Here is a 72089-nt window from a genome sequence, read left to right as displayed (position 1 = left end):
TGAGCCGGCTCCAGTGTGTGCTCGCAGCCTAGAAAGCCAACCGTATCCTGGGCTGCATCAAAAGGAGCGTGACCAGCAGGTCGAAGGAGGTGATCCTGCCCCTCTACTCTGCTCTTGTGAGACCTCACCTGGAGTATTGTGTGCAGTTCTGGTGTCCTCAACATAAAAAGGACATGGAACTGTTGGAACAAGTCCAGAGGAGGGCCACAGGGACGATCAGGGGACTGGAGCACCTCCTGTATGAAGATAGGCTGAGAAAGTTGGGGCTGTTCAGCCTGGAGAAGAGAAGGCTGAGTGGAGACCTCATAGCAGCCTTCCACTATCTGAAGGGGGCCTACAAGGATGCTGGGGAGAGACTCTTCATTAGGGACTGTAATGACAGGACAAGGGGTAATGGGTTAAAACTTATCCAGGGGAAGTTTAGATTGGATATAAGGAGGAAATTCTTTACTGTGAGGGTGGTGAGGCACTGGAATGAATTGCCCAAGGAAGTGAATGCTCCATCCCTGGCAGTGTTCAAGGCCATGCTGGACAGAGCCTTGGGTGACATGGTTTAGTGTGAGATGTCCCTGCCTGTGCAGGGGGGTTGGAACTAGATAATCTTAAGGTCCTTTCCAACCCTAACTCTTCTATGATTCTATGATAGAGCTAAGCAAAACTGAGTGAAATGATGCTCACTAGTAATCTGAAGAGCTCCGATACAGAATGCAAGATAATGTATAGATTTTCGGTGCCTGGTAGACCTTTTCTTGAGCTTCAGGATCACAAAAGCTTATGATGATTTTCAGTGTGATGGATGGTTTTTGCCTCAAAACAGAGGCTTCCTTTGGCAGCATTTGGTGATGTAATAGTGTAACGAATGTCATAGCTGAAAGAGAAAGAAATGGGGGAGGCAGGCTTTTCCAGCTTTAGCCCAAGAGGCTGCTTTCCAGCCAGTGAAGTAGGGAAGGCTTTCTATACTCTAGGTGAAGAGTGGGAGTTGCAAATCATCTTTAACAAGTTATAGTAACTCTTTTTGACTTGTGTGTGTGGGAAGCTTCATTCACATAGGAACCACAGTTCTTATGGTGTACTGCATATCCATTGTGTGTTTCCTGTAGGGAAGCCCAAAGAGAACAAAAAATGAGGAGGCAAAGAATTCTGCTTTATGTAAGCCCGGCAATCCCATCCATCAGGGTGCCTAACACTGTTAGGCACAACATCAGGGTGCCTAACACCTCAAATACAGTAAGACCCAAAGCTTGCCCACATGGATATCAATGTCTTTCAGTGTAACTGTGAAAAATTGGAAAACAAATGTTTAGAGCAGCTACTGTAATAGTCTGTAAATCACTGAGTCCTGTGCTTTGTACAGTCGTTTGTGGCCTTTCAGAATTGGAGCAGCTCTGTGCCGAAGATGTGTATTTTGAAAAGGAGTAAACTGGGTGAGCTGCAGATCTCGGTAATGTGATTGTGTGACAGGTTCAGTGTGTTTAATTTGTAACTAACTGTACATTTGCTGTTGAAGCACATTCCAGTAATTGCCAGCAACAGTATAAAGAAAATCTCTGGATTGCTTGTAGTGTTGGATCTAAATCACATTTCATATGTAGTTCAATGAAATATATAAGTATCTGCTAAAGGTTAAATGTGAGCTTAACTACATGGCTACGTTTGTTTTTCTGGTTAGAGATGTCAAAAAGGTAGGAGGTTTTGAAGCACACAGAGCTGTTGTTTATTGATGGACTTCATCCTCTGGGCTTTTTGTAAGTCGAATCAGTTTCTTGATTAATATTTCTGCCCTTTCATTAAAAATTGGGAGGGCATGTTGACAGTCAAGTAACAATGTAGACAACATGAAAGCCTAGGTAAAAATCTCATTAGCTGTTACTGTGCTGGTTTTCATCTTAGTGCAACACTGTCTTTATATTCAGGGTACATTAAGGACAGCTGGAATTTGCTGTGTTGCCATTTCAAAATGATTTCTTAAGGTGGCTTTTTTGCAAGTTTTTTATATGGACTAGCAGCTCAATTTGTTCTTTTTCTGTCACACATTCCTGGCTTGGAGGAGGTGGGATTGTGTGGAAGGTTATCCAGTTCCAACCCCCTGCCATGGGCAGGGGCACCTTCCACTAGACCACGTTGCTCCAAGCTCTGTTCAACCTGGCCTTGAACAGTGCCAGGGATGCAAGGGCATACCAACTGCTAACTCGGCACTAGGACCTTGCAAGCATGCACAGACACTGAGGTGATTCAGTAAACACAGTGAGGATGACTGTCAAAGACCACCAAAGACCCCCACTCAGCAAGAACGTGCATGTGTAATTAGAATGCAAATATTATAATTAGCTCATTGGAAAGCTATGAATATGTGTGAGTATGCTAAGTCTATAGATACTGTCGGCAAGTGATGGGTGCGCTCGCCTTTGCAAAACTGTTGGTGTGTGCACCCAGTGCTGCAATAAGGAATGCTGTTTTCCAAAATTTCAAGTTGAGTCTTGGATAGTTTCTCTGAGTGACTTTTACGGTAACAAGACAATCTTTGTTCTTCTAGTGGGATGTGGTTTTTATGCCACCAAAATCCCCCCTCAAAACAAACCCAAAACACCAAATCTGTGTGAATCTCTCCTCACTCATTAAGCACTTCATTTTGGCCACGTGAAAAGAGGGATTTTTCATGTATTATCTGTAGCACTAATATTTACCTAGTCAAAGCACAGACGATTGCCATTTTCTCCAAGGCATAAGCCAAGGAAAAGGCGTTTTGTGTTTGGGGTATTTCAAAGACCGAGTTCATGCATACAGTGTATTTTTTTCTTTAATTGAGTGTTGGAATGAATACAGAAGAGAGGATGTAAATTGCAGGTAGGCAGTGTATTTTTATTTTAATTTACAGTATTTTTAACACTTGGCAGAAGTTTGGTGTTGATTCTTTGTTGACCAGCTGGAAATTCAGTCATTTGTTCCCTCATATTAAAATTTGGAGAATTGGTGGACATAATGTAGTTAAGTGAGCTACTGCCTCTTTCTTGATCCCAGTTGTGTTATGATCCGACTAGTATCTTTAGCAATTTCTGGAAGAGAGGAAGCAGAAATAACACAGGAAGAAAACTCATATCAAGTTTATGATCATCTTTGGCCCGTGTTCCTGGTAAGAGCTGGACTTAAATCAGCAAAAAAAGGAAATACAAAATGAAACAGAGTATTTTGGACAGAACTGCCCTAGCAGATATTTTTACTGATTAGGGGCTTCCAAAATGCAAACTTCACTATCATTACTGATAACTGCTGAAAACCGCTTGCTCTCAAAATAGCTGTTTCCACTCAGCTTGCATCTCTTTGCAGATATCTCCAGCTATTTAAGATCAAAATAGCACTTAATGGGTTTAAGTAATCAATAGTCCCAAAGACTTCTGAAGATCTTGGCGCATAAAATATTAATAGTTTATATTTGTCTTTTAAAAACCTCCTCAGCATTGTTAACACATTAGAAAGTGCTAAGATTGCAAAGTGCTTCAATTAAATGATGTTAAAATGCTTACAACAAGCGCAAGATGCTTGTTTTATGTACTGATGTAAATAAATGTGATTTCTGTTGGAGTATAGAGTTACTTTGAAGTTCCATGTTGAGTTGGATTTTCTGACAGGTGTGTCTTACTACCGGGTGGAAAGGTACAGCTTCAGAAATGGCCTTTTCCTGCAGTATTTATATTTGAAACTGCGTAATATTTCTCAACTAAAATAATTTTTTTAGCGTGCTTCCTGGACTTTACAGAAAAATATGTGTTCAACTCTATTTTATTTAAGCTGGGGACATGGGTAAGGTTAGTACTCATAGCTGTTGAAGGTACTATGAGCTGAGTGGGAAGAGAGGTGTTAGCTGAAGCGCAGGTTGATGGATATCAGGTCTACTTCTGAAATCCCAAAACAACTCAGAATTAATAAGCTGTTGCAGCTATCAAATATCTTAATAGAAATCATAATTTCAAGTGGAATTTTGAAAGAGAGATGATGGTAGATATTAAGTAGTGTTGTGCCTGTCTCTTTGCTAGAAGCTATAGCTGCATCCTAGGACCATGGTAGCCATGCGGTAAATTACTGCTGGCAGATGGCTAACTCAGAGTTAGACCTAGATGCAGAGACATCTCAGAGTTACTGGGTATGGTGACAGTCTTCTGTTGCCACTTTTGTTGTCATTTAACCTAAGCTGAATGGTATGTGCCTGGCAAGTAAGCTAGCAGAAAAAAGAAACAAATTTTTCTGAATTTCCTTGTCTGTGTGTGTATGAAAAGAAAATGGCTGAGAGAGATTAGAAAATCACAGACTGATTCGGGTTGGAAGGGACCTTAAAGCTCATCCACTTTCTGCCTCCTGCGACTGGCATGGACACCTTCCACTGGACCAGGTTGCTCCAAGCTGCGTACAGCCTGGCCTTGTACGCTGCCAGGGATGGGGCAGTCACAGCTTCTCTGGGCAACCTGTGCCAGCGCCTCAGCACCCTCACAGGGCAAAACTGGCTAAGATCTCATCTCGGTTTCCCCTCTGTCAGGTTAAAGCCTGTCTCTGCAAGTTCTTGTAAAAGCCCCTGTGCAGGGGGAATATAGAATTAACTACAGGAGGGAGGTTTTAAGAATCAAATGTATGTTGGTGTATTTGTTTTCATTTGAAAAGGAAGATCCCACAATGTATTCAAGGGGAGAAACAGGAAACTAAGGGCTTGAGCCTACAAGGATGAATCTCAACCCATTTGTCTTATGGAGTCAAGGTGACTGGTTGTCTTGGATCTTACTACAATAAACTCACCTTCAGTTTCCTTTTTAGCATCCCACGTCTAGTAAATGAGACTATTTACACGCTACTGAAACGGAAATCTTTCTTCTCTTGGAGACTGAAGATCTCAAACGGTTTCCTTCACAAGCGTACCTGCATAAACATTCAAGGGGAAATTGTTATTGATCAGAAGAGCAAGATGTTTTTATCTTGCTGCATTACTGTAACAGCTATTTTAGTCATATTGGCCATTTTATTTAATGGTCTCTCCATCTTTGTGTTGTGTACAGAAAATATGGGTGATTATGACATTTTTGTTTCATTGATATTCAGCTGCTTTCAAGGTGGAAATGGGGGTGGAAAAAAAAAAGGCTAATTCCCAACTCCTGCCAGGCATGGCTTGACCGTGGGAGTATTTGAAGGCCTTCACTTGAAGCATATGGTATGAAATAGCTGCTGATCTGAATGTCTTGAGGTTAAGCATAGAAACAGTCAGATAGCATCAGTCAGTATCTGCCAGAAATTGCAGTGTAATGAAGCGAGCTTTGACTCACATATGCAGTGAGTACCTTTCTCTCAAATGTCACCTGCTTACAAGATTAAAGGTTTTAGTTTTCCTAGTGATGGATTTGGACTCAAATCCAGTAGTCCCTTTAAGCTTTACCTTTTCTTTTTCCTCTAAAACAATTGCATAATATTACTTATATTGAATAGCACTTGGATGGGAAGAATGGGAGGGAGGACCTGAGACTCTCCCATCTATCTTTGGAGGGCAGCCCATTTTGAAGGGCAGTCTAATGTTTTAAAACATCATCTTTTGGCTGTGTAGTTGTGATGCCAAGCTCCTTCTTGGCTGATCCTATGAAGTCCTAAGAGCACCAGTCAATTTTTATTTAATCTGTACTCTCTCCCTACCCCTTAATAAGGCAAAGAAGTAGTTATTCTGCCAGCTGAATTTCTGTGCTGGTAATGCTTCCCTTGCTGCTCCAGGTTGTGAACACCTTAGTTGGTGTTACCTCCCTCCTGCTGGCAGTACCATTAGAGAGGTTTTAAATAGCACCAGCCTGATGCTGGATGCTGTGGTGATTCAGAATGCTGTTATGACTGTAAACTGTGAACTGTGAAATGCTGGGGGACAGGATGAGGGAGTCTTCTGCTTATCTACCTTACATCTGGCCTTCCTTTTGCTTTGAAAGAAAAATGCTGGCTATCCTAGGTTAAATAGAAAAGGGCGGAAAGAAAACAGCTAAAGGAAAAACCCTGCTTGTGTGTGATACAGAAGTGGATTAAATAAAGCTTCTAATTATGTTCCTTTCTTGAGTATTAGCTCATTTCTGACTGGTGTGCAGAGAAAACAGCATTTTTGGAGCATAGCAGTAAGCACTGCAATCTTACGTTGGTGTCCAAGAGCAGTACTTGAATTTAACAGTTACAAAATACACCCCCCCTTTCTTCATCTTACTGTTATCAAAGGAGGTCCCTTTCCTACCTCTCATTGTAGTTTGTCTGTCTGTACCTAGAAGGAAATAACACTTGATAGAGGCCTTAGCTCTTAACTTCTGCTGTGAAAATTCTCTGTTCTGTTTTAGCAGGGCCTATGCAAAAGGCTTAGATTTGTCTTAATAAGTATTTTTAAAATCTCTGGTTTAGCTGCAGAACTGCACATCCCCAGTTGTGCAGGTTTGTTTTTTTTTTTTAACTGCTTGAGCTTTCCTCGATAGTGCTGTGTTCACTTCTGCTGCTTTTCTTGTGTTTTCTAATGTAGAGAGAGAAGCAGTTGCTTGAGCCTCTGCTGTCTGCCACTCTTTCTGCCAACTTGTCTGGCTGATGGGAATCTCTTTCAGACCACTTCAGTGTTTGCAAATGGGCTTGATGTAAGTCATGTCACAGTGAAAATAACGAAACAACCCTTTATTAAGTGCTGTGCTAGTCTAATGAGCCTGGTAAGATCTGTTCTTCCCTATGGCAACATCATTTAGGGAAATAGCTGTGTTGTGAGTGGAATTTAAACAAGAAGTCCCCACAGAAAAAGGGTGTTTAAATTAAAATAATGTTTAAATCAGAACAGCACAGACAATACATCAAATATAAATCAACTGCATTAATGGCAAACAAAGCTAATTTGGGAAGCGTGGTGTGAGGAGGTTCTGCCGTTGTTTTGTTTGTACCTATTCATTTCTAATATGTCAATAGTTTTTCTTTTCCCTGCGTGGACTTGATGTCAAGGTAAATAACAGCACATCTTTTTAAATGCCAGAAGTCAGCTTGACCACAAAACTGAAGAATTGTAGTGCAAGTAGGGGACAAAAAAATCGATATACCACAAATTAGTAGTCATTAATAAACTGCAGGATCTTTAATTCTGTAATCTTTTTATTTCTTGGGTTTTAGTTTGTGTGTGTTTTTGCATTTCAGATATTCCTAACTGAGCAGAGAGGGGATATGAATTGTCTGGTTCTGAAATAAACCTGTACTGTATCTTGAACATAACATGAACACTCCCTCCTTCAGATAAGGAATAAGGGACCCAGAACTGTGAAAGATAAGTGGAAAATACTGACAGCAAGAGGAATTTTCCCTCATGTTTGCGATAGACAGCTTGCAGCTGGTCATTGTATATGGGTGATCTGCACATTACTAATGAAGAAGGATGTGACTAAGGACTGCTTTGATACAGCATACCTCCCAGGCAGCTCCTGCTTGTCCCTCTGAAGTCCTGCTCAGAGCTTCTGATTTCATCTGAGGGGATAACTTTCCCTGCACATCAATTCCTGCCTCTACTCCGCTCATGGAAAACTTCCTCTCCACTTGCTGCTTGAAAGGACTTGAGCTAACCAACATACATTAACCAGCTCAACACTGTCTGTTTTTGGCCTTGTGTTTGGGCTAAGCGGTTGGATTTCCAGCTCATTCCTGATCAAGTTTTGTCTTGGAAAAGTCTAGAAATGGACTGCTGCTACTGTTGTGCTGGAGAAAGGAGACTGCTTGTGTGCAGCTTGAGGTGTCCCCAGGGTGCCACAGGGGGTTCTCGGGTCACCTTATGAGCCCACAATTATGGTAACTTGCAAGCAAATATCATTAGGACTAGTCTTAAGGCCTCATCTTGCAAGTACTATGAAATCAACACCTCTTTTTATGCTTAGGGTAGAAAACATAGCAGACTGTGTACTTAGGGAACAGGGTGTTTTGTTACTCTGTTCATTTCCCTGAATATTTCTTGCTCTGTTGCATGAGTTAATAGATTTACAGCATCTTATTGACTGGGGAGAGGAAAGGGGAAAGTATGGTCAGGATATAGGTATAGTGATAAATGGTAAAAGTAATCATCTATGTGAAATCAATACTGATCTCTGCCATGGCTGATTAGATATCCAAATGCTGAGTTAGAATTTTTGCACATACTTTATCTAGTGGCTGTAAACTAAAACACAAACTGTTTCTCTTCAACATGAGAAACTTAACAGGGCAGTGGTGGAGTCACCATCCCTGGACATGTTCACAAACTGTGTAGATGAGGCCCTTAGTGCCATGGTTTAGTGATGGCCTTGGCAGTGCTGGGGAACTGTTGGACTTGAGGATCTTAAAGGTCTTTTCCAACCTGATTGATTCTGTAATTGTATGAAGAGCTCTGAGCTTGGAGACTGTGTGTACCACCGTGAGTCATTTCCTATAAGGTGAGAGTTGGAGGTTTCTTTGTTTATCAGCTAGATTTTCCTTTATAAACCCTGGTATGCTCAAGACTTGAGGTTTAATAGTGCATCAAGCTAATAGTTTGTGCTGTGGCTGATCAGAAGTGTAACTTCTCAGGTGGTATCAGTCAGTGAATAGGAGTTAAGGACACACCAGGAATATTTTGGTGTCCTGTTGGTTTAAAAGGTTTTTATCTAGTAATCTTTAAAAGAAGCATTTTCTACCTAGTGATTTTTTGGTAGTAACTTTAAGGGAGAATTATCTGTGCTTTAAAAAATAAAAATACTAAACACAAATAGTTGGCCAGGGGGGACTCTCCTCATTGCCTCTCAAGCCTATTACTGATTTGTGTGTTTCCTTGCTTCAGTTCCACTCATTTCTATGCTCCCATCTTCTGGCTTCATCCCGTCATCAGTACCTTTCTGTAGGGAAAATTTGCTCTGTTGGTGCCAGTCTCCAGCTGGCCAGAGGCCACTGCTAAGTACTGTTAACAACACCTTCCCAAGGACACCAGTTCTACTTCTGCTTGAACCTCTGCGTACCAGTAGGAGGCTCTGGTGGATTTCACTATTATTTTTTGGTACAGCTTTTAAATTGAAAGCAATTCAAGAATCCAAATCTGCTGCTTCAGTCAGAGTCTAAAGAATCCTAAAAGCCTTAACTGCCAATTGGAAGAGTGAGGACTGAGGCTCAGAAGCTGATGGCAACTGGAAACTTTTAGAAGGATGTTGGCAACTTGCAACATCTGTCTCTTCATGTCTTCATGGGCACATTCTGTGTTTCTCTGGTGAAGGAGAGAGATGTGACTGCAGAGGACATTTAGAACCATCAGCCTGTCAGAGTTCTTCCTGCCACCCTGCACAGAGGTTAAAATCTGGGTGCTGGCAGCTCACTGCCTTCAGAGCAAGCTGGTCCTTCATTTCTGTTTGGGTGTTTTATTTAGTCATGAAAATTCTATTGCTTGCTTCAAACTACATCTAGTGAATGAATCCTAAATACTCAGCCTGGAGAAACTGTTAAGATGGTCCTGAGACATTAGTACTAGTCTTTGGGTGTTTAGTCCCCCTCAGTTTAAGTGGAATCTAGTGACGTGTTCCTTAGTGCATCTTGTGGTGCACTCCTGAGTCTAAATAGATGAGTTTCTGGGAAAAGTGAACTGTATTTGGCTGGGCATTCATTTGTGATGCATTTCCCATGGTCATGCCCTTTTAGGTAACCAAAAATATTGCCATAAATTGTCATCATGTCTCAGTCTGTCAGATGGTAATGGATATCAATACCTTTCAATATTCACTCAAACTGTAAAAGTCACTGCAGTATGTTAGGATACTTGGTATTGGTCCTGTATTTATTCCTTTCTGGAGCTCTGCACAATTTTTCTGATGTTGACCTTGAATTCCTAAAGCCTTCATGTTTCTGTACTCTTACTTTACTGTGCTTTTCAGTGGATCCAATCCATGGATCTTTTTAATGTAAGAGAAGGCTCCATTAATGAATTGGGGATTGGAACTGGGTGCTTTTAAGGTCCTTTCCAACTCAAACCATTTTATGATTCTATGATTAAAGCTGTTATGACAAGGAATAATTGCAGAAGTGCAAATCGTAAGGAACAAAGTATCTTATGCATTCCAAGATCCCAGGATGTTCTCCATTGAGGCTGTTTTAAAACCCACGTGTAACTTTCTTAAGGAGCAGTGCCTGAAGTTGTGCCTTGCTGTGATGTACACACTTTCTAGAAGCTAGTGTTGAATAAGCTTTTCCTGATCATTTTAATGCACAGTAGAATAGAGATTTGAATAAATATGTAACTTAATTCTCTAGAGCTGTCACATAAACTTGCTACCCTGAGTAAGCTGATGGAAGAAGTACTAGAGGTAGGAACTAAATACAAAGGATGTGTGAGTATTTATGCCCATGTCTTGCAGGCCCTTACTGCAGCTCTTCCTTTCTAATTCTGGGGAATTCAAAATTGATAATAATTAATGTGTTTTTTCATGTACTGGAGGGTAGGGACTGTATCTTGGCAGGAACTGTTGGGAGCTGTTGGAGATCAAAGGTAGGCTTTCAACTCTTATCTGGCTGCAAAGGTATCTGCTATTAGGGTGAACACTGAGCCTTGCATATTCCTGAAAAGCTTGAGCCAAGCTTTTGTGAAGTAATCCAGCAGGATTTACCCTTTGTCTCCACAATGTGTGCTGAAGGAGTACTTGGGAGTGGAATTTAGGGAGAAATAAAATGTATTAAGCGTACTAAGTGTGCTTCAGTTTGGATGTTTATTTAATTACAGTTGTTTGTGCCTTTTTCTCCTTTTTAATTGCTGAAAATCTAGAGGGGGAAAAGCTTCAAGTAGTCAGTAATATAACTCAAACATTAAATGTTCAAAGGGTTTTAAACTTAGGCTTACTGAATTTGGGATTTTTGAACCTTGATCAAACTTTTTTTTTTTTTTTTTCCCCTGATGATGAAAATCAGCATGAGAGCATTCTTTCTTTTTCTTTGTTCTACTTCAGGAGAGATTTTGTTTTGCTTTTTCTACTTTGAAAGACTTTAAATCTCTTATAGTCACCAGATGCTAATTTGAACCTTTTATTTTGGATTATTTATACTTTTTAGGCAAAATTCCTGGCTAAGGAGCAAGGTGGGCCTGATCTGGCAGTAGCAAGATCTAATGCTGGATGAGAGCAGTGTAGAAGAGGATGAAGGCAGCTAACATAAATTAAGCCAGTTGAGATTCCCAGGAGATAAATCCTCAGCTGGTATGAATTATCATATCTTCATTAGCACCACAGAGTGATGTCAGGCTGTACCCAGCTGACAGTCCAGCCTTGTGGCTGGACACTATGGCTCAGTGATTGCCTGTGTGTTCATGTGTGTGCATGTTTAGTGTATTAAACATGTATTAAATTATGGGACATTCTGATGATGTATGATTGTGCCATGGCAGAAGGGCAGTCCAAGGATGTCTGTGAGCAGGGTTTTAGGACAGAATCAAAGACTGGCTTGGGCCGTAAGGGACCTTAAGGCTCACCCAGTTCCAACCCCCTGCCATGGGCAAGGACACCTTCCACTAGACCACGTTGCTCCAAGCCCTGTCCAACCTGGCCTTGAACACTGCCAGGGATGGGGCAGCCACAGCTTCTCTGGGCACCCTGTGCCAGGCCTCAGCACCCTCACAGGGAAGAGCTTGTGCCTAAGAGCTCACCTCAGTCTGCCCTCTGTCAGGTTAAAGTTGTTCTCCTGTGTCCTGTCCCTACATGCCGTTGTCCAAAGACCTTCTCCAGGATTGTTGTTTTCCTGCGTTCTGACAGCATGTTAGCACTCACTGTTATAGTGAACTGCTAATGGCTTTGACTGACACCTTAAAAATTCAGACTTGATCTGCGGGGTGACTTCAGCTGTCCCAGATGGGACATCCCTTCTGTGGGTTTGCTACGTGCTAGTAGATATTGCTGAAGGAGGAGCAGGCTGAGATCTAATCTGTCTGAAGCAGAAATGCTTTGATGAACCAAAAGAGGTGACAAGCTAATGGTTTGTCCGCAAAGCTATGCAGCTTTTCCCATCTCTTTTGGCAATGAATAGAGCCAGAAGAGACTCATGTGCTGCACTGTGAAAGCCTAATGCTCTTACAGAGCTGGATGTTATTACCAAAGCTGCTTTAGTGGACAAATTAGACATGCAGAATTTCCTGATTTGACTTGATTCAGATTTTAATTAACTTGGTGTAATAAGCTGTAAGCACATTAATATCAGCGAAATACTTTGTACTGTATCTGCTAATATTCAGTTGAAAAAGTATTGTTTTCATACAAAGACCAGTGAAACTAGCAATAAAGGGGATCTCTTTTTTAGGCACTTGGAACAAATGTTTGAAATAATCCCACATTTTCAATGATGCATCTCAAATAAGAGCTGAGAAGCGGAAGGGGCTTGTAAGGGATTTTTAATATCACACGCCTATTTTTCTTTAAGCTTGTATTTTAAAAGTTGATAGATTCATTTGCATTCACTAGCTTGGACAGATGGTGTGATCCGTAACAAAATATTCAACAGCATACTAAAAAGGATCGTTTCAGCGCCTATCCACTGCAAGCAGCTTTCATCCAAATAACGAGGGAAGGCTTTCAAAATACAACATCCTCACCCAGGCCTTTCAAAGGTAGGTATCTTACCTGAGCACTCATGGGTGGACATTTCAGAGAGTCATGGAATCCCAAACTGGTTTGGGTTGGAAGGAACCTTAAAGCTCATCCAGTTCCAACCCCCTGCTATGGGCAGGGATACCTTCCACTACACCAGGTTGTTCCAAGCCCCATCCAACCTGGCCTCGAACGCTCTGAGATGGGGCAGCCACAGCTTCTCTGGGCACCCACTGCCAGCGCCTCAGCACCCTCACAGGGAAGAACTTCTGCCTAAGAGCCCATCTAAATCTCCCCTCATTCAGGTTAAAGCCATTCCCCCTTGTCCTGTCTGTACAGGCCCTTGTCCAAAGCCCCTCTCTGGGCTTCTTGTAGCCTGTTAAAATAATGGAAGCTGCTCTAAGGTCTTCCTGGAGCCATCTCTTTTCCAGACTTGAACAAGCCCAGCTCTCTCAGCCTGCCTTCAGAGCAGAGCTGCTCCAGCCCTTGCAGCATCTCCATGACCTCCTCTGGACACTTGCATTTGCAGCGGTTCTGCTAAGCTGAATATCAGGCTGCAGCCACCAACCCTCATCCCTGCCTTCTGCTGTCAGGAGATGCACGTTTGCAAGGGCTTATGCATCTGTATTGAAAAAGGCTGGATATTGCCAGCTGAAAAAAAGACCCTGCAGCTGAATTTATTTACAAATCCTGTTTTAGGGAGTTCTTCACCTGCCACTGGGATGGCTTCTGGATGCCTTAACTGTGTTACTAGATGCTCAGTGAATCGCTGTGTGCAGCAATAAGTAACTAAGGGGGAATCAGGGCTTCCCGAACTGCTTTAGGGCACTGACCACAAATACGGGTAGCTATGCTCTGTCTTGTATCCTGGCAGGAATGTGACTATCCTTTGATCAGTTATTTTGGTTGTGTAGAAAACTAATTTTAAGGAGATGTCATGAAAGTCTGTCTTATTTTTATTTCAAAATGCAACCACCCACCTTTATCTTCTGATGGAAAGATAAGCAAAAAAAAAAAAAAAATTAGCTGTTATATTTTCTAGCACCTATTTACTCTAGCATGGTTTAGTGGTTTTTTTGTAATAACCTGGTGACTCTGTCACTGGATGTTGTGGGATTAGTACTTAATAACATAGTATTATGAAGTCATGGTTAGACTTACAATTTTCTCTCCTGAAGGGAAGGAGGAACTGTCTCATAGCCTGGAAACATGTGAAAGCCTGAAACTCCCACCCAAGAACATGCAGATTAATTATGATGTCTGATTATGATTTGGAAATTGGAATACTGTATGCATTGACTAAGCAGCATGTCAAAGATGGGGTTGACTTCTTGCCTTTTCACATTGTAAATCACGGCTTTATTCCCTGGTTTCTGCGTTTAATTCCTCCTCTGCAAGCACTTGGGAAGGTACAGCTGTCATGCATGTTGACTTGATTGCTGGCTTCTCTACAGAATACGGTGTAAGAAATAGGAAATGCTCAGTGCCCTCTAAAGCATGCCGGGGTCAGAAAGCAATGTGAATAAATTATCAGTTGATTTAATGGATCTACCAGTCAGGCAAATTGGAATCTTTACCTTCTAATTAGTGACCTCGATCTGAAAGAGGATATTGAGGTTAAAATAAAACATTTGTGTTTCAACCAGATGGAGTCTGTGGTTTTTATTTCTTTAGGTAGGCTGAGCTTGTTTCTCCATTTGTTCAGTGATACAGAAAGTGTACGTGTCAGGCTAAACTGCCTTCAAAGGAGCCAAAGGGATAGATCAGTGTTATACTTGCTAGCAGTAGCAGAGCATAAAGACCAATTAGAGCCATTACTGAAGATGGAATCAGTTTATTAGGTAGTATATGAACAAACATCAACAAAAATAAGATGAATATCTACAGGATTATCCTGACATTGATCTATTAGACCTGTAAGTGTAGTAGACTGCTAATCTCCCATGGGGTGGTGGAATGATCCCCCTTTAGAACTTTTACAGGTGGGTTGGTGACAGTGTTGCCAACTATGCTGAAGAACTCACATCCCTTGTGTCTGCTTGCCACTGTTTCTTATGTCTATGTATCATTTTGATGCTAAATGGGGTAAGAGTAATACATATTTGAAACTATTTTTTTATAAATGTTGTCATCATCCTGAAATTATCCTGGCGAATGGCACAGGTGTTAGAACGACAGCACTTTGTTTCTTGAAGAGATCTAAAGGATGCTTAAAACATGATCTCTGAACCTTGCAGGAAAAATCAAGTGTAACTTGAACATCTAAACAATGCATTCACTTCAATTCTCACTGGCTTTCAATGTAAGGCTTTAAAAATTATAGTTAAAAAAGGTTGTTTGTATTGAAAACTTCAAAGAGAGTGAGAGCTGGTTTGCATTGCAGTGATGCTTCTGACTTGTAACCACAGCAGGGATTTTTGGTTTGGTTTAAATATTTGCTTATATTATTTTCAGGGTGGATGTGAGGAAGACATTCTTTACAGTGAGGGTGATAAAACACTGGCACAGGTTGCCCAGAGAGGTGGTGGATGTGCCATCCCTGGAGACAGTCAAGGCCAGGCTGGATGTGGTTCTGGGCAACCTGATCTAGTTAAGGATGTCCCTGCTCATTGCAGGGGAGTTGGACTAGATGACCTCTGAAGGTCCCTTCCAGCCCAAACTATTCTACGATTTTAATTTTTTTTTCTTTTATGAACCTAAGCTGTAAAAACCTTTTAAAGACCTAAAATATGAAAGGTGCTTTCACTGTGGTCTGCATCATCACTTACAGAGTCTGCTAAAACCAAATCCAAACACAAAAGACTTACGCTGTTTTCCCTCACAAAATTTTGTGGCTTAATTCAGAGGTGGATACTTGCAAAGGTATTATTTTTCAGAGGGACAAATGCAATGATTTGTCTGAGGGGGAAATGCAAAGTAAGTCATCTGTCTTGTGCAGGAGAGGATGGCTCAGCTACCATGGATTCTCTGTTCCCTCTAGCAGAGCTGACAGCCTCTTACCTTTAATTCCCCACACCTCCTGCAATGTGCTTTTCCTCTCTTCCTGCTGACAATGTTGTAGACTTTCTCTTTTTTAGCTAAATCTGTCTTGCAAAACATGATGGTTGGGTAAGACGCAATTTTGCTTTAATTATGATTAAATTACTTTACGAATTAACCAGAGGATCTCATGAGACTGGAATCTTTTGACACATGAGAAAATTGCCTTTCTTTAACAAGCTGCTTCAAGCATGCAAGGTAATATTAGCATTTTTCAGTTATAGCTTCAGGGGATTAAATAATAAGGGGAAGTATTGTACCTACAATTATCTAGTGTGCATGTGTGTGTAAAAGCCTTAAAACCAAGTAGACACTGAAAAAATCAGTAAAGCTGCTGAACCTGTGACTGTGCAGTGCCAGTGTGAGTAGGGATTTGGTTATTTTATGTATAAAATGGCTTTTTCAGATGGCTTTTTAAGGGATTCTGCAGGTATCTGAAGGATTTTATTTTGTGGACTTGCAAAGGCTGGTTGTCACTTGAATGTGCTCAGTAAAAATGCATCCTAAACACAATACATCTCTTTCACCTGAAGGATAATGACCTGAATGCAACTTTCAAGGATGTGAACGGTAATTTTAGTATGCGTCTCTTCGTTTTACTTAAGGGAGGTAGCACTTGTGGTAAAGTCAGTAATTTGATGTTAAAAGATGTTAAAAGATGGTGTTAAAAGATGTATTTGATACCAGATTTATTTGGATAGCCAGGTTGGATGGGGTTTGGAGAAACCTGGTCTAGTGGAAGGTGGCCCTGCTCATGGCAGGGGGCTGGAACTGAATGAGCCTTAAGGTCCCTTCCAACCTAGACCTGTCTGGGATTCTGTGATCGCATGATGTAGCTTCTTGTGAAGTGCATGTAGTAGTATGTGCTATCCACACTGGTCTATAAATAGCATACAGGATGCATATGATGTAGCATCCAAACTATGTTATTCTTTGTTTTAATTCCTGTAAATGCTTGCTAAAATGTACTTGTCATAGGATATACTATATCTGATGAGTTGAAGCTGTTCAAGATTCTGCAGAATTGTCAAATTTGGTATTTAAAAAAAAAAGAAGGCAAGAAATAGTACAACAGCTTGTGTCAAATCAAGAAGGAACAGGACAAGTTAAGTTGTATGACCTCTGCATATGTTGTATTCAACGTGGATCTGCACCTGCATGACCCTGTTTGGTTTCCAAGGGTTGCCACTGGCTTGAGGTATCAAATCCAGTGAAGTGGAAAATTGACAGTAAGGGATTTAAGCTGTTGTTTTCACTGCCTCAGCTGTGTGGTTGTGTTTTGATGACAGGATTCATTTATGTTCTACACAAATCCATAAGGTAACAGTAATTAGTGGGACCCATAGAAGTTGGGGGGGATTATCTGTTGGTATGAAATCATATAATGAGCAGACAGTGTTCCAAGAGTCCTGTTCTAAAAGGAAGTTATTTGCATAATACATACTTTATAGATTAATAAATGTGCACTAGGAAAGGCAATTAATTTGATTTTGAATCAGGCAAGGACAGAAACCCAATACGTTCATCTCTAGATGTACTTGAGACAAAGCTGTGCCCTGTGCAGTAACAACCAAAGGTAATGCTTGCGTACCGGTGAAATGGCACGAAATCGTTGCACATGTATTTGTCATATTTTATTTTAATCTAAGATTAAATGCATACTAGTCACTACAACTGTTGTATCATGATATAATGAGCCTCTCTGTGTTTACAGTCTAAAGACTAAATGAAGTTGGTGGTTTTAAACTTGAAGCTATTCTCTGCTGACAGAGTAGTCTAGCAGGTAATGCTCACCAGATAAAGTGTGAACTGTAGCCTTTTGCAGGGCAGAAGTTTCAGTGCTGATAGTCTCTTCGTTGCATCTCGTGAACTTGGATCAGAACATTTGAGTAATGGTTTAGAAGGCACATTGTCCGATTATTATACCGTTTCGTTACGGTAACTACAGAGATTACTGAGAGAGTTCATAGGGATGAAGAGGAAAGCCCTGTACTATGGCTGCAATGTAAAACAATTGCTCAACTCCCTTGTTCAGTTATTTTCTTTATACTTCTGAATTTCCTCCTTTTTGGTCACACCAAAGGGTTTGCTTGATGCTGAAGGGAACTTTATGCCACATACAGGTTAAACTCAGGACCCCAGAAGTTTGCAATCAACAAAGTAAATCATCAGTTACCTTGGATAAACATTAGCTCTGCCAAATTAAATGCGTTTTTCTGGTGCACATTATACCTCCATCTCACAAAGTGGTGTAAATGTTGTTACTGTTATTGCTCTTGCTTGTAGGGAGGCATCTGTTTCTTGTCTAATTGCTAGCATTCAAATCCCAGTCAGTCTAAAATAACTTTTCAGGACTTAAAGATACCATATCCCAAACAGCGCAGTCATTCCCAGTTCATACCTTCGGGCTTTTCTTTTTTGACGCAATTGCACAAAAAAACCCTAACCAGCGGTTTGCTTTGCCGCGTCCCTTGGCTGTTGTTTTGAAACTCCTGTAGGGTTTCAAGACTGTACGATCAGTTGGGAGCTCTCTTTTTGCAGTCCTCCTTGAAGAGCAAATTCTCACACTTACTGAGAGGATAATGATGATCCAAACGCAAGCACCAGTTTCTGATTCTCTGGAATCAGCATGGGTTTTTCTTAAACTTCCATTACTGCAATTGTCTTTCCCCTCATTTCCCATCAATAAAACAAGAAAATGCAAAACATAAATAATAAACACACCAGAAGAGATGAAAGCTTTTCTAATACCCAGATGAGAAACACTGGAGAGCTGCTGGGTGTGTCCAGGGTGAAGGGTTTGCTTGTGTCTTTACTTACTGTAATGAAGCTGCTTGTCAGTCTTCCCTCCAGGGGATGGAGGCTCATGTTTAGAGATAGCTCCTACATAGCTTTTGGAGGATATCCTGAGGTCTCTGCTGAACTGGCTTGAATCTCCAACTTGACTGCAGGGCAGGAGCCTTTCTTGCTGTGAATCCTCTGGGTTGCCTGTTAACCAGCCACAGTCTTAATGCTCTTGACTTCGTTCTCACACCTACCATGGGCTCCTGTTAGTGTGTCCCTGCTTGCTTTGAGTCCAAAGCCAGTTGTCATCCCTTATACTCATGTGTTTATTCATTAAGTGCTCCAAAGGAGTTATGGTCCAGCTTTGGTTATTTACTTGGAAGGGGCAGGCATAGCCGCATGGGCTTGCTTCAAAGAATCACAGAATCACAGAATCACAGAATCCCAAGGGTTGGAAGGGACCTCAAAAGATCATCTAGTCCAACTGCCCTGCAAGAGCAGGGTAACCTACAGTACATCACACAGGAACTTGTCCAGGCGGGCCTTGAATGTCTCCAGTGTAGGAGACTCCACAACCCCCCTGGGCAACCTGTTCCAGTGTTCTGTCACTCTTACAGTAAAGAAGTTCTTCCTGATGTTAACGTGGAACTTCCTATGCTCCAGTTTACACCCATTGCCCCTTGTCCTATCACTGGATATCACTGAAAAAAGCCTAGCTCCATCATCCTGACACCCACCCTTTACATATTTGTAAACATTGATGAGGTCACCCCTCAGTCTCCTCTTCTCCAAGCTAAAGAGACCCAGCTCCCTCAGCCTCTCCTCATAAGGGAGATGTTCCACTCCCTTAATCATCTTTGTGGCTCTGCGCTGGACTCCTTCAAGCAATTCCCTGTCCTTCTTGAACAGAGGGGCCCAGAACTGGACGCAATATTCCAGATGCGGCCTCACCAAGGCTGAGTAGAGGGGGAGGAGAACCTCTCTTGACCTACTAACCACTCCCTTTCTAATGCACCCTAAGATGCCATTTGCCTTCTTGGCCGCAAGAGCACATTGCTGGCTCATGGTCATCCTCCTATCCACCAGGACCCCCAGGTCCCTTTCCCCTTCGCTACTTTCCAGCAGGTCAACCCCCAACCTGTACTGGTACATGGGGTTGTTCTTCCCCAGATGCAAGACTCTACACTTGCCCTTGTTAAATTTCATCGTTTCTCCCCGCCCAACTCTCCAGCCTGTCCAGGTCTCGCTCTATGGCAGCACAGTCCTCTGGTGTGTCAGCCACTCCTCCCAGTTTTGTGTCATCAGCGAACTTGCTGAGGGTGCACTCAGTTCCCTCATCCAGGTCATTGATGAAAATATTAAACAGCACCGGTCCCAGCACCGACCCCTGAGGAACTCCACTAGTCACAGACCTCCAGCTAGATTCTGCGCCATTGACCACAACTCTCTGCCTTCTTCCTTTCAACCAGTTCTCGATCCACCTCACTACTTGATCGTCAAGCCCACACTTCTTTAGCTTATCTATGAGGATGCTGTGGGAGACAGTATCAAATGCCTTACTGAAATCAAGAAAAACTACATCTACCGCTCTACCATCATCCCTTCACCTAGTCACTTCCTCATAGAAGGCTATAAGGTTGGTCATACATGACTTCCCCCTCATAAAACCATGTTGGCTGTTCTTAATGACCCCCTCATCCTTGATATGCCTAGTGATGGAGTCAAGAATAAGTTGTTCCATCTCCTTTCCAGGGATGGAGGAAAGGCTGATCGGTCTGTAATTACCCGGGTCCTCCTTCTTGCCCTTCTTATAGACTGGTGTGACCTTTGCCATCCGCCAATCCTCAGGCACCTCGCCCGTTTCCCACGACTTACGAAAGATGATGGAAAGTGGCCTAGCAATGACCTCCGCCAGCTCCCTCAGCACCCGTGGGTGCATTCCATCCGGACCCATCGATTTACAGATGTCCAGATTGCATAGCTAATCCCTAACCCAATCCTCATCTACCAAAGCAAACTCCTCCTTTGTCCTGACTCCTTCTGGGGCTATAGAAATCCGGGGCCCTGGGGGAGAGTCTGCAGGAGTAAAGACAGAGGCAAAGAAGGCATTCAGCACCTCTGCCTTCTTTATATCCTCTGTCTCCAGGGCACCCACTTCGTTCAGCAGTGGGCCTATATTGCCTCTTGTGTTAGTTTTATTTGCTATGTATTTGAAGAAGCCCTTTGAAAAGTGCTTTCAGGAGACCACAATGAGCACAGGTTCTGTTAGTATGGGCTCCTCTGGGTAGGAGTTTTACAGTGTGTGTGGGAAACCATAAGGCAATTAAGGGATAAGAAAGACTTCACTTCTCATTCATGATGAGAATTTCTGAACCTCTTCTGTTTGGAGTTACATAGGAAATGTGAAACAGCTCTTTGCGTCTTCATATGCAATATCCAACAACGCATTGGGTATATTCAGTGAGGGTCTCTGCAACTGGCACAACCTCTGGTAATGGCCAGTGTAAACCTTCAGTAGGTTTTGTTCCTCCTCATTCTTCTCACTTCTGCTTTGTGCGGTAGTGATTATGCACCTCAGCAGAGTAGTACTAAGAATCTGGTAAGCACATTTCTGACATAATAGTTGATATAGATGTAAGCAGTGATTTATTTCATAGCAGGAGTAGTAACTGGTTTCGATCTGAATAAAATGGTGACAGTTCTCTGCTTAGCAGTATGCTATGATGAAAACTGATGAAGAGTTTAGACATTTGCATCTCCCCTAGTGGAAGCTAAGAAATAAAAATGGAATATGTTCTCTGAATATGAACCAGAAGATGGCTTTTCTATCAGCAGTGAAGACAGGAAGCCAGAGCTGTAAATACTCATCCAAAGTTCATTGCATGCTGCAGCTGAGCTCTGCTGTCTTTAGATCAGGTCAAAGGAGATAAATCACTTCTTCTGAGGCAATTATTTTCATGGCTGTTACGTGTACAGGAAGGCTGCTAAATCAATGTATGGAGTGACATGTTGCCAGGAAGCACTAGGAACCTTTTGCTAGCTGATGTGTTTTTCCAATGCCATGACAATTGGGTTACTTGGCAAACAGCTGCTTGAAATCGGGACTGCAGAACTCTCTGGTGTCTGATATGACATGAGTTGGTTTTTTTTTTTTCTTCTATCGGTTTCTTATGCTTCTGGAAGGAACTGTGAAATTTCATATCTCCTCTGAACTCACATACCCTCAAAATGGCTCAATTCACTCATCCAATCTGCTCTTAAACCAAGTAATACGGAGAAGGCGTGAGGGTACAAACAAATAAACCATGGTACTTGGAAGGTAAGGCTGCTTCTTTTGGTGGCTGTGCTACCTTTTGCTGCCTTAAATTGAAAGGAATGGATGGCAATAGGCAATACCTAAACAGCTTGTTTGTTTGTGTTGTGCTGAAACTGGACTGTGTTCAGTTAGTGAGATGTAAGTGTGAGATGCAGCTTTGAAGCTGTATAAAGGATTTGTGAAATCTCTGGATAAGGAAACCAGAATCACTGCTTAAGAGACACCAGGCACTTCTAAATGGATCCTGGCACTGTGAAAGCATTATTTTTTATGGATATTATAAGAGCATTTTTATGGTAATAAAATTGCCAACTTGGGTGTTGTGTCCCACAATGCTTTCTATTGCTTGACAAATTCACAGCTTTTTAGTGACAGTAGTGTCTTGGTGGTTGGAGAAAGCCTGCCTAGACTTTGTCCTAGCACCTAATAATTTGTGTGTTTCCTCTTCAGACTGAGTCCAAACCTCCCAGCAAACCACAGCTTGAATTTTCAAACTAATCACCATCCCTGCCAAGTAGTGACTCATGTGCTCTTTTACCTGTGCCTAAAGGAGCTCTTCCCTCCTTGGGGTAATCATCAAATTAGATTAATTATGCTGATTAGACACCAACCCTGCCTTCTGTAACTCATCACTTCTACCATAGTTGGCTGGAATGGGATGATTAAGCCCTTTCCAAATTCAGCTGGAACAAGTTGAGATCTTACAGCACCAGTTGCTACCACACTTGAAAACTGCCTGGAACCATGTACTTCTGGTGCAGAAAAACATAGTATGAGTAAGTGCTTTGTGTTTATTTTTTAGATTACAGAATCACAGACTCACAGACTGGTTTGGGTTGGAATGGACCTTAAAGCTCACTCAGTTCCAACCCACTCCCATGGGCAGGGACACCTTCCACTGGAACACATTGCTCCAAGCCCTGTCCAACCTGTTGCTGAACGCTGCCAGGGATGGGGCAGCCACAGCTTCTCTGGGCAACCTGTGCCAGCACCTCAGCACCCTCACAGGGAAGAACTGCTGCCCAAGATCTCATCTCAGTCTGCCCTCTGTCAGTTTAAAGCCATTCCCCTTGTCCTGTCCCTATGGTCCTTGTCCAGAGCCCCTTTCCAGTCTTCTTGTAGGCCCTTTTCAGGCACTGGAAGCTGCTCTAAGGTCTCTCTAGAGCCTTCTCTTCTCCAAACTGAACAAGCCCAGCTTTCTCAGCCTGATTCCAGAGCAGAGCTGCTCCAGCCCTAGCAGCATCTCTGTAGCCTCCTCTGGACTCTCTCCAACAGCTCCACATCCCTCTTGTGTTGGGTCCCTCCTCTGCCATCTCTCCTGTCACTGCTTTTTTCCACTAAAACAGTTTAAATCAGTTTTTTCCTACCTAGTTGTGGTTATGGTGGTGGTTAGTCCTGGTCATGCTTCACTGTTTGTGGCCCTACAATTGGTTTTGAATCCCCATTGAAGAATAACACCTGCAAGCCCACTTGGATTATGTTTGGGTTTTTTGCCTTGCCTATGCATGGAAGTATTTTCAACGTAAGTTTGTGGAACTGAAGGCTTTTGAATGCCAATCCCTCAATTACCATATGTTGAGGACTTCTGCTGCTGTTGTGACTGGCAGTAGTGCAGGTGCAGCTCTGCCCTGCTGCTGGGCTCTTGGTGGCTGATGCTGGGCTCTTGGTGGCTGATGCTGGGCTGGCTGCCACCTCCCTTGTGTGGGCACAAGGCACATATGGAGAACTGGTCTTTGTTCTCATCCTGTCCTTGTGAATGTCGGTGTTCAAAGGATGAGAGGAGCAGGAATGAGCAGCTCAGGGCTTCTGTAGCTGTATGGGGCTTTTGCAGCTTTGGTGCACGTTGTGCCAGAATCTCGCTATTGTTAAGGCTACCGCATGATACTGTAAAGTTATCTAGAAAAACCCAACAAAACCAACCTCTGAGGCATCCAGATGTCTTTCTGTTTGCCTTCTTCACTGTGAATCGCAGGAGTCCTCTGTGTGCCTTCAGAGTCTGAGCTGTGGCAGGAGGCCGGTGAGCCTGGCTCCTTGATCCTTCCCCTGGGTGAAAACTAGTGTGTTCTTAGGATTTCTGGTTAAAAAGTGAAAAAAAGGAAGGGGGAGAATTTATGAAACCTCTAAATATGGCAGAACTTGCACTTAAAATCCAGACACTCTATGCTAAAGTAACCAAATAAGAAATCGGGCACATTCCCTGTATTTTTGTGTGGAGTCTTTTCCTTTCCATAGATCCTTTTCTTCTACAACTAAAAATCCTTTGCTAAAATGGAAAACCAGTATGTTTTAAAAATCAGGTCTTTATGTATAGCAGGATTCACATATGGAATATCTAAATGGAGTTTGGATTATATTATCAAGTTTCTATATCTAAAGCACTTCAGGGAGGAAGCAGGGAGAAACTGAAAAAGCCATGCTTTTACTGAGGAACACGTTTCCCAAGTGCACTTCAGTATCTGTTTTCTTTGGTTTTCTTTAGTTTCTGTGAGACTTGATTTATCCCAGTTCCAACCCGATCATCTGTGTCAGCCTCTTGCTGAATAAGGGTTTCATAGTCTTGTCTCTTTTTATCCTATTATTTAAAAAGTCTGGCAGAGTGGCCCCCTAATAAAAGCTGCCTTGAAACAGGAGCTCTGTGTGTTTGTCCTGATTTTTCCCAGTAAAACATGGCACGTTTCTGTAGGTAGATGTGCCAGACAGGTGCTGGCTGGTGTTATTTGTGCATGGGGTAAGATCGGGGTGTAGCAGGCTGCCTGACTGCTTATCTGTCGCTTGTCCAAAAAAGGTTCTTCTTCCCTTTGTGTCTGTGCCTGGCTGCCCTGGGAAGTGTGATTAATCCAACCTTAATTATCTGCTTTGCTGTAATTAATGTTCCTAAAGTGAAGTACAAACAGTAGCCGTTCATCTGATGGGGGAAGTATATCTGGGGAATGGTTTGAGGTGTGTGGGCATAAATACAGATAGATGGTGGGAAGAAGTGGGTGACGTTTCTGCTCAAGAAATGCCACCTGCTTATATGGAGCCCCTTAGAAAGTGCTGAAAAGGTGGATGATACAGCTTTTCCCAGAGGTTTTGGATAGTTATTCCCCAGCTCCAAAAAGAGTTGCTAAACCTGTGAGCCTCTCACTGCATTCCACAAGTGTGAGGCATAAGTAATATTTAGTTTAGGATGGTACAGCAACATGTATCTCTTCATTTACCTCAAGTGTGTGTATGGGATGCTAAGTTAGATTTATTTATCTAAGTTAGTTTTATATGTTGATTTCCTGTTACGTTATTCTTTTTTGTTGTTTTTCCCCACTTGCATTCCTCTTTCTAAAAATCTCTAATGTCTAATTTGATATTTTTTCACTGCTGTGTGACAGACCAATGATTGTATTTTCAGTAGATAACAGCATTGTGTTTTTTACAGTTCATAGTATCTTGCTATTCAAGTCCATAGAGCAGAAGAATAGCAGAAAGCATCCATCTGGCCTGATGCCCAAGGCTGGTGTCCAAAGATTGGCAGCCTTGCTTGGGAACACATGGAACAGGAGCACATGTGTTTCATGGCCGTGGAAAACGCTGCCAAGAGAGCAGTGGTAATGTGGCTGGTAAAAGCTGATGCACCAGTTGGGGGCAGCTCCAACGGCCCTGTTGGGAGCAGAGTATCAATATCTATGTACACCATATGCTATAAGGAGGAGTGTTGGGAAAGTATAGCTTGCAAGGGAGTGGAACAGTTTAAGCAAATAAGCCTTGTTTCCTTTGGTGGTGCTTATATGATGGGCTAAAGAATGTGCCATTTAAGATGTGGAAGGGCTTTTGTACTCTGGTGTCAAGTTTGGTAAAACACCAAACATCACATAAATTTGACATATCCTTCCCCTTGTTGTGTTAATCCATGCTATAGGGTGTCACTTAGAGAGTGATTTTTGGGTTTAGTCTGGTTTAGATTAGGAAGCGTTACCTAGGATAAGGATATCCTTGGATTCTGTAGGTTCTGTGGCTCTGTAGCACTTGAAGTGTGATGGATGCAGAGATCAAAGCCAGGTTGAACTTCTTGGGCTCGGAGCAACCTGGAAGGTGTCCCTACCCATGGCAGGGGGTTGGAACTGGGTGAGCTAGTTCAAGCCCAAATCTTCAACCCAAAACAGTCTGGGATTCTATGAAAATACTCTTTTTCTTTAAATAATGACCACAAAGCCAGCAGGGGTTTTTTTGCCTTCAGTGTTTCTTTCAGTGTGGTTTTAAGGACATAAGCTTCCGTTAGTATCTGTGTGGAAATTATTACCTGACAATGAGATATCACACTGGTAAAATATTACTTTCAGATGGTTTACCTATAAAAGTGAAAAGAGCGAGGGGAAGTAGCTGTGGTTCTTCAAAAAACAAACCAACCACCAACCCTGTACTGCTAACAACTAATGTGCTATAATACCACTGTTCAATAATCCACAGCATTCTATTTGTACGATCTTTGCTGGTACTTACAGTACCTATTTTGAACCTGGGAGGAGGTAGTCGCTTACTGAATTACATAGACCTTGGATCTGCAATGATCCAAAGTGAGTTAGTTTGGGAGTTTTCCTTCCCCTGTTTGGAGGCTGTTATAGTATCTGTATTAAACTGTTCCGTTGTGTGATCAAGATGCTTTCACTGAAGTCCAAAAGGTAGAGACAAATAATTAATCACTAAAAAAATCTTTACAAGAATCATCAGTCAAGACTCAGTAGTGTAGAAGAGCACAAAGAATAAATGTTAGTATTATATTGAAATATTGTAACAAAAGGCAAATAAAATGATTGCTCTTAACTGTAAATACAGCTTCCGTGTGTTCCTTACATCCCTTTTGCCTTCTGCAGTGCTTTGGGAATGCTGCAGTTGTGTAGGTGGATCATACCTCATTCTGTGATAGCTTGATATTAATCCAGGAATGGAGCACGCTTATTTCTAAAACACTGAAGCATATTTTTCTTTTCATAGAAAAACTTTTATTTTAGATTCCTAAGGTAATAAATGATCTATTAAGGCCAATGCCTGTAGGTCTGAAAGATAGTTCTGGAGATCAAGGACTGAATATTTCTGTTATTCCCCCCCAGTCATTGTTTTGCTTGTTTTTTAATTCAGTTCTTAGCTGCCTCCTTCTCTCATTAACTTGGGTATAAGAGCAAGTCTCTTGAAAGTGGCAGACTGAGGCTGGTGTAAGGATTGAGTAGGAAGCATTTTACTCAGGGTAGGATCTAATGGGAGCCTGACAGTAAGAGGGAAGGAGCGCTGGGGACCTCTGGGAGGCTGGTGGCCTGCTCTCCTGCCAGCTGAGCAGTAAATCTGGCAGCTCAAAGCCTGCCTGTTGGAATTGTCTGTGAAGGCGGGCAGATGAGTGTAACAAACAGGCTGGATTGATTTGCAAAGGTCTGTATTTCCTTACTTGTCTCATAGAATCAACCAGGTTGGAAAAGACCCCTAAGATAATCAAGTCCAACCTTTACCCCAGCACTGTCAAATTCCTTTCTCTTTTAGCAGTTAAAATACTATGTTTTTGCAAAAGAAGAGTACTGGTGCCGTACTTAAGAGATGTACAATAACTGATAAAGATGATTTGGAATAAGGACCAGTAGTAAGGACTTCTAGGATCCTCGTGGCTGGAGCCTGAGTGACACTACGTTGGCTGGTCAGGAGAAGTGCTGCCCTGACCAAAGTCCCTTGTAGGCATTAAGGGGACCAGGTCCTCTTTCCTGTCAGTGGCCAGAGGAGAAATGTTTTGTGAGATCCAGCTTAACTCCCTAAAGCTCACGGTTATGTGTGTCTTGCCTCACCTCTCAAGCTCCAAATCCCACCTGTGCCCGTATTGCGGCAGCTTCAACACCTGATTTTATATATGGATAACTTTGTACTTTCTGCCTTTTCTTCCACTCCATTTCTGTGCTAGCTGGATGTCTGTCCTAGAGGACATCTTAACCTTTCTCCTTCACTACCCTTGCGTTCTTATCTTCATGCCCCAGACTCTTACAGTTCAGTGACCTTGAACTTCCAAAATATGAGCAAAGTATAGGCTTTGTTTTTGGTTTTCTAAGCGCATACTTTTGAGACATGCTTCCCATATATGTAGTGTTCTTTCTGTCTGGCACTTTTGAACTATGGGACCTGAAGCCATTTGTGCGCTCTTTAGAAAATAGTACGGCCTCTTTTCTTTAAAGGCCTCTATGATATCTTAGCTACACCTTTTCTTCTAGTCCCCCTCCACTGGCCTCTGTTGGCTTTGTTTGGAGTTTGCTCCTCTGGTGATAGGAGATCAGCTTATTCAGGAGGTCCCAAATTGAGCTGGTCTTTAAATGAAGCAATAGCAGTACTGTCTGGATACTTAGGGCATAGTAAACCAGGGCATTCTTAGCTGCCTGCTTTTGGTTTTGAAGTCTGCTTGGCCTTCTGACTTTCAAGTCTGAAGGATGCAGCCCCATGGAGAGCTCTTCTGCTGGGGTAGTGGCTCAGTTGAGGTTTGGATGAGCACTGGTCCTCACATGAGAGAGGAGTGGGTGGCTGGGAACTGGGGCAGCAGTGCGACCTCATCCTTTTGATAGCAGCAAGATACTGGACCACTCTTAATACCAAAGAGGGTTGAGTCTTCTCTTCTTCCAGATGCATGATCCCATGGCTTTCCTTGCACCACAGCTAGAACCCAAGCGCTGTTAAAATCCATGTGGGATCTTAGAGCATCTTTAGCTGCTTAAGAATCAACTCAGCTGGATTTCTGAAGTACAGCTGAACTGACCTAATGGCAGGCTGCTGCCAAAAATGTTGTTATTGATCTTTTCCCCCTAGGTAGAGAATCCTCATGGAGGTTTTTTGCTCCTGAGTAAAAACTTGAAGCCTTGTGGTGGCTTAGTTTCTAAAGCTTGGCTCCTGTAAGGGTCAGGTGAGTAGGGGCATAGGGGAAGGTGTGAAGCTGGGGCCAGGATTGCAGGCACAGGACCACCTCTTCTGGTAGCATCCAGCTGTGTATTGATTGTGGGGATTTAATTTCCTATCCCATTAGCTAGCTGCCTTGACTGGACTTTGCAGGACAGTTGTTTGAAAAGTGGTTGGCATGTTCCTTTTTGCCTTTTAGACCTGGCTCCTTCCGTGGAATTGCTTTGCTGAAGCCTTAAAGGGAGGGATTTTGTCCTGTAGTCTTCCTTGCACGAAGGGTAGGGGATAGGTGGGGAGGTTTTACATTCTGTGATTGCCTTGAGGCAAATTGCTGCTCCTTGAGGCATTTGTGATAGAGCATGTGCATGAAATTAGGAAGAATTCAGGAACTGTACATATGCAAATCCCCTCAGTCACTTATCTGGGATTTTATTGTTTCAATGTTGGGATCTCACAGTTCAAAATCCATTTTCTTCACGTACTATCATTTGTTTCTTCCATGTCAAACACCACTTATAAGTGGCAGAAGGCTACTAACATGAGTTAGATGTACTGAACCTGGAAAGAGATAGCATTTCAGGCCAAGCTGCTTACTATTTATTGGTTTTGTTCTTTTTAGAAACCTTACTATTATTTTGCTCTCCAGAGCTGTTGAAAAGAAGGTGAAAGACTGTGTGCAGCTTCCAGGAGTGCGGTCATGCTGGGAGCAGATGGTCTGTTCTTGGACACTGTCCCAAACGGTGGATTACTCATCTGATGCAGAATGATGCACCAGAAAATTGCAGATTTATTGGGACCACTCTTGGACTCCTTTGATTCTCTTAACTTTTCATTTTTACTTATCTGCCTGGTTTTGTTGCTCAAAAACCCTTCAATAAAATAAGCTCAGCCAGAGCCACAAAGACACTGATAGTTTAAAAGGGAAACCAGTTCAATGCAACAGAATTGAAGGGAGGGAAGACTTTGAAAGTGCAGTTTCTTATATTGTGTGATTGAAAACAAAACAAAAAATCAATTTTCTTTGGAGTTAGTTGCCAGTGGTAAAGCAGCAGCACACAGTACAACAGAGCTCTTCTGCACTTGTCAGTGGTATCACTTACTAATGTTTCACTCCATCAGGATCCTTTCTTACATACGTGTTATTTCATCTTTGCATGGGAATCTCACTTCCGAGCCATGTTAACAGAAAAAAAAACATGTTTCATGAATTCTGATCGAGAATTAAGGAATAAAACCCGAGTCATAAGCAGCTGAGGAGTTGATTGTTATTCACTGTAAATGTATGCAGTGAACCAACCGCTTTGGAAGCTGGTGGCTCAGGGCATCGAAGAATCCAATCTGCCAGGAGTGTTTCTGGCTAAGTCCCTGGCTGACGCTGAAGGATACATATTATTTTTCTCCTTCCTGGCTATTGCTCCACTTTGTCATATTGTTTCCCAGCATTTCCTTCTCCACAGACAGTCCCATACCTGCTGCTCACTGCAGCTGCCAGTAAAACATCCCCTAATCCGTCCTAAAGAGCAAAGTGCTCCCTTTCTCTGCTGCTCCAGTGTCACTATGTGATGTAAATGGGTGTTTTCAGCCACACGAAATTATTCTTCCAGGATATATTGAGTTTCCACTGGCCTAAAAGGGCAGGAATGGGGAGCAGGGTTTTACGAAAGTCTGATAAAATCACCCAAGTGCTGGAAGAAGTGTAACTTCATACTCTCTAAAGGCCATCCTTTGTGGTTTGACTGTGCTACTAAAAGTGCTGTGGAGTTGTTAAATGAGGGTGATGTTCTCCTTAATGGGCTTAACATTAAGTTTGTTTAGTTGTCAATGCACCATCCCTGGCAGTGTTCAAGGCCAGGCTGGACAAGGCTTGGAGCAACCTGGTCTAGTGGAAGGTGTCCCTGTCCATGGCAAGGGGCTGGAACTGGATGAGCTTTAAGGTCCCTGCATCTGATTTTCCAGGAGCAAGGCACTTGAATAGTTTTAAGTTAGTATTGGGATGATGCAGGCCTTGTTACGCCTGCACCCACACAAGTGTAAAGGCTTCATTTTACTTTCATTTATCCAATTTAACTCCATTAGCTACAAGAAAATTGGCTCTTTCTTCCCTCTGCTTTGTCAGAAGCAGATTTAACTGTACTATTTTTAATCCAGTGAGGATTTAACTCTTTGGAGCAATGTCTTAATACCACTGGGGTTTGTATTGCACTGCCTCCATTAATTAACTGCAAATACCTTGAACTCCTTTTAATTTGCAGGGGGGAGGATGCTGGGGAAGTAGGTGGGGTGTACCTCACAGCGACTCTATTTAGAATCATCTGTTTATATGCATACTTATTTTTCTGTTCTATGCATTCTTAATGACTCCTCCAAAAATCATCCTACTCTAATCAATCACGTGGAAAGAATGGAGGATGGTGAAGGCAAGATTATTCCTCAGGAGTCGGGTTTGAACAAATGCCATCATTAACATTTGAATTTCTACTGTAGGATGCATATTGCGTGAGGTTATATTGCTGTCTGTTCATACCATGCTAGATGCAGGGGGAAAATCCTGCAGGACAATCAGGTGAGAGTAAAGCTGGGGTGATACCTAGCAGTGCAGTTTATTCATTAGCCTGAGTTACTACAACCATGCTTTGCCCTCTGCCAGAACAATGCTACAAACCTGATCACATAGTTTTACCCTTTTCTCTTTCATCTTTAGTAACTTTAAGGTAGGTCAGATCCATGATATAGCTACCTTTCTTCAGTTAAGCTCCAGTTTCTTCATTAGTAGGGTGAGGAAGCTGATCTGACTTGAGAACTTTGGGAGCATATTATCGCTACAGAGGGAATGGTAACGGTGTAGGAGATGAATGATTATGCACTCTAAAAGCTGAAGTCATCCAGCTTAGGAGGGGGAACCCTTCCCATTGGATGTTCCAATTGAAGTAACAAATTTGGTTGCTTTTTGTTACTCGTAAGTATTTTTAACTCATGAACCACTAATCAGATCTGTTGTGTGGTTATCTACAAACTGGGGATAACCTAAAATCCATTCTTGGTAATTTATCCTATAAATTATGGTCTAGTGTGAGGCATCCTTGCCCATGGCAGGGGGATTGGAACTGGATGATCATAAGGTCCTTTCCAAACCTCATTATTGTATGATTCTATGATTCATCTAGGTGCTGTGAACAGAAGTAATCGGAGTACTTAATTCCATTTTTTCAGACCATGTTTTACTCATCACAATATTTTAATACAATCAGAAATGTTGGTTTTCCATGGTTTTCCTTTATTGTAGCCAGTCTAAGTGTAAATACAAGTAGTGTTACATGTTTCCTTTTAGGGACTTGTAGTTGTTTGGGTGAGATGCAGTGGGTTGCTCCTGTACTGTTGAGCTCAGTACTGGGGCATGCTGGGCTCTTCTGTTTACAAAAGAAAAAGTAAATAATCAAGTTGAGCGGAAAGATCTGAATTAATGGGATGCGTATTCTAAGCCATTTTTGAATCAGTTTAAATGCCAGGCCGCATAGTTACATTACCATATTACCCAAATATCAGGCCTTGTATTTATAGAATTGTTCTCTGTTTAAAACAAAAGAAGATAAAATCTCTGCGTTACCACCATTTTCTGAGGGATAATTCAGCAAAGGTTTATTTCCCCGAAGAAACTATCAAAAGCAAACTGGCAAAGCACAATCCATTTTGTTCAAAACCGCCTCATGCCTGGATTTTTGATCCATAAGCCAGGCTCCTGACTTTGGCTTGTTCTTGGGGTTGGGTTTTTTTAACCTTCACATTGTTAAATGCAGAAGAGCTATTTCTGTGGGAGAGATTGTGACAGCCCAACTGCTGTAAAAACATGAGATGGCAAAACATGAGATGTATATAAATGTATAATTTCACTTGAGGGAGCAAATGTCACTTCCATCTTTACTCAAGTCCGTTACAAAAACTAATATATATTAATGGAAGGCTCCTGCCTGTGGAAGGAAATGTGATTAATGGGCAGGTTTGGACATGGCTGTGTCTCGGATCTGTAATATATGCACGGCAGGAGACAATGAAGTGTTTTCCAGGGCAGGTTTTGGAGGATTGTGCATGGGCAGGGTAGTACCTGCCCTTTTCCCTGTTGACTGGAAGGTGAGAGAGGTACCCTGATCTTCTGCAAACACAGCTGGGAGCCCCCTCTCTTCTCCAGCACCCCTTAGGACACCTTCAAAAACAGGAGCATCAGTGGTCTGCTTTTCCTGGCGTGTTTTTGCAGGTTGCTATCTTTTTGAGGCTAAGGACAGCATGTAGACCCTTGGAAGTGTTTAGCATTCAAGGAGGTACCACTTGAAACTTCTGGCTCTCTTCTGTGTATTGCAGGGAAAGATATTTTGAGACCCGCAGTAATGAAAGTGGGGCTGAAGGGGGGATTCTCTTTTAGCTTGTAACCAAGTCAGAAGATTTGGCATTGATATAATTGGGATGTTTGCGATCCTTTGCTAGTGCTATGCAGAATGGATTCAGTGGCATAAGCAATACTGGCTGAGATTTTCATCGCTCTCTGTCTCCAATATTGTGAAGGCATGCACTGTAGTTAAAAACCAACACCCCCAAAAATGTGGGTTTTTTTTTCCTGAAAATGGTTATTTACTCTCACAAATTCCTTTGATAAAAGTAATGTGGATGTTTCAGCATCCTCACTTTGATCTAATTTTAATATCCAGTTACCTTTTGCTTAAATGCAGGCAGCAACATCATTGGTAGGTACTTTCTTTTTTCCTGTGCTGAATGTGCTTACCTTGTCAGACCAGCAATTCCCCTTCAGCTGTAATGTCATCTTTAAAAATGAGATTATTAAATGAGATAATGACACTGGTGACTGAGGAAGGGAAGGAGGATTTTTTCCTGAGTTAAAAAGTATTGGTTTTTAATTATAGCCAAATGCATATTCTCAGGAAATTTTCCTATTGAACCCAGTAGTGACTGTGAGGGTTATTAAATTCAACAACGAGTCAGCACTGACAGTCACATCTTTAAATAACTGGGAAGGAAGGCAGAGATCTCATGTTGACTGATTATTTTCAACTAAACCATAAATAAAACCTTATATTTCTTTCCAGCTACCTATTTAGTTCTCTTCTAATGGGTATAAATTCACTGAATACTTGCCTGAACCCAGTGCATGTGTTTCTTTATAACACACTAAAATGGCCATCCCTAATATTTTCCTAGGGCTGTTAATGCTAATAGATGTGGACTTTACCTTATTTTCTTTCATGGTCAAGTGTGTTTCCATTTGTGTCAGACAACTGCATCTTTATATGGCTCAGTTGTTTCCAAGTCCTAAGTGGAGAACGAATAATAATAATGATGATAAAAGTGTCAGTTTTAATCAATATCATCTGATATTGTGGGAATTGAGTTTTACCTTGCTGCTAACATATTAGGTGTATTCTGCTTTATCTTTTGCTGCAGGATTGATTTGCCACTATTCAGTTGGCTTGGCCGTTGTCATGCAAATTGTGGCATTTCTCCCCCATTGACTGCACAAACAGAGATTAGACTTGAAAATCGAGTCTCACTGACCAGCTGCTGCGTTATTTTTCATGTGATTTCTCCTTCCTTCCCTTAGCAATCCCCTCCCTTGTTTCCACCTTCTCTGCTGGCAAGGCGCTGATAATGCCGTCTCCAGGGAGTGGGCTGGGAATCGGCTGCCTGCAGCTGGGACTGAAGCCCTGGAGCAAGCCTGGGATGTGCTGCTCTTTTTAAGTAGCTCTTGCCTGCGGCCCTCTGAAGTTTGAGGGCGGGGGAGAGGGGAAATGATCAATTGCTCTTTGTATTGCTTGGGGTGTAGGCTAGGTGGTGAGTAGTGGCTTGATTTTGTCTCTGTCCATGGATGTGGAGTGAGGGCATGGGGAAGAGCATGCTGTCTTCCCTGTATGACCTGGCCTGCCAAGCAGATCACATTAAATCAGGTATAAATTGAAGCTGTGGCTGCCCCTTCCCTGGCAGTGTTAAAGGTCAGGTTGGAAGGGGTTTGGAACAATCTGGTCTAGTGGAAGGTGTCTCTGCCTGTGGCAGGGGTTGGAGCTGGATGAGCTTTAAGGTCCCTTCCAACCCAAACCATTCTATGATTCTGATAGCTAAATGCAAATCAAGTATCAGAGCAAGGGTTTGTGCTTATAAGCTTTATCGTATTTTGATTGCTTTGTCAGAACGCTGAGGCACTGTTTAATATCAGTGTTCTCACACTGGTGTTCAGGGCTGATGACAGATAAGATAGACTTGCCCTTGGAGCGACAATTACTGTAGACCCAGTTTGCTGTGATCTAAGCTTTCATTAGTGCTCAAAAGCAGAGATCAGTGGTTTAGTGGCATGTGATAGTAGGCCTTGTTTCCAATGCTTGAGTTAGGGAAAGGAGGAAAACCAGGTGAATTTCTTTAGTTACGTCTATGTTACTAACCCTGTTGTGTCAAGAAAAATGTTAAAGTAATTGAGCAAAGGGGCAAGGAGTCGGGGAGATGTAAAAAGAAAGCACAGTTCTCGTTGTGCTGATGAGTTCTTCCTTTTCATCTTAGCTGTGTTTGGTTACTTACCGTAAGATTTGAACAGTGCAGAAACCTTTATATTTATCCTCAGTGTTTCTGCAAGATAGGAAAGGAAATACTTTGTAAACAGGGTGCTACTAAGATCTGTGCAAACTGAGGAGAAATAAGTTGCTTTTCCCCAAGCTAACAAAAAATATTGTGGGTCTTAGTGATTTGAGACTTAGATATATTTATTTTCATATCAAGTCCTGTAGAGACAAAGCACAAATGGTTTGTACTTGAATTGTAGCTTGTGTAGCCGCAGTTGCTGGTAATGGTTGGTCAGCTTACTAGAAGTACAATCTATCTTGTATCCTCTTGGAATTTAATGCAAAGTAGCAAAGTCAAATCAGTTTTTTCTGTAGAGTGTGCTTTCTGGCATTGCAGGTAATAACTTGAGTAAGACCTGAAGGCAAGAAGAGCAGGCAGAAGGGTGTCTGCATCTTGGGGTGCTCCCCATTGCTGGCACAGCCTTCAGGCAAGCCTGGCATGGGACATGCACTTCATGTCGGGATGCTGGATTCAGCCATACCTCCAGCAGCATTTTGTTCCCCTTCTTGTAGTTCTCTTTATTCTTTCTGAGTGAACTGGGATTCCTGGGGCAATGTATTTATTCAAATCTGATGGAGGGGCATAGTAAAACCTGGTACTTACTCTGGTTGTTGCCTGACCACCAATTTCAGCAATATCTACTTGAGGAGTTGGGGTCTTACCTTGAGCACTCCTCGTCACCGTGGGTTGGTGCTTCATTGTCTTGAACGACTTCTTTTTATCTTTAATATTTGTAGTCTCAAAATTCAGTTTAATGTTTTAAACAACTCTTTTTTACCTTTATTTTATTTTATTTTATTTTATTTTATTTTATTTTATTTTATTTTATTTTATTTTATTTTATTTTATTTTATTTTATTTTATTTTATTTTATTTTATTTTATGATATGGCTATCAGCATGACCAGAATGTAAGACATGATGAACTTCATAGGAATATCTCAAAGATTTTGCTTTCACTAGTGAAAACATTTCGGATGGGCACATGCTGAATTTCATACAAGACTTGTCCTAAAATGCTGTTAATCATGGCTTTCTTTGTAAATTAAAAGAAAACTCACTCAGTACAGACAAGGTAAATGCTGTAATTTAGAGGAGAGTTTATTTTTTCTTATATAAAAAATAGATTGAATCGCTGCATAAACTGCAGTGTAATTCATTGTTACCGAGGGCAGACAACTCCTGCTTTCTGTAAGATGAACAATATTGCATGTAATGTGTTATCTGAAATGTGGATGTACAGTAATAAGTGATGTGCCCCTTGGCTCCTTCTTGGATTCTTTTCCAGCAAACAGGTACTTGTGGTGCCACACATGAATTTAATGAATGAACGAGTCTTTTTGTGTGCAGGGTGCCCAAACCCTTGTGCCCGAGTAGGAAGGAGTCTTCTTGATCTGGAGAGACTGCAGATGCTTGCAGCGTAACTTGCAGTGCATTGCAACTGCCTGGTTAATAAACCTCTGGACTCCTGTCAGTCTTAGCCCAGGGTTTGTCTGCCCTTCATTCTCCGCACGAAAGGGTCACCCTGTAGGTGTTAGAAGCAAAGTGACTGGCACCATCCTCTTGCCTGGACTCTCTGCTCCTAAATTAACAATCCAGAACTTGCTTTTCACTTAAAAGATGCTCAGTCAGGTTTCTAGGCAACCAGGCCCATTTTCACTTCCCCCCACAGAGAGATAAGAGCTGACTTCTCATGCAGGGAGGCAAGACCATGACGGATTTCAGCAGCCTTTAATTTGAGCTGAAAATAAAACGTAGCCCTTGAATGTCAGGGCAAGTCAGCTTAAAAAAATAACAACCACTGCCACCACCACCAATCCCAACAACCAAACAACAAAAAAACCCCAATCCCAAACCAACCAACAGCAACAAAATGTCCCGAACAATGACTTGGACTGATAAGGAGCAAATAGCTGCTGCTAATAAAAGGGCAGTAGGAGGTAGCTGTGTGCTCCTCAGCCCTGCTGAGAAGGGCTGTCATGCCTTAACCTAGGTGTCCAAGGGAGGTTGGGAGAGAGTGATTTCTTTCCAGTTGGCCTCTTCTCAGCTGATGTTTGCATCAAACAAAGGCAGCTTCCCTCCCTGGCCCTGAAGTCCAGTGGCCGAGTGCCGGTGCTCCTTCATTTCTCATCCACCCATGCAGAAGACGTGAAGACCTGGAGTGCCACAGTATTGCAGATCGAACAAAACCTTCATTGCGGCAGGATAAAAGAGGAGTTTGAGAAGACCTGGACATCTGACAGAGTGTTTAGGCTGTGGTGTGATTGACATGGAAGTAGCTTCTAATAGTCATGTTTGGAAGAAGAGATTTGGCACTGTCCCTTCCATAGGGAGCTTTGCAGGCCAAATAGCTAGTGTAATGGATGGTGGAGGTATTAGCAATTTTACTCTTGGGGATGTTAAGGCAATTCAACCCTTAAATGCCATTCTCTCTGTTCTGGACTCTCTTCTCTATACTGCTGCTTCACCCTTAATTCCCATCAATCTGAGAATTTAATTTTAATATCACGGTCTTCGTACTTGTCCCCGAATTGAGCTTATCCTGTGGTGTATCTGTTGCAAAGTGAAGGGAAATTGGACTGACTCTTCAACCTGCCAACTGTGTCTAGGTAAATGCATTTATAATCTCAAACTAGTCACTGCCTGTGTTCAATGAATGTTCTGCACGTTTTATAAATCCTTCCTTAACAAGGAATGATTTTATCCATACCAACTGCTGTGTAATGCAGCTGCAGTGATGCCACATCCTGGCTTTGGTGATAGCAGACAGATGATTTTTATTATGATGTTTTTCAAGTGCAGTGACCTGCAGGGCTGCTGCATGGGGAGAGCAGATGAGCCACTGCTGCAGGTGCGGGTGGCTCTGCTGCTTTCACTCTTCCCCATCTTGCCTGTGGATTAAAGCCTTCTGATTCTATGGCTTCTCCTGTAATCTGGAAGACAAAGAGGGATGGATGCTGTTAGGGGCAGAGGTTTTGTTGTTCTGCCTGGGCTTGAGTTTGTCTTGGTTTATTGGCATATTGGTATTCATTTAACGTCTTAGAGAGTCTAAATTGAGGGCAGGGGGTTAAATGTTATCACAAATTGTAGCTGTGTTCCAGTATTCATCACCCTTCCGAGGTCCTCCTTCACCTGCCCTCTCCCGCTCCTGCCATCGTATGCATCCCTTTGGTAGTATCCCTCTAGAAGACCATTCTTTTGTCTGTCTGGGCTGGATCTTCTTCCCTCTAGTTATCAATTGGCATTTTGGATGTTGCCTGAAATACACTGTTTAAATTCCTTTTGGCACTGTGAGAAGCAAGACACAAATACCTGTGGATAGAGTTAATATTGAGTGTATTTGTAAGTCTTGCCCTCCCTCGTTCCTGCAGTCCAAGGAATTGTGGCTAATATTCTTGTGTAACTGACTTTTTAGTGACAAGTGGTTTAGTTATTGTAGCTTTGGAATTAAGTCACCTATGTTTTATTTTATTTTTAATATATCCTCATATATTTACATTTTTGAGGCTGTGTTACCAGTGTCATTGGCAAAACACATGCAGGAATATAAGCTGTCTTTGCTAGAGAAGTTACTTTTGCTGGGATGCAATTTCTGGGCTTTCATAGAATCATAGTATAGTTACGGTTGGAAAGGACCTCAAGATCATCTAGTTCCAGCCCCCCCGCCATGGGCAGGGACACCTCACACTAAACCATCCCACACAAGGCCTCATCCAACCTGGCCTTGAACACCGCCAGGGATGGAGCACTCACAACCTCCCTGGGCAACTCATTCCAGTGCCTCACCACCCTCACAGGAAAGAATTTCCTCCTTATATCCAATCTAAACTTCCCCTGTTTAAGTTTTAACCCGTTACCCCTTGTCCTGTCACTACAGTCCCTGACAAAGAGTCCCTCCCCAGCATCCTTATAGGCCCCCTTCAGATACTGGAAGGCTGCTGTGAGGTCTCCATGCAGCCTTCTCTTCTCCAGGCTGAACAGCCCCAACTTCCTCAGCCTGTCTTCATATGGGAGGTGCTCCAGTCCCCTGATCATCCTCGTGGCCCTCCTCTGGACTTGTTCCAACAGTTCCATGTCCTTTTTATGTTGAGGACACCAGAACTGCACACAATACTCCAGGTGAGGTCTCACAAGAGCAGAGCAGAGGGGCAGAATCACCTCGTTTGACCTGCTGGTCACACTCCTTTTGATGCAGCCCAGGATACGGTTGGCTTTCTGGGCTGTGAGTGCACACTGCAGCCGGCTCATGTTCATTTTCTCATCGACCAGCACCCCCAAGTCCTTCTCCGCAGGGCTGCTCTGAATCTCTTCTTAGCCCAACCTGTAGCTGTGCCTGGGATTGCTCCGACCCAGGTGTAGGACCTTGCACTTGTTGTGGTTGAACTTCATAAGGTTGGCATCAGCCCACCTCACAAGCATGTCAAGGTCCCTCTGGATGGCATTCCTTCCCTCCAGCATATCAACCAGACCACACAGCTTGGTGTCATGGGCAAACTTGCTCAGGGCGCACTCAATCCCACTGTCCATGTCAGCGACGAAGATGTTAAACAAGACCGGTGCCAACACCGATCCCTGATCGGACACCACTTGTTACCGGTCTCCAGCCGGACATCGAGCCATTGACCACAACTCTTTGTGTGTGGCCATCCAGCAAGTTCTTTTATGCTTTTATGCTTTTATCTCCAACTTAGAGACAAGGATGTCGTGTGGGACAGTGTCAAAACGCTTTGCACAAGTCCAGGTAGATGACATCAACTGCTTTATCCTTGTCCATCAACTCCGTAGCCCCATCATAGAAGGCCACCAAATTGGTCAGGCAGGATTTCCCCTTAGTGAAGCCATGCTGGCTGTCACCAAGCACCTTGTTGTTTTTCATGTGCCTTAGCATGCGTTCCAGGAGAATTTGCTCCAAGATTTTGCCAGGCACAGAGGTGAGACTGACTGGTCTGTAGTTCCCTGGGTCTTCCATTTTCCCCTTCTTGAAAATGGGGTTCTATTTCCCTTTTCCCAGTCGTCAGGAACTTCACCTGACTGCCATGATTTTTCAAATATGATGGCCAGTGGCTTTGCAACTTCATTCGCCAGCTCCTTCAGGACCCGCGGATGGATTCCATCAGGTCCCATGGACTTGTGCATGTTCAAGCTCTTATGATGGTCTCGAACCAGATCCTCTCCTACAGTGGGCCCGAGGTCTTCATTCTCACAGTCCCTGCGTCTACCTTCTAAGAACTGGGTGGTGCAATCAGAGCCTTTGCCAGTGAAGACCGAGGCAAAGAAGTCATGAAGAACCTCAGCCTTCTCCAAATCCTGTGTAGCCAGTTCTCCTGAGAGCTTCCTCAGGGGGCCTATTTTGTCCCTAGTCTGTTTTTTGTTTGTTACGTGCCTGTAGAATCCCTTCCTGTTATCCTTAACATCCCTAGCCAAGTTTAATTCTAACTGGGCCTTAGCCTTCCTAACCTGGTCCCTAGCTTCCCGGACAACATCCCTGTACTCTACCCAGGCCGCCTGTCCTTGCTTCCACTTTTTATAAGCCTCTTTTTTCCTTTGAATTTTCCTCAGCAGCTCCTTATCCATCCAAGGAGGTCTCCTGGCCCTCCTGCTGCACTTCCTTCTAGTTGGGATGCAGCACTCCTGAGCTTGTAGCAGGTGATCCTTGAATATCAACCAAGAGTCTTGGGCCCCCCTGCCCTCCAGGGCTATATCCCATGGAACCTTACTAAGCAGGCTCCTGAAGAGGCCAAAGTCTGCTCTCTTGAAGTCCAGGGCAGTGAGCTTGCTGCACGCTCTTCTCACTGTCCTGGGGATCTCAAATTCGACCATCTCGTGATCACTGCATCCAAGGCTGCCCTGGAGTACCACATTCTCAACAAGCCCTTCCCTGTTGGTGAGCACAAGGTCAAGCATGGCACCTCTCCTTGTCGGCTCCTCTGTTACTTGCAGAAGGAAGTTGTCTTCCACACAATCGAGGAACCTCCTGGATTGCTTGTGCCGTGCAGTGCCATCGTTCCAACAGATGTGGTTGAAGCCCCCCATGAGAACAAGGGCCTGGGAGCGTGAGGCTTTTCCTATCTGTCTGTAGAGTGCTTCATCCACAGGTTCTCCTTGATCAGGCGGCCTGTAACAGATCCCCACATTAATGTCTCCCACAGCTGTTTTCCCTTTAACCCTGACCCACAAACTCTCTGTAAACTGCTCACCTGTCCCCAGGCAGAGTTCCATACTCTCCAGCCTATCCCTAACATAAAGGGCAACTCCCCCTCCCCGCCTGCCAGGCCTGTCCTTTCTAAAGAGCCTGTAACCTTCCATTCCAACACCCCAGTCATAGGAGCCATCCCACCATGTTTCTGTGATGCCTGTTATATCATACCCCCATGGACATGCACACATCTCTAATTCCTCTTGTTTGTTCCCCATGCTACGGGCAGTTGTATAGAGGCATCTGAGCCGAGCTCCAGATGATATATGATATATGCTATATCATATATCATCTCATATGATAATTCATATATGAGTATGAGATACTCCTAGATCATATACTCATATATCTCATATATCTCATATATGAGATACTTCATTCACTTCTCATATGATATATGAGCTATATCATATAGCTTCATGTGAGCTATATCATAGTTTTTGAAGCTAAACAAAGCCACTCTTCCCCCCCCCTCTATCAGTCAATGTGTCATTATGTCTCAGTTTAAAATACATTTTCTTGTTTTAGCCTTAGCCCCTAATTTTATTAAATCTCGAAATGTACTTCCTACGTAACTTTGGTTTTCAAAGGGTACACTGAATAACTGAGTGAAAAGCATTGAATGTGGTACAGTAATTGTATTTAAATAAGACCTTAACTGTAAAACTCTGTTGTTAGTAGAGACAAAGAAGCCTATTAGTCTGAGTTTTCACAGCAGGAAAGCAAGTGATGTTGGGAAGTGGATTGAGTAGAAAGACTAGTTGATATCATTGGTATCAACTGGGTATCAAATGCTACAGGTAGGAATTGCTTTTACTTACCTGATCTGTGGATAAATTTGTTTTTTTCGTATCACTGGGGAACTGGGAAAAAGTAACACCCCAGTGTGAGGTAGCTCAAGGATATTTTAAATTACAATGTTTGATATGCAAGATCAGACTTTATGAATAAGTCCTTTTTCTTGTCTTTCTGTTTTATATTGTTGTCAGTGTTTTGTGCTACCAGATGTTGAAAGAACTCGAAACTGTGGGTTTGATGGTAGTTGGAGTGACTTTCAGATGTGTATTTCAGATTGGTAGGTTTAATTATTTATACTTCTATCCCTGGTGTGTAGGCCAAGTCATTATGCTGACGGAATGTTGCTTTCCAGTATGATTTTATTAATCTTATAGTAAGAATGTATGAATCGTGGCTTCCTGAGACACGGAACTTAGTAAACAGCCATCACATCTTGTATCTGGAGTTGTAGGCGCATGTCAGCCCAAGATGCTCCACTGAATGCAAAGCTTGCAGAAAAAGACTGTTGGGTTTTGTGACATAGGTGGGAAGGAGGAGGAAAAGATTACCCACCTGTAACTCATTATGGCTCAGATTGTTGCTTTCTCAGAATTGCAGGGCTCTTGTTGATTCTGTTTGGTTGCAGTAAAGATTGAATGATCCCAGGCACAAGGCTGAAAATGTCCCAGCTTCCTGGAAGCACCAGTACCTGTTTTCTTCTCCAGTGCCTGACACTGATAACTGGGTTGCTTCCAGGTTTTTTATTCAGTTGAAAAATAAAGCAAATGGAACACCTGGGAGTCCTTTAGGGCAGCATCACAAAGGGGCTGCACCAAAGCCCCAGCTCGATCAACTTTTACAGGAATACTGATATTTTGTACTTTGGCCAATTGAGCAAGCTCTAAGAGTTGTGCTGCAAAATGTCTGTGAAATAGAATTGCAGTTTCCTGTCAGTCTAACAGGCATATATAATCATGGTGAAAACTGCTTATTCTTTCCTATTGCACCATCCCCAGCAGTGTTCAAGGCCAGATTGGACGGGTCTTGGAGCAATCTGGTCTAGTGGAAGGTGTCCCTGTCCGTGGCAGGGGGTTGGAACTGGATGAGCTTTAAGGTCCCTTCAACCCAAACCACTCTGTGATTCTAGGATTCAATTTCTCCTCTGCAAAAGGTGCTGCTTTCCCAGTGCTGGTGTTTTGTTGTGTGTTACTGAACATGCTGTTAGGATGTGCATTTTGCTTCATCATGTGCATACTTAAGAAATACCAATTTAATATAATTTAATAATGCATGTATGGGCATATAAAAACCATTGATACTGATATTGCACTAGTTATGTGATTGATGAAGCGGACTGAGTTGCCATTTGGTCCCTGGTTGCAGCTATTAAATGATCGGACTTGGTAATAATATAGCAAGATCCTAGAACTGCTTTCCTTACTCTTCCCCTTTTCAAGTATATAGAGTGCAGTAATACTGAGATAGGTTTTCTTGTGGTTCTTCCTGTTCCTTAAGGTTTTTTTTTAACTCCAGGAGTGGTAAATACACAGTGGTGCTTTGCTGTTTTAGATTTCAGACCCACTTTCCAGAACTTTTCCTGCAGGTGTGCCCCAAGTACAATTTTCATACACTTGCTACTGTCAGTGACAAGATTGGCAACAAGCCTTCTGCAGATTATCCATTTTTATTTACAGCTGCAAATACCTACTGTTGTAGGGACATGTTTTAGGCTGCATTTCTTTCATGTGTGATTCCTGCCGCATTCACAAGGGCAAAATCTGAAAGGCAGTGACCAAAAAATGGGAGTTTGTGCTTTCTCCTGTTGTTCTAATAGAGCTTTCTGTGTCTATTATACTTAAGTTTTTTTTGCTGGCTGTATTCAGTAGGGGTGATAATTTAAGGCTCTGCTTTTTTTTAATTTTATTTTTGACGAAAAACTGGACTATATACCCTGCTTACAGGATGCAAATGTCTCATTCCCCACCCCCCCCCCCCCCCCCCGCCTTGTTTTTGGACAGAGAAAAGTGAGTGGGTTGGTAACATACCACATTCAGCAAAGACTGCAAATCCTATCTGCACACAATGATAAAACATATCCCTAAAAATGTAAATTAGCCCTCTTAGTCTCTAAGCTAATTTTCATGTGTATAGTGGAAACAAAAACACAATAAGGAAAGATGTAGCTGTTTAACCAGATTATCCTCAAGTGATAGAGATATATGCTGGCAAATAGCCAGCTCCTGGTGAAATGTCTGCCTTACAAAGCACATGAAGGCCTTGCGTTCTCGGAACAGCGCTGTGCTCTGTAATCAGGGAAAGACAAAAGGCTTAATTTTGTTTTGTTCTGCTGTGATAAACTGGACTGCCTGGTTTAGCCACCTTGTTTTTCAGATGCCTCCAGGGGCCATTTGGCTGCTTGAATAGGAGCTAGAAGAGGTCTTCCTGTGTCAGGACCTCCAATTAGAGGCATTAACAAAGGTTATGATTGACTGCTCTTCTTTTTGGACAACAATTTCTCTACGTGCCCTATTAATCAAAGTATTTTTAGACATTTAAAAAGGAACTAAGGGTTCACCTTGCCTGTGGGCTTTGTTGACTGGAAAGATCAGTGAATAATTTTTTGTTAATGAAGCTGTGACAACTTCTAAGGCAAATTTGCTTGAGTAGATGCAGCTGTGTTGTTTCTGGTGGAGATGATGGAGGGACGCTCTGTGATGACTAGAAGAAAGGAGTTTCCTTCTTGTTGTAGTGTCTTCCATTTACAGCTAAAGCTTCATTCTCCAACGTGGCTATGGGGGTGAGTCCTGTCTAGTCAGGACTGACTCCAGCAAGCTGTTGTGCACTGCTTAGTGGAGAACAACTTTCCTCTACCTTGACTGCCTTCTCAGAGAGACTTCTGTGTATTAAGTGAACAGACTCTCTTGATAGGTAACTCAATACATGCATTGCCTTATGCATGCCATGTGCTATTTAAGTATGGCATGCCAGTATTTGTAACTATCTTCTGCTAATCAGACTTATCTAAGAGTAAATAGGCATGTAAGGGTACTTTGACTGACTAGAAGGTAGTCTTTACTTAGAGATGCTGTTATCATGGTGATTGCTTACAGCTAGCCACGTGTACTGGACAGTGTCTGCCCCAGAACATAAGTAGTGGTCACCCTACAGTTATTTAATGTGAGGGGAGGCAGAGGAAATCTTTCCTGTAGGGGAAAACTTCCTAAAGGGGAGATTTAGATTAGATCGGAGGCAGAAGTTCTTCTCTGTGAGGGTGCTGAGGCACTGGCACAGGTTGCCCAGGGAAGCTGTGGCTGCCCCATCCCTGGCAGTGTTCAAGGCCAGGTTGGACAAGGCTTGGAGCAACCTGGTCTCATGAAAGGTGTCTCTGCCTGTGGTAGGGGCGTTGGAAATGGATGAGCTTTAAGGTGCCTTCCAACCCAAACCAGTCTGGGATTCTATGATATGCAATATAAGGACCATGACCAGCTTCTACTTGTTACAGTTGTTAGCTCTGAGGCTCTGCCCATGAGGTATTTAATTGCTCTGGCAGGTGGATATTGTACTTTGGACTATGTACTTTTTAAATGAGGCTCAAATGAAAAGAGTACAGGTATGGAGAGCAGTTGATATGAAGAGACGGTGATGGAAATAATGAATACTGGGTAGAAGTTTGGCCCAAACTGTAGGGAGATACATGAAATCACTGAAGATGTCTGCTTTTGACTGGCATGCTGCTACTGGCATTAATGTGCTGCTGACATCCTTTCCTTGCATCTTGCACAGTATAGAGAGTAGAGGACTGAGCTATTAGGACCATAAAGCCTTAATTGCACGCAGCTGTCGGAAGCATGCTAGACGGGAAAGCTCAAATTCGTGTTTTATCTCCCTTATTCATTCTTTTTCCATACAACCAATGCTTTACTCCAGGGTTTTAAGTAATCAGATTAGTTAAAATGTACTTTCACTATTGCATTTCTTCAGATGAGTTGTTAGTTCATTTGCTAGCTTCTGAATAGTTGTGGACTGGCTTCTTTTTCGTCATCCTAGTTTGGGTGTCTTCTTGTAGTACTGCATGCTAGAATGCCAAGTCTGGTTACATTGAAGAGGAGTGGAAAACCTCCCAAAACCTCATACTCTCAGTCCTCTGAATCTGACATATCTGAATGTTGCTAATTTTGAGTTGAGCATCTTTACATTGGTTTCTCTATTTCCAGATGTAGCTGATCTCAGTTTAGATGTATTTTTCTAACTTACTGTACATGATTTTTGATCCTTAGTGGGATAAAGGTTTTGGAAGAGTATAGAGAATGTTAATTATTAAAATGAGAAAGTACTATTCATTCTAGCTTATATACACAATATTTTGAATGCTTGTTATATTTTGCAGTCTGCAAATTCTGCTTCTTTTAAGATATCAATAGTCTTTCTTTCAAAGCAAGCCCTACTGGACTCTAATCACATCTGTAGATCATGAATTAATGACTCAATACTGCTTAAAAATGTCTAAGCTATTAATACGCGTGTATATTACCCGTATTTATAAACTGGGAAGTGTCATTCTTTTAGCATTTGATAGGTTCTTCTTATAGATTTGCTTAAAAATAGAAAAATTAATGTACTGGAACAATTTTGAAAGGTCCATAAATAATGAGCTGAGGACCAAAAGCTTGAAATGTGTCTAAGGTTATGTTAATTATGATAAATGACTTTGAGAGGTTTGTTAGAAGCCTTTTAGCAGCTATGAACCATAATTATTGCATGTCAGTAAAAGCAATGAGGCTGCAACTGGTTATTTCTTCCTAGCTGAAGGTTTATCCTTGCAACTTCTGTTGCAATGTGCCTTTAAATATAGTACACATAGGCTTAGCTCCTGGCTGGGATTTGGATTTGGCTTAAAAAATCTGATGGGAAAGCTTTCATAATTGAAAGCCAATCCTGATGTGTCTTGCATGTAATACATGAAAGCTGATAATTAAAGACCTTGCAGCCTAAAGACCAAATGCAGCCTGGCGATTGTAGAATCCCAGACTGGTTTGGGTTGAAAGGGACTTTAAAGTTCATCCAGTTCCAACCCCCTGCCATGGGCAGGGACACCTTCCACTAGACCAGGTTGCTCCAAGCCCTGTCCAATCTGGCCTTGAACACTGCTGGGGATGGGGCAGCCACAGCTTCTCTGGGCAACCTGTGCCAGCGCCTCAGCACCCTCACAGGGAAGAGCTTCCACCTAAGATCTCATCTCAGTTCCCCCTCTGTCAGTTTAAAGCCATTCCCCCTTGTTCTGTCCCTACAGTCCTTGTCCAAAGCTCCTCTCCAGGCTTCTTGTAGCCCCTTTCAGGCACTGGAAGCTGCTCTAAGGTCTCCCCTTGAGGAGCCTTCTCTTCTCCAGGCTGAACAAGCGCAGCTCTCTCAGCCTGGCTCCAGAGCAGAGCTGCTCCAGCCCTCGCAGCATCTCCATGGCCTCCTCTCGACTTGCTCCAACAGCTCCTTGTCCCTCTTGTGTTGTTGCAGTGTTTCACTCTGCTCTGTTGTCATCTTGTCAGAGTACACTGAAAGTAGTTGGGCTTTTGTTTAAAGGCAGTCCATATGCATCTTTGATGTGTGTGTGTATGTATGCAGGACACAGATCCTGCGACCCCGGGGGAAAGTTATAGAATATCAAAACCTGGCCTGAGTCCCCATGATTATAGATGTCACAGCAGCCTTGAATAGGAGCAAAGGAAGGATAATCTCTCTTTTGTGAGTTGTGTTTGGCTGCCAGCGCACCCCACAGCCATTGAAGTGGCTGGGTTTGAGGAAACCAACCAACCTTCGGTCAGCTTGGATTGAGGAAAGCCAGCTCTTCATAGTTGGCTTCATCTTTGCAGACACTTCCCTTCCCCCGGCTGCACTGTTATCTTCACTGAAGATGAGGCACAGTGCAAAAGATCATCAGGAAGAAATATAAGAGAAAAGACTGGGAGCTGCCATTCATGATTTCAGCAGTGGTAACACCAGTCTGCAATGTATGTGTTCACAAACCATGTAGAGGCTGTGACCTGATTTAGTGGTAGAGTTGGCAGTGCTGGGGTAAAGGTTGGATTTGATGATCTTAAAGGTCTTTTCCAACCTGGTTGATTCTATGAAGAGGAAGAGGTAGTGCTCTTTTTGTTTGTTTGTTGTTTTTTCCCTTTATACTGGTATTACTTCATCTGTATCTTCACCGGAGAGTTGTTTGCATTTAACTAAATTGGTTCTTTTAAACCAGTTGAGTTAAATTGGTGCAAAACTGCTTGTTTTTCAGTCTTCTTTACATCTGAAGAAAGGAATAGGAGCTTTTGAAATAGAAAAGAAGGGAGATTAGATTTCATGTAATTTCCAGTGCTGCAGGAATTAAGTGGTGTAAAAATTTTAAATGGTACCTGAAGAGCAGATTACTGGAGTCTTCAAATTCACTGCCACTAAAAATGTAATTTAAGCATGTAAAATGTTCAGCTAAGGATTAAAGTAATCCCACTACTAGCTCAGGGAATGCAGCCAGCACCCATTTCAGGGATGAATCTGTGGGTGGTATGGAATAGGGATGTTCCACTCAGAGCACGGCCTCATGAGCACCTTGTGCTCTCCCAGCCAAGCAGGTGGTCAGCTGTGTGATCTGGTGGAGAAAATAGGGGCAGATGAAGGCAGGTCAGATACTTTTCATACTGGTAATACTGCTAAGCTCTTTGGGTATGAACCTGTGATTAACATGAAGTTTTGAGTGTAGTTTTACTGTAATTGATTTAAAAGTCAATGCTGCTATTGCATACTTAACACAAACAAGATGGTTATAAATCAGCCTGAGGGTGAAATGATACTAAACCCTATCTCTGCTCAAGGAAAAGCATGGGCATTATTGTATCTTGTTCCATTAAAGCTTCTGTTTAGAGGCAACTGTACTCAAAGAAGGCAAAAAAGATGTAAAGTTGCAGGAGGTGGGATAGTGCAGTTAGTGTTTCACAGGCTGTTGCATGCATGGGTGATGAAGCTTCATTTGGAGTTCAATTCTTGTTGCTGCACACCTCAGAAAACAGCTAGAAAGAGTAACAAGAAGTTGAAGATAATAATCAAAGACATGAATAATCTCTTTAAGAGGAACTGTTGAAGGTTATGCTCCTTCTCTTTGTAAAGTTGGAAACAGGAGAGAGTCTAGGAAAGGTGTATGAGGCACCTAATCCTACAGGAAATCTAGATTTAGCATCTTCTCCCTCTCACAACAGCCATCCAAAGAAGGAAACAATGGTAAAATGGTGAGATTGTCAAAGTAACTAAAAGGTGGAAGTTGTTTTCTTGCAGCCAGTTAGGAGGTTTGAGGAATTCATTGTTAAGCTCAGAAAATAACATAAGATGATCTGTCACAAGAGGCTTTCCTGTCCATTGACTTCCAGTCCAGACGATAAAATACTCCTAGGCTTCTGCTTTCTCTGTCCAGATACAGGGACTTTTGTCCGGTCAGGGACTTTAGTCTGGTTTTCTAGCTAGAAAGGTGGGAAAAACTATAATGTAGAAGGATAAAAAAATATCAGAACCCCTTTTCACGTTCTCTTCATCAGTGGGTCATGTCCCATAGCAGCTCTTTAGTTTGAACTGTGTGAATACCTTAATTTGAGGACATGATTTACTGTTCATGCTAAAGCACTGGTGAAGATGAATTTGATGATTAAAGTCAGAAAATATGACTTCACAAATGAGGAATAACTGAAAGCTTAAATTTATTAGCTCTGAAGTGCATGATAATGTTTTCAGGTGTAGTGTTGTAGTCTACTAGTGTTATCAGGAATGTCATGCTCAGGTATTAATGTGTTCCCGCTCTCTGTTGGGATCATGGGGGACAAGGAGGAAAACAAGCTTCCATCTAAACTCGGCTGTGTATTTAATCACTGGATGGAATGCAAAACAAAGTATACAGCATAGATCTGAAGCGCAAACCACCTGCTAGAGGAGAGCTGTTGTGCTTTTCATGAGAAGGATGCCCCAGAAATTTTATCTTGGTGACTGACAAATTCTGCTTGTCCACAAGTGAGTTAGGGAGCCTGGATTCCTTAGTGTGGTAAGAACTAATGAACTGGTATTCCTAAAATACTTTGTCTTCTTCCAGATAAAAAATATAGCATAAAAAAAAAATGCAGCAAAACCCAACCAAAAGCAGCGTTTTCTGTTGAGTAAAGACCAAGAAACCAGATGTTTGGTTTTTAGAATTTACCTTGTGAGCTTTTGTTTCTATAAAATGGGGTGAATGCCCCATGCCTGGCAGTATTCAAGTCCAGGTTGGACGGGGCTTGGAGTAACCTGGTCTAGTGGAAGGTGTCTGTGCCATTGGTGCAGGGTTGAAACTGCAAGGTTCTTTCCAACCCAAGCTGTTCTATGATTCTATGATTTAGCTGAGTTAGGATCCAACCTTTTTCTTACCAAAACTGTTGGCAAACTTTTAATTTTTACTTATTTTTTGTGGATTCCTTCTTTCAAACTCATTTCATCCCAGTGTCTTTATGCTCTGCAAAGAATTCCCTTTAACATTAATGGGATTTAAATGGGCAAATCCTTTGGGAACTGGTACATTTACAGATGTGACTAAATCATCTGTGTGCTAGCCAGTGATATGATGGTGTTTCTGACAATATTGAACCAGATGATGACCCTATTAGACAAGGCCTTGCCTGTGGACAAGCAGAAGGGTGTCTAGTGGTGGCCTGTGCTTGGCCAGACCCCAGCAGCAGTGGCTTTATGTGACAGTAGGAGCCTTGAGACAACACATCTGAATCCAGAGAAAGGGGGTGAAAAATCACTAAAATGGTGCTTTTTGTTGGCACCATGAGAGAAAAATGTGCTATTTCATGATACCATGAGGTTGAGAGATTGCTGGGTGATGGATGTTTTGGTGGAGATGACCTGCAGCATTATCTGTTGCCACTCCAGGGTGCACTGATTCATTAAACTTAAACGGGGGAAGTTCAAATTGGATACAAGGAAGAAGTTCTTCCCTGTGAGGTTGCTGAGGCCCTGGCACAGGTTGCCCAGAGAAGCTCTGGCTGCCCCATCCCTGGCAGTGTTCAAGGCCAGGTTGGACGGGGCTTGGAGCAACCTGGTCTAGTGGAATGTGTCTGTGCCCATGGCAGGGGGCTGGAACTGAATGAACTTTAAGCTCCCTTCCAACCCAAACCAGTCTGGGATTCTGTGATTCAGTATCATCACCTCTGTGTGTGTGTGTACATTTATATATATTTTTCCTCTTATTGAAACAAATTCAGTGTAGTTCCAGTAGTGTTGCTATGGTGACCCAAAATGACAGTGGTTATTTTGTGCTTCTCTGAGGATTCTGTGATTTTGGTCATTTTCAGGTTGGTGTTAAAACTAAGGCTGAAAATAAATGAATAGGTAGTGTGTATTAAAAATAATCTAATCCATTTTCATTAGCAGTACTTAACCAAGCTCTGTAGAATTGTAATAGGGGAAAACCTAATTTTAGATGAAAATATCTTGTACTACATGAATCTAAATGAGCGTGGTGTTTGTTGCAAGGAGAATGCAAAAACCTTCCTGTTTCATTATGGTGATTTTCTGCTTACTCTTGGATTCCCAGTGTAAGGAATGTTTCTCCCTGGACTCAATTCTGAGGCATTCAAAAAACCATATGGTCCTTCTTTCAGATGAGGATGGCTGATGAAAGTTTAAAAAAGAACAATAAGAAATAGACCTACCATTTTTGAGCCCTAAATGCACACATGCACACACATATATACGTATATTTATGAACTTTTCTCTGCTTTTCCTATACTGGAGAAACTGGAATTAAAGTATAGAAATCCCCCAACCATCCCCAGATAGATGACTGAAAGCACTGTTACTGGTTGCTGTGACTTTGTCTCATGTCTTCCTGCAGGAAACCTGAAAATTCCTGTTGACTGGTTCTTGGTCTTCCCACCTTTGCAAGTGAGAACTTTTGAGTCAAAAAGAGTCCCTTTACCGGGCCTGGTAGCAGGGAAATATTTGATGATGTCTTTTCAACAAGCACCCCTCATCATGTTGGCTGCCTGTGCTATCATCTTGTTGCACACAGTCGTTCTGCACCATTTGCTTGTTGGTTGTCCTGCCTTGTTCTGCTGCCGCATCCCCCAGTTAGCCCAAGCACACTTACTGATTAGGCACTTTGTGAATGAGTATGTCCAAAAATTTTCTGTAAGTTGACGCAAACCAAGTTATAAAAGCAGTGAACAGCTTTGGATGCAAGAAATACATGTTTCCTCAGAGCCCAAGAGGATTTTTGTATGTTTTATAATGGACACTAGTGGGAAAACTTTACATGAAAATATGAAGAACTGCAAAGCTCTTGAGATAAAAGGGTTTCTCTAGCAAGTTTATCATTGGCTGTGTTGCATACAGTTCAGGAATTTATGGGAATATTCCAATGGTATATTGCATGACATAGAAAATAGGCAAGATTAAGGCTCCTCTCGGGATCTCAGAGTTCTACTGTTTTAACTTGACTGCGCTGATTTCTTCACGTTCCCGTTGACTACTGCATACTTTCTGTAAACCTCTGTGACTAGAGGTTTGTCTCAGTCATTGGCTTTAATTGTCTCCAGGTAATGTGCTCAGTAAAGCCTATGCTGTAAGTGCTGAAATTGTTTATAAAGCTTTACTGATTTACAGTTACGAAATTATATTGCCAGAGGAGGAAAAGGTTTTTATTCTTCCTAGCATCTGTAAATGTGTGACTGTGTGTGGAGTGGAGCACTGCATCCTTTACCCAGGAAACACACTGAATCATCAGAGATTTAAAGGGGCTGTGTAGCATTTAGGATGCTGAGGATATTTCAGAATGCATTACGTGAGTAGAAGTTTTTTTCTGGAAATGACAATTTTATAGATCCCAGGGTACCTGCTGTGGGAAGTGCCAGCACTTGAAGGAGAAATAGAATTGCTGAAGAAATGGCTTATGTGTTGGGAGAGAGGGATAGGTACGCACCAGCATTGTAAGAAAAGCCCTACTTAATTCTTTGACTTACAAATGGTGTTGAGCGTGACAGTGATCACTGCCTACTCTTTGGCTGGGTGGGTAGAAAATAACATCAGTGGTAGAGAGCATGAGGAAGAGGCTCCAATGCAAAGCCAAGCCATGTGGTATTCTAGTATCCATCTGGGAAGAAAGAGAAGGCAAGGGGCTGCAAACTACTGCACTGGTTTCAAATGAACACAGGAGTTGTCTTTGCAAGTAGCATTGAGATAATGTTGTGGAGAGATCAAACAAGCCACAGTTGGTTGGGTTTCGGTATGTTTTCGTTGTTTTTCTTTTCTAACAGGCAGAAAACATCAACGGGAATATCCATCTTTCCATGGTTACAGGATTGTGTCCTCTTGTGGGCTGTAAGGATGATGATTACCGGATATGGTGAATCCTGTACTATACCTGAAATGCTATAAGAGAAGGAGGAACTTGTCATGAGTTTTCAAAATCCTAAGTGTCTTGGACCAGGGAGCACCTCTAGGCCTTCTTGCTGTTCCTGGATTACATTAAAGGAGGAGCTTTTCATAAAGAATATTAATAACTACAAAAAATAACACATAAGTAACAAAAACTAATAAATGCATTCTTGCTTAAAAGGTCATTTCTCTTAACTAAGTAAAAAAGTTGAGGTCATCTTGTTTGCTGTTAGCTTAAGTGAAATGAAGAAAAATCGCTAGAAGAAATGTTGAAGACTTGATCAAGTTGGAAAACTTAAGTTTACCTCCTTCTCAAATCTCACAGTAGTTTCTTAGCCCTCCCAAGATTTCATGTGTTGGTTACCATATACTCAGTGAAAATTTTCCTCAGTCTGATAGCAGCAGAAAGCTGAAAGCAGTGAAAGTTTTCTTGGATTGAAACAACAGGATTAGAGTTGGGTCACTAGAGGACAGAGCCACAGACTTGCTGGATTGGGTCCAGAGAAGGGCAGTGGAGCTGATGAAGGGCCTGGAGCACAAGTGTGATGGGGAACGGCTGAGGGACCTGGGGGGTTTAGTCTGGAAAAGAGAAGACTCAGGGGGGACCTTATTGCTCTCTGCAACTGCTTGAAAGGAGGATGGAGCCAGGAGGGGACTGGTATCTGCTCTCAAGGAACAAGTGGCAGGACAAGAGGAAACGGCCCCAAGCTGCACCAGGGGAGGTTTAGACTGGAGATTAGGAACAGTTTCTTCCCTGAGAGGGTGTTCAGGACAGCGGTGGAGTCACTGTCCACGGAAGTGTTCACAGTGTTCACAAACTGTGTAGATGAAGCCCTCAGTTCCATGGTTTAGTGGTGGCCTTGGCAGTGCTGGGGAATGGTTGGACTTGATAATCTTAAAGGACTTTTCCAACCTTGTTAGTTCTGTGGTTCCAAATGTGTAATGCTCTGTGTAGGAGCCCAGACCTGTAATGCTTTTGGGGAAAGTCAGTTGGATGACATGTAGCAGAAATTCAAATAATCTGGTGTCATGCCTGCTTAAAGCTGTGTCTCTCCCTGCCCAAGTGTCTTGCAGGTGAAGATGGGAAAAACCTCGGCAACACAAATCCATAGATTGTTTCCTTCAAAACAGCCAGGAATATGCACAAACAGTAGTAATATGTAATCAGCTGTGTGGTCCTGAAAATATACCCTGGGGTGTTTGCTTTATAGGCAATTTACTACTTCCATACAAATAGGATGTGGAGGAGGAGGAAAAAGATAGCTGTGAAAAGAATCCCAGTTGCAGAACTCTTGGCCTCTGGGGAGTATCTTTACAGTTTATTCCAGTGATAACCCAACTGAATTTTATGCCTTCAATGAAAATAGAGGTGTAAACCAAACCAAGTGACTGCATCATGCCAGTTATTTTATTTCCTTACAAATAGCTGATGAAGTTTCATTTTTCTTTTTACGCCATGTGAAATAAAGCTATGTGGAAGATACAGTTGGTCTTTCTAATGTCGTTAAGCCAATTGAACATGAATGCAGCACAAAGCTGGGTCAAGAGAATATATCAAGTAGGAATTACAGTTGTGGAAATGGGCAATAGTGCTGCTTTTTCCCAGAATGAAATATTACAGGGTTGACAGAGGGAGCTGACATGATGCTGCCTAGGTTGATTGGATTATAAAAGGCTTAAGTAGTAATGGTATTGGAAGATAGTTCTTGAATGAAAAGCCAGCTATAGTGGATTTTGGAAGGGAGGTTTATAGGGTTGAGTCAGTTCAGCCTGTGGCCATAGCCTTGCCTCCAATATGTAAAGGGCTGTAAAGAGGCAGGAAGCTCCAGGCTTGGAAAGCCTGGGAAGTAGAAGTACTGGCAAAATTGGAGCTCGAGCCGTTCACTGAGAGCTTATGCAGATTTAAACACATCTACATATAAATGCTTAATTAAAAAAAGTCTGCTTTACGGAGTTTTGTTTTCTAAGCAAGGGTGAAAATGTTAAATATCCTACAGGAGCATGTTGTAGGAGGTATGTGTTGATACATCATCCTTCTTTTACCTGTATCATTGCTAAACATTTGATGTAATAAAAAGTGTATCATAGAATCAGAATGGTTTGGGTTAGACTCAAAGATTGAGATCTTAGGAAGTTCTTACTTGTGAGGGTGGTGAGGCGCTGGCACAGATTGCCCAGAGAAGCTGTGGCTGCCCCATGCCTGGCAGTGTTCAAGGCCAGGCTGGATGGGGCTTGGAGCAACCTGGTCTAGTGGAAGGTATTGGAACTGAATGAGCTTTAAGGTCCCTTCAACCCAAACCAGTCTGAGATTCCATGATGTGTGCTAGTAATACAGAAGAGGGTACAGGCGTGCAGCTTAGGATGGTCTGACCGCAGCATGGGAGGTGTCTTTGCCTAACAGTCATCATTGCTATTAGTTTGAAGAAGCAAACCAATCATGTGGTGGTTATGTGACAATCAAATCTTTGCCAGCTCCAGTAAAGGGGTAATGAAACAAAAGTCAAGAACAGCAAATTTAAGTAACACAGTTGGTAAATCAAATATGATTGCGTCAGGGTTTCTGTTTTCTTCTAGTATTTCTCTGAATACCTCCTTACTTCACCTAATTAGCTTATTGTGTTGGTTGTTTGTTTTTTGGTTGCTTTTTTTTTGAAGAAAGACTGTAGCCTTGTACAGGATGGTTTTTAAGACTCTTTTGCCCATGCTCCCCCTGCTCCCCATTGTGTGTGTGGATTTATTTATAACTAATATATTCAGTATTTAAGGCATAGCATTACAGACTACTTATGACTTAACTGAAGGCTTTGAAATTATCATTATTGTCCAAATACAGAGTGTGTGGATGGAAAAGGGATGAAAACCTGTTTGCTACCTTTCTGACAGCTTGATGCATGAGTCATGTAACCTTTAGGCCAGGCAGTTTGGAATTCTAATGAGCCTGAATTATTCAGAAGCCAGTGAAGATCAGTTTTATAGTGAGAGTATGTATTGATCTGCCAGCATTCTTTCTGCAGTGTTGAGCTTCCAAAATGTTTAATAAACTTAAAAATAGGTGTTTATTTTGATAAAAAAAGAATCAAGAAAAAAAGGCTGGCTTTTTTGGCAGAAAAATAGTGGGGTTTGAACATCTTTATTAGATGGTAATAAAAAAAAAATAAATTTGAATGTGAACCAAAGAAGAAAGCCAAAGAAAAAGTGATGGCTTTGTGTGTGTGTAACAGAGTGGCTGACAACACATGTGACACTGTCTTATGTCCTTCCGCAACAAGATCCATTTCTTTCAGGCAATTACCGGCTTCTCTTTCAGATAAGATACAGGTTTATTGAGTTTCCCACTGTGCAATTACTGTTCTCAAGAACAGATTGCTACGTACAATAGCCTGGATGATGGAGTTGACTGCAGTAGAAAGTAGGAGGAAGATGCTGCATTGTGGTGGGGGTTTGTTTGGTAGTGATCTGGAATACATAGAGGGAAACTTCAGTGCTGTTACTGACCAATTTTGCTTCATGGCCACGCAGAGTCAACCCACTTCTTGCACAAACTAGTGAGATTGTGCGGCTGTAAAATGAATTTCTTGCTTTGATATGGAAAATACTAAGACCCACCATTAGCTTCAAACACACTTTCATATTTCCAGCCTGTACTGAGAAAGACAAATATTATTAATTTTCACAGTATTTTTGAAGAAGCAGTTTTTATTTCTCAAGTAAAAAAGACTTGAGAAAACATGGGTCAGGTTTCAGTGGTGTTGGATAAAATGCTTCTGCTTATTGCATTTATGAAAGGTTATAAAATGTTAGGGACCCAAAGAGGGGCTCATTCGTATGCAGACACTGTGCTTCCAGGATTAGCATTCTATTCCCACCACCAACTGCACTAGGATTCCCTTGTGGGACTGTTGCTTTTGGAAGGTGAGGACAATTATTTTCAAGTATGTAGCAGGCATATGTATTATTTAAAACTGTATCAGCTTAAATGACTTCTTGGGATATGTATCTTCTTTTAACAATGCATATGTAGCTTTGTGCTTTAGAATAGCTGTGTCTTGGTGAAAACTGCTTTGTATTCCCATGCTTCACCCATCTTATGCTCATTCAAGTTACAAGTTTATGCAAATAGTTTTCATTTCTGCAAGGCTGAAGATTTACTCAGGCTTTGGAAGCCCGGCTTAGCTGTTTGTGCCTCTGCTATGGGGAACTGTGAATTCCAGGGCACAAAACAGTTTTAGATGCAACATTCTTTTCTCCTTTCAGTTTATGCTCCTTAATTCTTTGCTTGATGGAGTGTAGTTTTAAATGCTGTATTTTGACAAAGAAAGGAAAAGGTGTGTCTTCCAGCAAAAGGACACTAATGCCGTTACAGTATCTGATATGAAACTGTTAGAGCCAAATGGCCTTAAGTTAACAGGTATTTTTGCTTGTAAAATAAGCAAATCTGGACAATTGTGGAAGATAGATATTGTTCCACAGCCGTACCGGGTTTTAGTTAAAGTCAGTCAGTTAACTTTATCATGTGTTAGCACCCTTATTATTCCTATGTTGTTGAAGCATTAAAGAGGTACAAAATCTTTTCCTACCTCGCCTATTGGGTAGGCAAAATTGCCAGTGACTTTGTAAATGTAACTGTAATCAATCGCACATGTCAAATGTCATGAGGTTTACATCTACAGTGTCTCAGTTTTTTTAAAAATGACGCATAAATGCAAACTTCATCTAGTTTGTCCAATATTAATAAAACATGTTGTTTTCTACTGATGAAAGGTTCGATGTCGGAACTTCTAGTTGAGCCCAGTGGGATGATAGGAAGTCAATGTCGAACTGTAGTTGTAACATGATGTGTTTCTGTGTTTTTAAACCTTTTCTCTCTTTACCCTCTGGCCCAGTTGCTCTACTCACTAGTAAGAGAACTGAGAAAAGCTATAAGTCTGAATCTTACATGATTCAGCCCGATTTTAATACTACTTAAACACTAATCAGTCAATTTATCATCTTGCTAACATCAAGGCTGGCACTTCTATGGAGGCAGCTGTTGTGTGTTGTAACCCTGAAGATCCCCATCATCTCTCTGTAAATAAGAATTTAGTGAACAGTTTGAAAAGCCAGTAAACACTGTTTGTGTTTCCACTAAACTTAATCTGTTTGAAGATATTTTTGCATGTATCCTTTGTATACAGACTAACATTTGCAATCTGGCAAATGATTCTGTGCCCCTTGACTAAGAATGTCTATATAAGCTCTAGGGTTTTTTGTATGCAGTGGTGGTCTGGTGGTTAGTCTTTAAGGCAGCAAAAGGCAGAGTCTCCTGGAGAGGAAGTGATTCTGCTAAAAGCACATACTGCTGCACAATTCTTCATGACAGTAATTTAAAATCAAGGGAAAGAAACTTAGTTTAGTATAAGTTAGTCTGCTACATATGCCCTTTTGTTCTACCTTGTTCCACTCAAGTGTTTCAGACCACCTCTGGAGGTCCTTGTGGTTTTTAAAGCATCCTGGGTGCAGGGAGAGCTCACTGCAGTTGTCAGGGAGTTTCTTTGGGCTGCGATTTTTGTTGTGTATTGATACTTTTCCCCAGTCTTTGTTCTGTATGGCTGGGGCCCAGTGTCTCCTCAGGAGCACCTTAACACCAGAGGGATATATGAGATGCCCATCTTTGTTTCCATAGATGTGTGCTAAGCTTAACTAGATGAGCAATTGTCTTTATGAAATAGTATCATGCTTAAAATTAGATTCAGGCCTTAAAAGCTCATTCAGTCAGTATCTGTTTGGTGGAATTCAGATCAATAAATATATTTTTTTTCCTGAATTAGGCAGTATATGTGGTTGGATTTGTTTTCCCTCAAAGCACTATGCTTTAGTGAATATTGAGAGAGACGGTACTGCATGTAGTGCCTTTGGTCATCGCTGACAAATGCTCCTGAAACTGAGGTATTTATCCTGTAAAACTAGGTGGCTGACTCCAGACTTAACTGAACCAGCACTCTGAATGCTATGATAATGGAGAAAAGGCTTCCGTGGATCTTAGCAGCAACTAATCTGAGCTGGCTCTGTGAACCTTTCTATCTAAAGAGTAGTTGAAATCTCTTGTGTAGATCAGTTCTACCTATGTAGATGAAACTTCCTTCTACACATGAGCAAGATGGGGATGTGGTCTTGTGACCATTGAAGTTACAGCTTCGTCAGCTTCTGAGAGGTGTTTCCATTTTCTGTAAGGTTAAAACATAATTCTTTTAAATAATTTTGCTGCTTCTGGAAGCAAATTCTTCCATGTATTCATGAATTTTTGAACAGAAGTAGAATATGTGAGTGCAGAGTAAATCATTGTTTGATCTGTCAAAAAGGAGTGATTCTAGTATCTGAAGGTGACCTACAAGGATGGTGGAGAGGGACTCTTCATCAGGTACTGTGGTGATAGGACAAAGGGTGATGGTTCAAATTTAAACAGGGAGATTGAGATGAGCTCTTAGGCAGAAGTTCTTCCCTGTGAGGGTGCTGAGGCACTGGCACAGGTTGCCCAGAGAAGCTGTGGCTGCCCCATCCCTGGCAGTGTTCAAGGCCAGCTTGGAAGGGGCTTGGAGCAACCTGGTCTAGTGGAAGGAGTTCCTGCCCACGGCAGGGTGATGGAACTGGATGAGCTTTAAGGTCTCTTCCAACCCAAATCACTCTATGATTGTATGATACAACCAAAGAACAAACTTTCTCCACCATCGTGTGGGATCCAAAATGCCCACTGGAGAGAAGCTTGTGCGTGTGCAAGAGCATCGTGTCAAATGGGCTGCTAGTATTCTCCATGGATAGTGTGGAATTGTCTAAACTGTTTTGGAATCTTTCTGTTTCTAGGTTCAGTACATACCACGCGACTGCTCTGCGGCTGGCAGACCCAGCATGCACTGAAGTTGGCTATTATGCAGTTTGTATTTGGCCATGTGTCCATAATTATATGGATAATCATTTGAACACAGCTTAAAGTTTTACTTTGGGAATTTAGCTCTTACAGGCCCCATTTTAGAATGAGTTTATTCTAGCATTCTCTTTATTCTTTATTAATAAATCATGGTTTAGCTGTTTCAGCCAACTGTTTTAAACACAGTGCCTGCTGATTCCCAAACAGCTTCCTTCCCGCTTGGCACTGCAAACAAGCACATGTGGCTGCACTTTGAAGAAGTGGCAATTCTGCCTTTTGTAACATCTTAACAAAGGGCTCGGCACTGTTCATATGTGGTTGTTCCATGTGGCCATAAAGTAAAACACAAGAAGTTTCACCTTAACATGAGGAAGAACTTCTTGCTGTTGAGGGTGGCAGAGCACTGGGACAGGCTGCACAGAGGGGTTGTGGAGTCTCCCTCTCTGGAGGTATCCCAAACATCCCTGGACATGTTCTTGTGTAACCTGCTTTGGGTCGCCTTGCCTTGGCAGGGGGTTAGACAGGATGATCTCCAGAGATCCCTTCCAATGCTAATGGTTCTGTGATTCTGTTTATTAAGGGAGCAAGGTGAGGTTATTAGTTGGTGAATCGCTGGTGGCTTGACCTCATGGTGGAGTTCTGGCAGTGGATATCAATGCTTTATTGGCATCTGTTCCCATTGATCTCTATTTTTTTTTGATTTATTTGAATTTTAAACTCTAGGAAAGATGTTTTAACCAAGGAGGAAGAAAGCATAAATTTTGCTTCTAGGAAATTGTAGTTTGGGAAACATTCTTCTAATGAGGGAAAAATAAAAACAACAAATGGAGTATTCACAGGAATCAAAGAACTTAATGAAAAACATGGGCTGTTGTTGAATAATTTGACATAGAATCACAGACTGGTTTGGGTTGGAAGGGACGTTAAAGTTCACCGAGTCCCAACCCTCTGCCATGGGCACGGACACTTACCACTAGACCAGGTTGCTCCAAGCCCTGTCTGACCTGGCCTGAGCACTGCCAGGGATGGGGCAGTCACAGCTTCTCTGGGCACCCTGTGCACAGGGAAGAACTTCTGCCTAAGAGCTCATCTCAGTCTCCCCTCTGTCAGGTTAAAGCCATTCCCCTTTGTTTCTACAGACCTTGATGAAGAGTCCCTCTCCAGCATCCTTGTAGGCTCCCTTCAGATACTGGAAAACTGCTCTGAGATTTCCACGCAGCTTCTCTTCTCCTTTATGGACAGCCCCAATTTTCTTAGCCTGTCTTCACATGGGTGGTGCTCCAGTCCCTGATCATCCTTGTGGCCTCCTCTGGACTTGCTCCGACAGCTCCATGTCCTTCTTCATCTGGGGACACCAGAACTGTACACAGTACTCCAAGTGGGGAGTTGTCTGAGAATACAGTTGTCTGTGTTGTCTTGCCCTGCTTTGGTCTGTCTCTAGGTTGGTGCCTAAGACAGTGATTCCACTTTTACTGGGAAGAGCACACTTTTTTTTAACAGCAGTGACTTCAGAGGTATGCCAAGAATAGTGGTTTTGTGTAGGGTTTTTTTCCCCTGCATGTCATTCTATCTACGAGAAGGTCTGAATTTTCAGTAAATAGTCACTGAAATTACATGGACTTGCTCCAGCAGCTCCATGTCCTTATGTTGAGGACACCAGAACTGCACACAGTGGTGCTACAAGTGGGGTCTCACAAGAGCAAAATAGAGGGGCAGGATCACCTCCTTCGATTTGCTTTGATCTAGGGTAGCTATGTATCAGAGCACTGAAATTTCAGCCTCTTCTTTTGGACCTATCTTCGTCCCTTGAGGTAAGCTTACCTGAGGTGCTTCTCATCACCTGTAAATATGTAGGATTGAAACCTCCTCTGAAGAAAACAAGTTGCAGTGGAAATAGGATACCTTGTACTGCTGTAAATTCGGTTTGCTATCCCTTTTGGTTCCACAGAGGTGCCAGGTGCATGGTTGAAACATCTTTCCTTTTGCTGTAGAAGAGGAGGCCATCTTCCCAGTGCACATTCTGTGATAACAGTAGAAATAAATTGTTTCCCTTGGATTCAAATACCACCACTTCCAGTGAAAGAAATCACGCCAGTCAAAAGGCTTGTATAGCTTGAAATAGTTTAAGGCTCATAAATCCTTTAGGGATCAGGTTCATTTACCTGAATATACTCCATACTGAATAAGAATTGCTTCATAATACTTCTGGCACTTGAGGCAAGAGGAACATGTAGAACTCTTTTAGCTACATCAATGAACTTCTGTCTGACCTTTGATATAATCTTTCTGCTACAGCTTCATTATAAATGGAATGGGGGGAAAATATCAAGTGCTGCATCTCATTCACAGAAGTACTCTGAAGTTAAATTCCTCATTATAAAACACTTTTAGATCCCTGGAGGGAAGGCAGTAGAATTGCAAGCTACTAGTCACATACATTTCATATAGGAAGGAGATGGAAAGTTACATACACTTATTGTATTATAATACACGCTATCCAATGGACTGAGTCTAAATACAATGGCTGAACAAAAATGTGTTAGCTCATTAGGGTTCAGTGGAATAAAACTGGAAGTAGGTATTTTACTGAAAGAATTTGAAATAAAAGTACTTTTGAAAGAGATGCTGAACAAAGACAAGACCTGAAACAAGTGCAGGACGGTTTGTATGTGTGGACACAAAGGGACATGCCCTTCCTCCTATGTGGTCTGTGTTAAACCTATTTTCTGAAAACGAGTTTACAGACGTTATAACTGTATCCAGGTGCCTAGTACACCCCTAGGTACAAACACTCTCAATATGTAGTGGCTACATTTTACAGAATCATAGAATCCCAGACTTGTTTCTGTTGAAGGGACCTTAAAGCTTATCCAAGTTCCATCCCTTTGCCGTGGGCAGGGACACCTTCCACTAGACCAGGTTGCTCCAAGCCACATCCAGCCCAGCCTTGAACACTGCCAGGAATGGGGCAGCCACAGCTTCTCTGGGCAACCTGTGTCAGTGTCCTTTTTGCATTTTCATTGTGGCAGTTGAGGTTTATCAAGGGATTATCAAGGACTCTTTGTCAGGGATTGTAGCGTCCCCATTAGCTGATCGAAGCCAGAACAGGGAGGGTGTGAGAAACTTCAATGAAGGTTATTTAAGTTCTGTTGAAGACAGGTAGGGAGAGCTCATTTGCCATTCGTTTTGGCTGTGCTGGTGGGGCAGAAATCAAAGGGATGGGCTCACCTGTACTGAGCTGTGTGGCTGCTGCCTGTTAGAGGGCATGAGGAAGCCAGTGTGAAAGGCAAGCATACCTAAAGCGTAAATCCATATGCAAGCAGGTAATGCAATTTTTCCAGTTTATCAGATTCCCATTCAAATCACTGAATAGCTCATTATGTGCAAGGTTTTGTGATGTCTGTAGAAAAGAAGTAGTGCAGTCTTGTTTTAATCTCCTTGCCTCACTGCTGCGTGTTTTTTAATGGCTTTGAGCAGCTTCCTATGTTAATGCTGGAATGAGCCATGGAACAGTATGCACAACTTCAATTTAAACCACTTCAATGATTAATGTTTAATTGGTTCTTGCAATTAACTCATTCCCAGTGGCAGTGGTACTGATATAAGGCTGTAAGACTTGTTTGGATCATTGAACTGTTGGTGTGTGTTGCTGTAAAATACAGTAAGAGCTGATGTGTTGTTGAGTAAAATAAGATTAGCTTGACTCTGCATATTGAGAAAGTTCAGTATAATTGCAATATTACTTTCTAACCAGGAACTGCTTCACAGGACTTCTCTTAGCTATTTAATGGATTTATTAATGGTTGTTGAATGAAAAAAATTAAAGTACTAACAAGCATGTATAATCTCCGGAAAAGGATTTATTTTTCTTTAATAACAATCAATTTAGAGTTGGTTGTTGGTTTTTTGGTTTTTTTTTTTTTTTTTGTTTTTTTTTGTTTTTTTTGTTTTTTCTCTCAGACTGATTTTACTGGGACTGCTTAAGGATTCCAGTTATCTGGTGAGAGAAATTTCCCCTTTGGAGACAGTGTGAGTCCCTGGTAGAACTAAGCTACTGAAATTCACTACAACCCAGGCCTTGCTGCCTGCCATGTAGCAAGGGGAACCTCTTCTGTACTGATTTAATAATTGTTTTAACTTAAGGAGTGGGACTGCTTTTTTCCCCCTCTTTATAATGAATTCTAAATCTATTCTTTCCAGTCTGTATCAGGAGAATCTTACCAGTACCAGTGGTATTAGCTATACCAGTGATGAGCTGAGTTGAGTGAGGGATGCGATGCTCTGATCCTCAGCTCCGAATATCAGAGCAAAGGGAAATTGTGGCCTTTGATATTTTGGTTTTCTCACCTGATTCTCAGGCAGCTTCTACCAAACCTTGAAGCTCCTGCCAAGGGCTTTAAAGCCCTTTCCACTTAGATTAATCGCATTGTACCTTGGTATGAATTCTTCAATTTGCAGATAAGCATGAAACTTTTAGGGCTATTTGAGCAACTGCTCATCCCTTCGTATAGCGTAGACACATAAAACTACAAAGCATTTCATCTTACGTGCCTGCAGCAAAGAGAGATTTCATAGCCACAGAAGAAAGAGAGAACCGTGTTATTGAGGGATCATGGGCTTTTCTGGAAAGTAGAGGGACCAACTGAAATGTGCCTGTACCATTTAAGAATTGTGGGTGCTTAAGCGCCTGATGTATGTATAGTGTCTCCAAGAATTTCAGCTGGCAACCTGAGCTGCTTGAAGATGTCTGTGCTCATTGCAGGGGGGTTGAACTAGATGAGCTTTGAAGGTCCATTCCAACCCAAACCATTCTGTGATTCTATGAAGTTTAGGGGAGCTGTCAGCTTTTTTCATATTGGTAAGTGCAATTAAAAAGCAGACATGCTGTGATTCTATGATTATGTGATTCTAATAAGAAAAGTAATTTCTTAAACTAGCAGTTTGGTTATTTGTTTGGAGGTGGCTAAAAGAAATCATAAAGAATATGCCTATAGATGCTTTCAGCAGGTAAGTGTCATCTGTTCTTGTGCAGGAACAGGTTCATAGTAACATTTATAGGGACTTAAAATGCAGAACGTGCCAGAAGAAAACATGTCCCTCTGGTTTGTGGTGCCCATGGGAGCTGTTTTCTTCAGTGGGTCATTTTATTTTGCAATAATTGGATGCTGTCATTGATCTGAGCTCCAAACCACCTGGTATCTTAAGGACCATGTTTACTGTCTTAGATGACACAGTCTTTCCCACTTGGGCTGAATTGTGCAAGGCAGCTGGTTAGCTTATATGAGGAAGCTCTGCTTCTGTAAAACATCTGTGCAGCCTAGGTGTTCTTCTATGAAAACTGTCTTTATATAAAAAAGATAAATAGTGTGGCTTTAGTAACTCTTGGAATGTTTTCCCTCTACACAGAAATGCTTCTCTTGCTCTAATAGGATCATAGAATGCTTCGGGTTGGAAAGCACCTTAAAGATCATCTAGTTCCACCCCCCCTGCCAGTAATACTTAATAAGGTTTTAAAAATTTGGTCTCATCTGGAAGCTCCGTGTGAATTCTGAGTTTTACCTTGGTTGGACACTTTTTGCACTGACATCAGGCCTCTTGGGTTTGCCCTGCAAAGTATTATTTTTCTGAAAAAGGGTAGAAATAAGTATTTCGTAGGAAAGCTGAAATCAGTGGACTTTGTAATGGAATCAAATCACCTGACTTGATGTGGTCTGGGGTCCAATAAATGACTTGTTCTTTGAAACAATGATGATAGATGTAGAAAGTGATTAGGCAACTAATTAACATACTTATTAATCACGGGAAGACTTAGTAAGTCACCAAAAGGTTGGCTTCATGCTGCTTATGAAAAACAGCTTGATATGTTTTTAAAACCATTTTTTAATTGATGAGGTGTAGGATTAATGTGTCTGGGCAGAAGCATCAGACAGCCACAGATCTTTCTTGCACAGCTGAGTAGTTAGAGAGCTGTAGTGGCAATCAAATACCCAAATTTATGTGGATCTAAACAATTGCAGATATGGCCAAATGAAAATGTAATAATAAAAAGGAATTCAGCTGTGAAATGAACTTCTAGAAGTGAGCTAAGCCACCGTTTACCCGTGTTGTCTATGCTGCAGCAACCACCTCTTTCTCTTTGTGTTATAAATCCTTATGTATGGATTTAAAAGAGGTGGATTTAAAGGTGAGAGTAGAATGACTTAAATGTGCACATGGATTAGAGGTTTTTATCTTTTCCTTTATTTTCATTTCCCCTCTTGCAGTAATTTCAGGAACTACAAAGAAACAACCATTAAAAGGCAATAAACTGAAATACATTCCTTTAAACGGGTATTCTCTCCTGATGTGTGTATGGCATAAAGCAGCATTTGGTCATTGAAACAGAAATCCCCGTGAATAAAACTAGAAGGAATTACTGGTTTTGTCTTGTGGAGCACAAACCAAAAGCTTTGTCACTTAATGGTGTGCTACAAAGTAAAAGGAATATAATTGCCCAGGCATTTTGCTGAGCTGAGACATAGCACTTTACCCAATCTTATACTTAGAGCAGCTCCTTCCTATGGCTCCTGCAGGCTCCCAAGGTCAGCTGCATTCATTTGATGTTAATGGGCTTTGGAAACCGATGCAATCAATATTAGCTTATGTGCTTATCTCCTGCTAAGGAGTTCCCCATGCAATTCTCATTCCATTTTACTTCTCCTGAGCTAGTTTAATGCAAACCCAATATATCTTGAGGAAAAATGTAAAGAAACAATCACTGACTCATTTTGGAGCTGTTTTCTGTCAGTTATTTACTGTTCTGATAGTCATCATCAGTATAACAATATATACAGCACTGTTATAACAATATATACAGCACTGTTATATGCAAAGAACAAGACCGGGTAGTTGATGCTGCCAGATTAATTGATGCTGGTAGTGTTATTTTTTCAAGTTACCTGGAAACTGCTGAAGGCAGACTTAATTAAAAGTGCTGGGCATCTTCTGAGAAATACATATTTAATGACCTTAATACTTACCATCAAAATCCTTCTCTTGGCCTGATACTCTGCCAAAAGGAGAGGATTAACTTATTTAACCCCCACTCAGGGAGGGTTTTACTTGGTTCCTTAGGCCCTTCAGGACAAGCCACTATGGATATTTTTGCAGGGGGATTGAAGATCCAGAGCCTGGCTAGTAAAATGCCTGAGACAGTGGCCAACTCAGAATATGGTTTACCAGGGAGGTATATCCTGATGCAGTCAGGAAGATCCAGCTCCCACCGCAGCGCAGGGGTTTTGGATGTGTACAGAAGTACACAGGGCTTGGAGCAACCTGGAAGGTGTCCCTGGGCATGGCAGAGGGTTAGATTAGATGATCTCTAAGGTGACTCCCAACCCAAACCATTCTATGTAAAGATGTGTGACCAAAGGTGGATGTGTCTGGCTTGAGTCGCTTGGCTGGAGAAAATAATATATGAAATCGGTATTGCTACCAAAGGGAGTTTAGATTCGTGCACATCATATGCATGTTTTACTGCAGTAGAACTTTTTTGTTCTAAATTTGTTAAAATCCTAAATGGCAAGTATTGACTGCTTGAGTAATTTGGAGGTTTTGTGAGGGGTATCTCACTGCAGTACTATGCTGACTGTATCGGTTGTCTGTCTTCCGCTTCTTCAGAAAGCAGCGTAATCACTTGAAAGACTGAGGTAGTAGAATATCTGTCTCCATCCATGCCATCAATAAAGAGGCATTTGAGAGGATATTACAATCCTATGTGCTGGGGACTAGTTTTGGCTCTATCAAATAAAATCAAACAGAGTATATTATTTGGTTGTCTGTCAATTTTATGCAACATTGCTCTTCTGCAATGAATTCAGCAAGCCATTTCCTCTGGAAAGCTGCTTCTCGACCAAATTAGCTATATCTGCAGGAGCTGAAAGATCTGTCTGCTGTAGAGGTTAGAGGATCACTTCCTCCTGAAGGGTATGCCTATGGGAATGTACTGCTGTAAAAGCTTCCTTATAGCTCTTCATAATCTGTGTCTTAAAGATGTTCAGCTCAAGGATGCAATGCATATGAACACCATATGTGGACATTTGGTCACTGCTCTGAGGGAAATGTGCCATCTGCTGAAGCAAAACCAATTCTTCCAGGTTTTCTTGATGGTCTCTCATGCATGTAATAGTTGAGTCCAACTGTACTTAGCAGGTCTAATGGGAGCTGCAGGTCATAGCCTGTAGCAATCTCCCAAACCCATGTAATTAAAAACTAAACATTTGTGTTGTCTGTAGTTTCTGGTTGTGATGGAGGTGTCCCATTTTCCTTTGCCCTGGTCTGTCATCTCTGGCAGTTTGTGAGAGCGTCCTAGCCAGCCTTAATTAAGTAATGAAAACTGCTGCTTACCTCTCCAAAGCTTGTTCTCATTCCTTTATCCCATACTTCCCAGAACTTAACAAAGCAGTAAAAACAGTAATTAGTGTTCTAATTGCTTATAAATAGTAATATAACAGACTTACTGTCAAACTAACAACCACAAAGCAATCTGCTCTTTGAGAATCTTTAAAATTCTGAGCGCTGAGGCATTCAAAGTAGTGCATTATATTGAAGTAATTTGCTTCAAAAATAAAATATACCCTGGAAATTTATCCTGGCAGCTGTGACGAGCTGCACTTCTGAGCATGTATCTGTTTCAGGTCTGGTTGCTCATCTCTCTTCTCCTAATCCATAGTACTGATTAATGGCTTGTGTCTACTCCTAATTTTAAATATTTACTATTTGCTGTGTACCAGATTCACAAGCTTTGTGTTATTTGGGTTTTGGGCTTGTTTTGTTTTTTTTTTTTTTTTTCCCCCCCTTTTTTTTTTTTTTGTGTGTTTTGTTTTGTTTTGTTTTCCTGGAAAAAAATATCTTACCCGCCCTAATGGAGTGTTACTGGACTGTTTTCTTTGTCTCTTACAGCTTGTACATTATTAATGAAGCCACTAAAGGGGAGCGGGGAGATAAGGCGGAGCACGGGGGCTGCTGGTAGGAGAGGATGAGGTGCAGATGGTAGGAACACACAGATCGGTGACCACCAGGTTTCTCCGCGTTGGGTTTTCTTCTGCCTGAGGGCAGGACAAAAGGGCAGTTTCCAACAGCAATTACAGAAAGAAAACAGATGGATGGAATATGTGACAAGAGCTCGTGACAGGGAGAATTCACACTTTATAGCTATTGATAGGTTGGCATTCTTAATCTTTTTATTCATACTTGAGCCCCTGAAAATTAATTAAGATGTTATTTGGTGTGTCCCTTTATGAAATTAATAGAAAAGTAGTGGGGGGAAACCCATCTGACGTTCGCTACTTGCATGCTGCTTTAGGTGCTGTGTCGTGCTGATGGCTTTTATTGACGTGTAGCATTTGCTGGGATTCATGAGTAATGATGAGGTAATCGAGAGATGGGTCTCTCTACACCCACCCCACAGTGATAAATACAACCTTTGGCAGAATCCTCAGCTTGCTCATTTGCCATGAAACCCCTGAGAAAATCTCTTGTGGATATGAGACACAGCTGCAACAAACAGCTATATTCACTGCGTATTGGTTTTTATCTTCCTTTTTTAGAGGAAGTGTGGCAGTGCTTCCTGAATTATTTAATACTGTAGGGATCTTATAAATTTATAGACCTTCTTGATGAGCCGTTAACATTTGAAGGCTAGATCTAGTTTAGAAGTGTCATAGTTTATCATTCAATCTCCTAAGAAAGGGAAGGAAAACTTTTTTTTCCCCCTTACCTCACCACTCTTGTAGGTGCTAGAACATGATCTATAGTCATTTGGGCTATTTCATGGAGAGAGGGATAAAAAAGCCAGCGGTAAAGTCATAGCTATAAGGCATCATCTCAGGTTAGAGCTGTTTCTTGCTCTGAAATCCTCTGATTCAGGACAAAATTGCCCAGGAAGGTTGACTCAGCACTTTCTTCTTCCAAGGCAGCGTACCCCAGAGGGTATCCCACCACAACATCATTTTATTCTTGCTATTGAAATTAAGATTTTTGGGTTGCTCGATATAATTACTGCAACTGTCTTGGCAGAGTGCCCAAGGCTGCTTGAAGCAGGAGGCCAAATGTTCCTGACTTGGCTGCTGGAGCGTGTGCTATTGCTTCCTCCCCCAGCGCTGGTAGTAGTTGCGTGTCAGTAATTTGCAGATCCTTTGGCACCTTTTCTTTTCTCTCATGGAAATTATTTCTTTGGGGGATTTCATAGAATCATAGAACAGTTAGGGTTGGAAAGGACCTCAAGATCATCTAGTTCCAACCCCCCTGCCATAGGCAGGGACACCTCACACTAAACCATCCCACACAAGGCTTCATCCAACCTGGCCTTGAACACTGCCAGGGATGGAGTGCTCACAACCTCCCTGGGCAACCCATTCCAGTGTCTCACCACCCTAACAGGAAAGCATTTCCTCCTTATATCCAATCTAAACTTCTCCTGTTTAAGTTTTAACCCGTTACCCCTTGTCCTGTCACTACAGTCCCTGACGAAGAGTCCCTCCCCAGCATCCTTATAGGCCCCCTTCAGGTACTGGAAGGCTGCTATGAGGTCTCCACGCAGCCTTCTCTTCTCCAGGCTGAACAGCCCCAACTTTCTCAGCCTGTCTTCATACGGGAGGTGTTCCAGCCCCCTCATCATCCTCGTGGCCCTCCTCTGGACTTGTTCCAACAGTTCCATGTCCTTTTTATGTTGAGGACACCAGAACTGCACACAATACTCCAGGTGAGGTCTCACAAGAGCAGAGTAGAGGGGCAGGATCACCTCCTTCGACCTGCTGGTCACACTCCTTTTGATGCAGCCCAGGATACGGTTGGCTTTCTGGGCTGTGAGCGCACACTGCAGCCGGCTCATGTTCATTTTCTCATCGACCAGCACCCCCAAGTCCTTCTCCGCAGGGCCGCTCTGAATCTCTTCTTTGCCCAACCTGTAGCTATGCCTGGGATTGCTCCGACCCAGGTGTAGGACCTTGCACTTGTCGTGGTTGAACTTCATAAGGTTGGCATCAGCCCACCTTACAAGCATGTCAAGGTCCCTCTGGATGGCATCCCTTCCCTCCAGCATATCAACCAGACCACACAGCTTGGTGTCATCAGCAAACTTGCTGAGGGCACACTCAATCCCACTGTCCATGTCAGCGACGAAGATGTTAAACAAGACCGGTGCCAACACCGATCCCTGAGGGACACCACTCGTTATCGGTCTCCAGCTGGACGTAGAGCCATTGACCACAACTCTTTGTGTGCGGCCGTCCAGCCAGTTCTTTATCCACCGAGTGGTCCATCCATCAAATTGATATCTCTCCAACTTAGAGACAAGGATGTTGTGTGGGACAGTGTCAAACGCTTTGCACAAGTCCAGGTAGATGACATCAACTGCTTTACCCTTGTCCATCAACTCCGTAGCCCCATCATAGAAGGCCACCAAATTGGTCAGGCAGGATTTCCCCTTAGTGAAGCCATGCTGGCTGTCGCCAAGCACCTTGTTGTTTTTCATGTGCCTTAGCATGCATTCCAGGAGAATTTGCTCCAAGATTTTGCCAGGCACAGA

Source organism: Lathamus discolor, chromosome 6, assembly GCF_037157495.1.
Source record: "Lathamus discolor isolate bLatDis1 chromosome 6, bLatDis1.hap1, whole genome shotgun sequence".
Classification (NCBI taxonomy): Eukaryota; Metazoa; Chordata; class Aves; order Psittaciformes; family Psittacidae; genus Lathamus; species Lathamus discolor.
Note: the sequence above shows the minus strand (reverse complement) of the source record.